Genomic DNA, 72,089 nt, shown 5'->3' with positions numbered 1-72,089 from the left:
GGAATATGTTCAACACAAAACTAGGGTGCTTATTTTTACTGAAGGTATATCACAGAAAACCATCCCAAACAATATTTTATCCTGTGAATTCAAAACAAAGAAATTCAACTACAAGTGTTTTGCTTATAAAAAGATTCACTAAAAGTAAACATGGGAAGTGGTAAAACTGGCACTGACCTAAGACCAGTTCATGATTTCTCAAAGTAGTTTATTTGGGAAAGAGTATCATCAGAAAATTTAGTTCCTCATTCTAAGTTTATCACTAATTAACTCCATGACCTTGAACAAGACAGCTAAAATTTTGGGTTTTCCCTTTCCTTCTCTTTGTAGGCATTTGCATTTGATGTTAATTATCCCCATGATCATATTTATCTCTAAAAGTCCATAAAGTAACATGAAAATTTAAGAAAAGTATGTGTTTCTGCTTTATTTTAAAACTTATCTTTTATGCTACCTATACATAATAATAACCAAATCATTAGTTTTCAAATGTTTTAGCATTAGATAGTATCTTTGAAATGAAATCCTAGAATACACCAAAGAAATGAAAGAATTAAAAGTTGAAATGCTCCTATTAAGGTGTTGGGAAACTGCAGGTCTCAATCTCTGGTTAAGCTTTCTCTTCTGACTCCTGAATAGGACTTTCCAGAATCTCCAAGGCTTTTTGGAAAATAGTTCAAAAGACTGCTACAGTAGACAACCTCTAATAATACATGCTCTGGATTCTAGGATTGTGGTATGGAAACTGTGAATGTGATATGCTATTACCTATTTTCCACTTTTTGTTTTCTCAAGAACAATATGTGCCCGTCTTGTTCTTATTGCCAACCACAATAATTAGCCATCACATATTTAGTGATCCTAGTAATTTCACAAATGAGATGTCTAAATTCGATTTCAGTTTAATTAACTTCGACAAATCACATTTTCAAATGTGCTATTTTTATTTCTTCAAATATGTAATATCATAGACTACTAGAACTAGGATACATATTATCAACGCTGATAAAATAAAATTTAACCTATTGTGCAAATACATGAGGGACAAGTATTTTGGTAGTAATTTAACATGAAAAGCCCTCATTTCTGCCTCAATATTACCCTTTACACAAAATTTCTGTAATTAACCATCGTGAAATAATGCCTACTCAGAAAACAATCTGGGATATTTAGAACAGTGATAAAAACAATAAAAACAGGAATCAGACAATACAACAGGTTTTGAAATATATGACACCTCACTGTGTATTAGGATCTATTCTTACTTTTGAAAGTAAAAATTAGTTACATAGATAGGTAGACATAAAGATTGAATAAAATTCATGAAACAATTTCTACAATGTGGCAGGGAACTTACAATTTTGTGTATTATGTGTTCAATAAATTATTCTTCAATGTTTCACATAAAATTAAAAATATAATTAAGTTGTATTCAAAGAAAAATTACCACAAAATACAGAGGTGCAATAATGAACTTAATATTAGAGTTATTCAATTTAAGGGAGAGGAAACAAATCACAGAGACTCTTAATGATAGAGAACAAACTGAGGGTTGATGGAGGCAGGTGCTGGGAGATGGGCTAGATGGGTGATGGGTATTTATGAAGGCACTTGTGATGAGCACTGGGTGTTGTATGTAAATGGTGAATCACTGAATTCTACCCCTGAAACCAATATTGCACTGTATGTTAACTAAAATTCAAGTAAAAATAAGTACGTGCATAAATTGATTTAAAAAAGAGAAAGCAATGATTACATAGGCCCCAAAATAAAGTCTAAATTTCTATAAAGTAGAAAAAAAAAACACAACATTTAAGCACCTGTCGTGTAACAAAAATTCATTTTTTAAAAATATTTATTTATTTGAGAGAGAGAGAGAGAGAGAGAGAGAGCGAGCACACATGAGAACAGGGAAGGGCAGAAAGAGAGGGAGAGAGAACCCCAAACAGGCTCCGCACCATCAGCGCAGAGCTCAATCCCACCAACTGTGAGATCATGACCTGAACTCAAATCAAGAGTCAGATGCTTAACTTACGGAGCCACCCAGGTGCCCTCAGAATTTCAAATTCTCAAGGTCATAAATAATATATTCTTTTATTTAGGATTCTATATCTTACTTTAAACAAGGTAACAATTTATCAAATGACTGATGAAATACCAGGTATAGTGAGGATTTATTTCATTTATCCTCAAAACAAAATCCTGTTACATACAGTGAAGTGAGAAACTCAGTGGAAGGCGTTCTATGTGCTCAGGGTTGTGTTAGTTTGCTAGACTGCTATAACAAAGTACCAAAACTGGGTTGCTTAAAATACTAAAATTTAATCTCTAACAGTTCTGGAAGATGAAGTTTGAGATCAAGGTATCAAAAGGGTTTCTTTTGAGAGCTGTGAGGGAGAAATCTGTCCAATACCCTTTTTCTAGCTTTTGGTGGTTTGCTCTCAATCTTTTGGGGTTTTTGTTTCTTTTGCTTTTGTGTTGGCTTCTGATGCATCACCCTGATCTCTGCCTTCATCTTCACATGGTATTTTCTGTGTGTTATCCCTGTCCAAATTTCTTTTTGTTCCTGAGGACACTGGTCATGTTGGATCAGGGACTCATCCTATTCCTATATGACCTTTTAATAAGTTATATCTACAATGAACCTGTTTCCAGATAAGGTTACATTTTAAGGTACTGAGGGTTAAAATTTTAACATAATTTTTTTTTGGAGAGGGGAGATATAATTCATCACACTGGCAGAACTTCAGTCAGATATAACATTGATAGAATTATGATAGAAGAAAGCAGAAGAAATGAATGAGTATTAGAAAAATACTTTATAAGCTTTTTATGTTCACGGTTATAATCTTCCTGCTTGAAATTACAAATCACAAGGATGATGTACTTGGAGAAAATACAGTGTAGTGAGACAGTGATCAGAAAAGAAAAAAAATAAAAGTGGGACTCAGAGAGGACTATTTAGCCCAGACTCTAAAAGAGCTGAACTCAATGTGAGTGCAAGTATTACAGTGAAAAGGAGTGAAAAGGCCAGTGAAAAGGAGTTGGACAATGCAACCATATTGTTTAACAAACACACAGTAGAAGGGTGACTGTGAAATCACTAACTCTTGCTCATGGGACCACAGGGGAACTCTACACAAGACAGTAAACCAAGGTTTAGCCATTTAGGGAAACAAATTGTTAAGGAAAAGTTTAAGCTTGACCAGAGATGTCTCACCAACCCACAAAATGAAACCAGAGAAAACTTACTATAGGCTATTCAATAAAGCCTATAGTAGTGACTAAGAAAACAATTCAGATGAAATAGAAAATCTTTCATTATAAAGGCCCAAAAAATATGGTACTTTAATATCTGGACTCAAGAAAATATAAATAAAATCTGAATGTACCATACAAACCTAGAAAAGTAAAAGTGTGGGGCACCTGGGTGGCTCTGTCAGTTAAGCATCTGACTTCAGCTCAGGTCATAATCTCAAGATTCATGGGTTTGAGCCCTGCATCAGGATCTGTGCTGACAGCTCAGAGTCTGGAGCCTGCTTCAGATTCTGTGTCTCCCTCTCTCTCTCTGCCCCACCTCCACTCATGCACTGTCTCTCTCTCAAAAACAAATAAACATTAAAAAGAATTTGTATTTAAAAAAAAGAAAGAAAAGTAGAAGTGCAAATGAATGTATAGTCTAATCAGAACAGATTTAATAGCTATAAAAATTGTGAACTCATTTATGTTATTTATAATGAGCTCACGGAAAGATCCATATAATTTACTAGTTGAAATTTTATATTGAGTTCAGCTTGTAGTAATCAGTTATACTCACATATATTTTAGATTTCTCAGTCCCATTTACTATTCACTAATTAGTGTATTTCGTTTTTCAACATGGAGAGTTGATTATGTGTCAGTTACTGTAATAAGTACTCATGTACAAAGATGAGTAAGACTGAGTTCCTTCCTCCAAGTGTTCATAGTCTTGTGCCAAGATTGAGCAATGAATAAAGGTTTTCAAGAAACCTATGAAAAGTAGCTAAAAAAATTAATCTCACTGAGTTTCACTAAGGAACATAAAAAACTTTCAAGCCAAAGTAAGTAGAAAAGATTCCTTCGGTTCCTGGAGACCCAGCATCTTGCAGATGATGTACCTGTGCCTGCTGGTGAGAATGATAGCAAAAACTAAGATACCTGTGTATACACATTCTGTTGCTAAGTCTGACAGTTTATTGATCATTTAAATAATTTACTTAACCAAGTGTTCAAAGAGGCATCTAGTCCCAATTAGGAAGAGCAATTGACAAGTCATTTAAAATTTACACGGGGTACATCATTCCCTGATGATATATGACAAATTTCATCACTTACATAGCAGAAGCAATTCCTTTGGGCAAATTCAAGACAATATTTGTATTAATCAGTAATTCTTTAGATAGGCCAAAAAACTGTCCTCTACAGACTGAGAGAATGTAGAGCATTGTCAATTAGATAAACAGATGTGTTATGACTTATTCCTTAGAATTCTATGTTTTCTTTTATAACAAAAATTTAAGTGACTATTTCCTTCCTATTATCAGTAGATGGAAGTGTCTGGGAAGGCTATTAAAGCTAATGCTATTGTGATAGCTTCTAGCCCAAATATTCAAATAGCATATAGTCCAATTCTCAGCCTGAAAACAACTCCTATTTCTGCATTTGTCTCTAAAATGGGAATGAAAATATAATGTGACACAAAACATTACTGTGAAAATTAAATGAAAAAGTATATAGAAAGTTGTTAGAATAGTGCCTGGCACCAAAGAAGCATGTAGATTAATATCTATTATTACTCTTGAAATTCCTACATTAATGATATTCTATAATAAAGGACAAAGATCAAAGAGCGATTTCTTAGATATTTTTCTTTAATCCATCAGCATGAAGTTTCTTTACCTGACAGCAAAAAATAGTCTTTACTTATAATTGCATCCCAAAATTAATACAAGTCAATTTATACATCAAATATGTATCAGAATCAAGGGGGTAAGTTGATTTAGTGTGTTGTTGAGGGTAGGAGTTCTATTGTCAAAAAGTTTTCATTAAAAATTTCTCTCCCTTTTGTTAGTCACATAACTTTAAATTATTTAACTTCTCTGAAATCTAGTTTTGTTGCTCTGAAGCAACAAAAATGCTGAAAGTGAGGGAAATAATAGCACCTTGCTTATGAGGTTACTGTGTGAGCTGAGAGAATTCAAGTTAATTATCACTAAGTAAAGATTACCTTTGTTCACTGCTACTGAAAGGCTAAAAGAATAAATGACAAATAATCACCATCCTTAGGGAGCTTATAAAAGCATTATAAAAGAGGTATGGTTTTTTTAATAAAAATAAATAGTTAAATCTGTGGAATTTAGGCAAAGTGATACAATTTTTAGTAGGATTCAGTTTCAAAATTCTTTATTTTTTAATGTTTATTTTATTTTGGAGAGAGACACAGAGCACGAGTTGGGGAGGGGCAGAGAGAGGTAGACACAGAATGCAATGCAGGCTCCAGGCTCTGAGCTGTCCACACAGAGCCCGAACATGGGACTCGAACCTATGAACCGTGAGATCATGACCTGAGCCAAAGTCAGATGCTTAACCAACTGAGCCACCCAGGCACCCCCACATTCAAAATTCTTATTAGAGTTATGAACTATACAATGAATACATACATGTAACATCATACCTCAATGTATGCTATTATCAGTCTGTCCCTTAAAACACTTTCAAATGTTTTTGGCTCTGGTGAAGTTTGAAAAAAGGAAAGGAGATTAGTATTCGAAATATAAAATATAATTATATCCATGGGAAATTTTCTTGTATACTGAAGTTAATGTTCTTTTATTATAAAAACGTGGAGTTATTACCATAGGTCTTCTGTATCTTTGTTTTAGATTTCAAAATCTAAAATGTATTTTCAAAAATACATAAGACAGGATTAATTTCTTCTTCTTCCAAATATGAATAGTAATAAAACTTAAATACTTTGAAGTCAAAGAATATTCATACTAAAAGTTTTTTTAAATACATAATTGTATGCCTAAATTACCATTAGAATGGCTGCTTATCACAACTAGTATGATTTTTTATTAAGAATGAAATTTTATTGCATGAATATTATTGCAGTATAGTTATTTAACTTTACAACCTATCTTGAAATTTCACACATCTCTCTGGATTTTGAAAAAAAAATTCTTATATATCAAGAACATTACACAATTCAGGGCTGTTGGGTGCTAGTTTTCTCCTATCTCTCCTTCCTGCAAACAGAGGGAACAACACGGCAGAGTCCTTGCTTCAGCTAATATGGTCACTTTAACTTAATGAATACCACCTGGAGAAAGAGAAACCTGAACATTTCCATACATCTGGGCACAAATAACACGTTGCTACAAAACTGATTAATAATTGTATTTAGGAGGCCACAATTAGCTGTATTTATACCTTGGTACCAATGGGACAGTAGAAAATGAATATTTATTATCCCACCCTCGCTTTAATTTGAAAAGGCTGCTAACTAATGTTATAACCTGTGTATTTGTGGAAAGGTTAATGTAAAAAATGGATGCTTTTCATTTTCTGTAGTACAAGGTAAACAAGCACACTAGATGATTAAAAACAGGTCTTAAATCCTGTTTTTATTTGTACAATTTTTAAAATATTATTTATTTTGAGAGAGAGCATGCACACACACGTTGGGGATGAGCAAAGAGAAAGAGAGAGAAAGAATCCCAAGCAGGCTCTGCACTGTTAGCATTGAGCCTGACATGGGACTCAATCCCACGAACCATGCGGTCATGACCTGGGCCAAAACCAAGAGTTGGACACTTGGCGGACTGAGCCACATAGATGCCCCTGTATACACATATTTTTAAATGTTTGTTTATTTTGAGAGAGTGAGTATGTGCATGCACATACACGCAAGTGGGTAGGGGCTGAAAGAGCAGGAGAGAGAGAATCCCAACCAAGCAGGCTCCATTCACAACACAGAGCCTGACACAAGGCTTTATCTCACAACCATGAGATCATGACCTGAGCCGAAATCAAGAGTCAGACGCTCAACCAACTGAGCCATCCAGGCACCCATTTGTATATTTTCAGTAAAAAAATTAATGTTTTTATGGTGAAAAGAGTCAATGTGTTTCCTGTTAAGATCTACATAGCCTTGAGACTATTTTCAACCTTAAGTAAACTTTTAGAAATACAATTGTATGTGTTTTTTGTTATTCGTTTTTTTTTTTTTTTTTTTTTTTTTTTTTGTAATTCTATTCAAGTCTAAATAAAGTGTGGATACCTTGCTTTAAACAATTCATCCATACCAGAGTCCTTGGGAGAAAACTTGATTTTATACATTTAACAAAATAGAGAAATGATAAGAGGATTCTCTTTCAAGTTCTATAGGTGAAATTTTAAAGGGCAATTTAAAACAGTCTTATTCACTAACCTTTTTTCTAAAGAGAACAATTATAATCAAAACAATTTTTTCTCTACCAACTATGAAATCTCAGAATATTTTCTCTTTCCTTACCTCCTTTCCTCCTTCCCCTTTCTCTTCCTCCCTTTTACATGCACATATAAAACCAAAACCTCAAGCTGTATAACTGTAATGTAAACAATGGTAAATAAGGATAATGGACAGATAAGAACGTCTTTTATTTTTCTAATTCCTCAATTTTTCTCTATTCATATTTCTTTTAGTATGATTAGAATAGCATTTAGTGAGGTCACGCATTATGTAAATATAGTCATGTTTTATATGTACTACCAATACTTCTCAAAATTTAATGCATATACGTATCATCTGGGGATTTTGTAAAATTTCAAATTCTGATTCAGCAGATCTGTAGAGAGATCATGCTAACAAGCTCCCAGTGCTATTGATGAGGGAGCATAGGCAAGCTGACAGGCCACAACCCCCATCCTTCCACCCTCAGGTGTGATATGTGTGCTATTCCTAGGGCACCCAAGGCTGCCCAGGAACAAAAGAAAGGGGAAAACAAAGGGTTAACTGACAGAGATCATAGTCCTGCAGGATCTGAGTCTCCATTTTTTTTTACAAATATTTTAGTAAATCACAAGAAAAAGGCAATCTTATCGATAGCGTTATCTCCAGAAACGTAAAGACTCCATGTCATGGAGCCCCAACATCACCTTCCATAGTGATGTGGAAAACAAAGGCAGAAGGAAATGGCAGATAGAACTAAATTTCCTTATAACCTGCAGCCCACTGACAAACCCTTGAAGCAGGCAGAATAAAATGTTTCTCCAGGAACTCCCTACTGTCTCAATGCTAATGCTTTGCTAGAGGGAAAACAACCTTAGCTTGACAATAGCTAGGCCTCCAATAACCTGTGAGTCTTCTTTAGCCTATGAAAATCTCATTAGAAACTTCTGTGGGACATAACCATCCCCAACTCCAGAGTATGTAACCAGTCTCTCCTCATGGCCCCAGGGCAGCTCTTTCTGCCCACAGGTCCTGTCCCTGTGCTATAATAAAATCACTTTTTTTGCACCAAAAACATCTTCAAGAATTCTTCCTTGGTCTTTGGCTCTGGACCCCACAAATGAGCCCCACTACCACCCTAAAAACCTTATCACTGTGGTCTAAGGATTGTGTTCAAACAGAAAAGAAGTAAACCATTTACTCCTCCCAATATCCCTCAGAGTAGGCACAGCTAATATTTCTGTCTCACAGGATCCTCAAGCCAAATAGTTTAAGCAATTTTCCCCAAAAGGATACAAAAATTATATAAAATAGAAAGTTAACAAGAAGTTAACAAGAAGTGTAATGTATGTATATCTTTAGGCTCCCACACTTTTTATCCCAACACTATACTGCCTGACAGTTAATTAAAGCAAACTATTGACATGTATGTTCACATGGGTAAATTAAAGTGAGAGAGGGAATCTGGGAGAGAGGAGCAAAGGGGAAGAGGCAGAGGTGAGCTAGAAAGGAAGAGAAATGAGGGAACAGGAAAGGCAAAACAGAAGACCAAGTTTATGATAAAACATGTGTGCTAGTTTTATCCTTTCCACTTTAAGAACCAAAATCTGCAGTACAATCACCTGATAATTACATGTAGCAATATTTGCTTGGTAATCTTGGAAAGTCAATGCCTAGTAAACTGAATTTGTCTCATTTAATTAGGTTTGTCCTACTCCCACTCAGATATTATTGATTGACTATCACTATGGACTGTTAGAATTTATTTGAGCTCAAGTTAAACAAAGACACCTAGAATAATTTGATCACATTTAAGGGAATTTTCAGCCTATAGTGAGTTTGGCTCACCATCTTTAAAGTTGTTTTTACAGAGGAACACCTGGGTGGCTCAGTCAGTTTAAGCATCCGATTCTTTCCGGTCAGGTCGTGATCCCAGGGTTGTGAGATTGAGCCCTGCGTTGGGCTCCATGCCGAGTGTGGGGCCTGCTTAGGATTCTCTCTTTTGCTCTCTCTCTTTCCCTCCCTGTCTCTCTCTCTCTCTCCCCATCTGTCCCTTCCCCCTCACTAGCATGCACACTCTAAAATAAAAAATATAGGGGCATCTGGGTGGCTCAGTTGGTTGAGCATCCCATTTTTGATTTCAGCTCAGGTCATGATCATAGGATTGTGAGAGCAAGTGCTGCATTGGGTTCCTCACTGAGGGTAGAGGCTGCCTGGACTTCTCTCTCTTCTCTGTCCCTCCCCAGCTCTCTCTCTCAAAATAAGTAAAATAAAAGAAAATATAAAATAGTTATTTTTAGAGATAATACTCTTTTACTTTTTATTATAATCATTTCTTCTTCATTAACGTCAAAGACTCAATTTGATATTGATGTTGTAAATACAAAGTTACACATCAAATCTGTTAAAAATAACACAAAAGATTGGGATGATATAGGAGTATTAGAGCTTTTAATACAGTCATTGAGTGCTTTCTATGTGACAGTAACTATTATAAATGCATGCTGGGTACAGAGTGGTAAAAGAAAAAGACATAATAAACTTTTGCCTAATGATGCTTATACTCTAGTAGGAGAATGAACAATTAACGAGTAGATGATAAAATGTCAGGTAATGATAAGCACCAAGAAGAAAAAATAAAGCTACAAGGGTAAAAGATAATGGGAGAGAAGATACTATTTTAAACAGGGTACTCAGGGAAGGCTCTTGTGAAAGTGGGTATTAGAACAGAAGTCTGAATGAAGTGAGAGAGGAAGCCAGATACATATCTAAAGGAAAAGCATTCTGTGTTTAGTGATGCAAGCTGAAGAAACGTACACAGGAAAGAACTTTCTGTTTGTGAAGAACATCAAGATAGTCAGCATGGCTAGAAGTGGTGAAAGAAGACAGAGAAGAGATAAGGTAACATATGTGGCTGAAATAAACATTAAGTGGAAGAGTTTCATTCAGTTGAGGAGTAACATAATCTACACTAATTCCAGACTCTGCTTTGGGAGAAATCCATGAAAGCAGCATACTCCTCCCCCATCACCCACCCCCAATCAACCACATATTGCTACATGAGTGTGAGGGCAGAATAAGGAGAGAGATTAATCAGATAGGGTTAAGAATTTTGTCAGAAATATCTCAATACATAATATATACATGTTTGCATACAAATACACACACACACACACACACTTTGCCAACATAAGTGCTTATTTCTAGAGATATGCTGTTAGAAATTGCTATATTTTTACCCAAATGCAAATTTGGTTTGGATTTTTTTTTAAATCATTGAGCATTGTCTATGTATCAGGAATAGTTCTTAGTGCCGGCAATACACCAATAAGCAAAAAAAAACCAAAAAAAAATTTGCCTTTATATCTGTTTACATTTTAACAAAACTAAATGATGTACACACATGAATACTAATAAGAAACACTGCAGACAATAACATAGATGTTAAATATTTAAAATAATATGTTACCTAAGAAAAGAAACGAGAACAGGATGAAGGAAATATTCAACACATAGATGAAACTTTAAGAATTGCTACGTTAAAAATAGAAAACTTAGTTAAATAGGACAGAATTAAAGGTACTTGACAAAGGAAATAAGGATTAAAGGAAATAATGTGAAGAGCAGAAGTCAATCTTGAAAGTTCATATGTCTGTTACTTCTTAACTTCACTTTTTCTCTCTCTCGTGCTAATTCTCCAATTCCATTCTAGTATACCATCAGTGCTGGGAGCCAAATCACTCTATCATTTCCTTAAAAAGTCCCACTAATGTGTTTCTTTGTGTGTAATAACCATGTTCCTAAAGCAAAGGCAAGATTGTCTACTTAGAAAACCTTCATATTTGTCAATCATGTCATCTGCAAACAAAGAGATTTAGGTCTACCTTTTTTTTTTTTTTTTTTTTTAGCGTTTATTTATTTTTGAGACAGAGATTGACAAAGCATGAACGGGGAAGGGTCAGAGAGAGGGAGACACAGAATCTGAAACAGGCTCCAGGCTCTGAGCTGTCAGCACAGAGCCCGACGCGGGGCTCGAACTCACGGACCGCGAGATCATGACCTGGGCCGAAGCCGGCCGCTTAACCGACTGAGCCACCCAGGCGCCCCTAGATCTACCTTCTTAATCTGTATATTTTTATCTCCTTTTCCCTTACTGAATTATTAAGAACTTCCAGTGTGATATTGAAAAGGAATAGTTAGGGGAGACTTCTTTGTACTTTACATGATCTTAGTAGCTTAGGAGCTTTGAGTTTCTCCCCACTTTAAGTATGATGTTAGCTGTAAGGTTTTTTTTGTAGATAGTCTTATCAAGCTGAGTGGGTCCCCTCTTTTCCTAGTTTTATGAAAATTTTTATCATGAGTGGGTGTTGGGTTTTATAAAATTATTTTTCTGCATCTATTAATATAATCCTGTAACTGTTTTTTAGTCTGTTGATAACACTGATTTTCAAATGTTTAACTAGTCATGTGTACCTGGGATAAATCCCACTTGTTCTTGGACATGTAATTGTTTTATGAATTACTGGATTTGATTTACTAACATTTTATTGAGGATTTTTTGCTTTTATGGTCATGAGAAATACTGGTCTGTAATTTTCTTGTAGTGTCTTTGTCTGGTTTTGGTGTTTAGGGTAATGTTAGCCTTCTAAAATGAGTTAGGTATTCCCTCTGCTTCTGTCTTCTGAAAGATTATGGAGAATAGTTATAATTTCTTTACATTTGGTTGAATTCACCAGTGAACCCATTTGGGCTTGGGTTTTCTGGCTTGGAAGGTTATTAATTATTTATTCCATTTCTTTAATATAGGATTTTTCAGATAATATATTTGAGTTTTAGCAAATTGTGTCTTTCAAGGTAGTAGTCTATTTCATCTAGGTTATCAAATTTGTGGTCATAGAGTTGTTCATAATATTTCTTTCTTATCCTTTTGGTTTCCATAGGATCTGTAGTGATTCCTCTATTTCTGATATTAATTTATGCCTTTTATGCTTTAACTTTTACTTAGCCTGGCTAGAGGCTCATTGATTTTATTGATCTAAAATAACAAGAGTTTTGCTTTATTTTCTGTATTTCCTATCTTTAATTTCACTGATTTCTGTACTAAGTTCATCTCTTTACTTTCAATTTAGTTTGCTTTTCTTTTACTAATTTCCTAAGGTGAAAACTTATATGATTGAGTTTCCATTTTTCCTTCTTTCCTAATATAAGCATTAGATGCTACAAATTTGAGCATTGCTTTCATTACATCTCATAAACGGATAAATTTTTTGAAATAAATTTAAATGAAAACATAGTTAATTTCTCTGGAGATTTCTTCTTTGGTCCATGTGTTACTTAGAAGCATGTTGTGTCATCTCCATGTATTTGGGGATTTTTCTAGTTACTTCTATTAATTTCTAGTTTAATCCTATTATGGTTTAGGAGCAGACATCCTAGGATTTCTAGTTCTTTGAATGTGTTCAAGTATGTTTTATGAATTAGAATGTGGTATCTCTTGGTGAATGTTCCATGAATGCTTGAGGAGAATGGGTTTTCTGCTGTTGTTGGGCGAAGTAGAGTCTACAGATATAAATTATATTTAGTTGTTGATATTCTTACTGATTTTCCACTGAATCTATTTCTGAGAGAGGGGTGTTGCAATCTCCAACTGTGAAAATGGCATTTTCTATTTCTTCTCACAATTCTATCAGTATTTCCTTCATATGGTTTGATGTTCTGTTGCTAGACACACATAGGGTGAAAATTGCTGTCTTTTAGGAGGGGCCCCTGGGTAGCTCAGTCGGTTAAGTGACTGACTCTTGATTTTGGTTCGGGTCATGATCTCACACATAAGGATTCACACTGATAGAACAGGGCCTGCTTGGCATTCTCTCTCTCTGCCCCTCCCCCAACTCACATTCACTCACTGTCTCAAAATAAATAAACACTGAAAGCAAAAAGAACTGTTATGTCTTTTTGAAGAATTGACCCTTTTGTCATCATATAATACCTTTCTTTGATAGCTTTTCTTACTTTGAAGTCAGTTCTGTGTGAAGATACAGCTACTCTTGCCTTTTTTTTTCTTTGATCAGTGTTAGCTTAATTTTCTCCATCAATTTACTTTTTATCTATGTGTGTCTTTGTATTTTAAAGTGGATTTCTTATAGACAACTTACAATTGGGTCTTCTTTTTTTATCTACTCTGACAATCTTTGTCTTTTAATTGGTACATCTAGACCATTGCATCAAAAGTAATTGATACAATTGGATTAACATCTACCATATTTATTACTGTTTTCTATGTGTTGCCCTTGTTTTTATTTTTTCTTCTAATCCTTCTGTGGTTTTAATTGAGCATTTTGTATGATTCCATTTTGTCTGGTTTCTCAGCATATCAGTTAAGTATATTTTTTTTTACTTTTACTGATCACCCTAAAGTTTACAACACACAAGTAACTCATGTGTACTTTTAAATAACACTGTACCACTTATTAGGTAGTGTGAGTACCTTCTAACAGAATAATCCTAATTCCTTCCCTCAACTTCTTGCATCATTGCTGCATTTAAATATAAGCATACACCATGTATACACACACACACACATAAGATATATACATAAATATACATAATCAAATACATTGTTGCTGTTATTATTTTGAAGGAGCCATTTTCCTTTTCTATTAGGTGAATTAAGAGTAAGAAAACTAAAAGTTATTTTACTTTTACTTATTCCATCTTTGATGTTCTTCCTTCCTTTACATAGATCTGTTTCTGATCTATGTATTTTTTCTCAATCTAAAATACTTTCAATATTTCTTATAAGACACCAAAAGCAATGAAGTCCCTCAATTTTTATTTGCTGTGAAAGTCTGTATTTCTTTCACTTTGAAGGATAATTTTGCAGTGTACAGAATTCTAGGTTGGTGATGTTTTACTTTCAACATTTTAAATATTTCATTCCATTCTTTTCATGCTTGCATGTTTCCTGAAGAAAGGTTGGATGTACTTCTTCTCTGTTCCTCTATAGGTAAGGCACTTTCACCTTTTCACTTCTTTTAGGATTTTTTTTTCTTTATGTTTGATTATCTGTGGTTTGAAGATAATATGCCTATGTGTAGTTTGTTTGGAATTTCTCCTGCTTGGTGCTCTGAGCTTCCCGGATCTGTGATTGGTGTTTGAGTATAATTAGGGGAAATTCTCAGGCATTATTGTTTCAAATAGGTCTTCTGTGTTTTTTTTTTTTCTTCTCTTTATGGTATTCCCATTACATGTGTGTTAAACCTTTTATAGTTGTCCCACAGTCCTTGAATACTGTGTTCTTTCCCCCAGCCCCCCACCAGTCTTTGCCTTTTTCATTTTAGTTTACAGATTTTATTGATATATCCTCTATTTCATAGATTCTTTCTTCAGTGTTCAGTATACTGATAAACCTATTAAAGGCATTCTTCATTCCTGTTTTAATGTTTATCTCTAGCATTTCTTGTTTCTTAGGATTTCCATCTCTTACATTGCCCATCTGTATTTTCATGCTGCCTAATGTATCCCCAGAGCCCTTAGCATATTAATCATAGTTTTAATTTCTGGTCTGAAAAATCCAAAATCCTTTCCATTTCCAGTTCTGATGCTTGCTTTGTGGTTTTCTGTTTTAGAATGGCTTGTACTTTTTTTCTTAATAGCTGGATTATGTAAAAGGAATTGTTGTAAATAAGCCTTTAACAATGTGTTGGTGAGCTGTGGGGAGAAGCGATATGTCCTGTATGTCCTATGAATAGCTTAGTCTTTTACTGAGCCTATGGAGTATGAACCTCAAAGTTTCTTACCCCCCACAACCCTCTGACCTTAGGTAGGTAATATGGCTAGAATGGTCTAGTGTTGGTTATTTCCTTCCCTAGATCAGTGAGGCTCTAATGACATCTTAACAGGTTAGGTTCTAGTTAATTTAGTTAAACTCTTGAGGCAGATCTTGTCAAGAAAACAGAGTTCTTTTTTATATTTCAAAAATGTTGTTCTCTATTCCTCCCACTAAAAGCCTAAGGGTATTTTTCTTTTATATTATGGGAATCTGGTTGAGCTCCTGGTGGTAAATCTTACAATATTGTGGACCCTTTATGACTGGGTCCCCATGGAGTTCTTAACTCTCACTGTTGTCTCATCTGAGCCTCCAGCAATTTATGAATACCAGTTCAGGTTTTCCTACCCCAGCACTGGTTGATTCCCTGGGTGATTTCCAATCATGAGTCTCTGCTCTGGTAAGCCAGATTCCCTGTACAACCCTGGGTACAGTGGTTTGCCCTATGACTCACTTCTCTTATGGATCTAAGAAGAGTTGGTTTTTCAACTTATTTGAAGAGAGTGACAATTTCCAAGATCCTTACATAGACAAGCCCAAATCAGAAGTTCTTATCATTCTTCCAAGTAGTTATCTTGTTTGAAAACTCAACCTAAGAGAAGTTGGCTTAATGCAAGCTCAATTTAAGAAATAACTGCAGTCAAAAGCTCTCCCACAGATATACCTGCTAAATGAGAGGGCTTAGATTTTACTCTCAACCAACAGGATTATGAAAAGGTCCTCTCACTGATTTAGGCCTCTGTTTTCCCCATCTGTAACACGAGGATAATGCTAATATTTACCTCAATAGGTAGCTATGAATCTTATTAATGAAGACAAAAATGACAAAAGAAAGGATATGTGAAAAGTTGCCAAGAGAACAGATCATAAAAGTTCTCATCTCACACACACACACGCACACACACACACACACAGTACTATATCAAGGCAGTATATATTTTTTAAAGTATATGTTTATAAAGATCATGAGCTGAAATATATTTTAAAATAAAAGATCAGGAGCTCAAAGATATCCTCAAGGACAAGATTTCTTTCTGTTTCTCTGTTCTGTCATCCTCAGTATGAGCTTCAAAGTCTGGCTCCCCTTGGTGTTAGGATGGCTGCCCATGGCAAGCAGGACCATATGCTGTCACATCCAGTAGTGGGGGTTGGGGAAAGTGGGGGAAAGGGGAAGAAATGGAGAGAGAGATAGTTGAAAAGGACTGCAAATAGAGCTATAAGGCAGGCAGACTACTCTATGTAAGTAATCGTTTATCTCCAGTATTTGTCAAGCAAAAGTTCACTACTTGTCAGTGATCTCACAGAAGATCTATCCAACATGTGGAGAAGGGAAGACGGGACATTTGGATACAATGACCAAATAATTTATCATACACATTGGGAAAAGTGAAGAAGGGTAAATGGGAGCACAATAATAATTATGATGGGCAGTGATTCTAAGTCTGAACTGCCTCAAGCAAAGTCCTTCTTAGGACATGGAAATTAAGACATGGCAATACATAGCAACATTATTTTCAGAATGTTTTAGTTAGCTTTTATGGGGACTAGATACAACATGATTTTTTTTTCTCTAATGGATAGACAAGTCATAACTTTGGCAGCAAAGATTTAAGTTCAAAGGTCAAGTCAGATAAAATAAATCTAAAGACCAACTCTGGACCTGTCTTTGATGTCATTACAGAAGACTGAAAAGCTGATACTGGAAAGTAACATAATTAAATTAGAAATATAACAATGTTGGGACTCCTGGGTGGCTCAGTTGGTTAAGCATCTGACTTCAACCCAGGTCATCATCTCACTGCTCGTGGGTTTGAGCTCCACATCAGGCTGTGTGCTGACAGCTCAGAGCCTGGAGCCTGCTTCAAATTCTGTGTCTTCCTCTCTCTCTGCCCTCCCCCATTTGCACTCTGTCTCTGTCTAGCTCTCAAAACTAAAACATTAAAAAAAAACTAAATAGAAATATAGCAATGTTGAAAAAAATTAAAACCTAGCTAAAATGCCATATTAAAAAATTGCAAAGCATATCCGAAATTAAAGGTTAAAATTAGCATAGTTGTAGATGATTCTTCTAAACATGTAGGGGGAAAAAAATCAAATCTCGGTAACTAAGAAACAAGTGTGTAAGAGTGCTGACAGCTGACTTCATCTTTGGCCCTCCATCTTGTTCATGCCACTAATAATCTGCTTCAGCTATGTGTTCCAGGCCCCTTGGAGGTTAAAATATGCTCTTACTGGAATGAGGAAGGCTTGTTCTGATCTTCCCTAAAATGGTACACAGAAGGTGCCACTTGAGATAACCAGTAGAGATGATTGGTACACAGACGGTACCACTTTAGAGAACTACACTTTCATGACCACAATGCCCCCTCACTCTAGAAAAGCTGTGGGCTAAGCCCTGGACACGAACTGAGAATACCTGTGTCCTGCCTGGATCATCTGTCCACCCAATTGCTGCCATCAGTAAGTTTCCCTAAATAAAACTGTAAATGGTATGCAGTGTCTTGCTTTGTTTTTCAGTCTCAAAGGGCCTTCTCAGTCTGGAGGATTCTTTCCTGTCTGTCCTCCACCTTCTAACACAAGTATAATTTATATACAGTACACAATAGAGGGACTAAGAAAACAAAAAAAAAGTGCTAAGAATCAGGAGGTTCTAATTGCTTAAGATAAATTTTTACTTTATGCTGTCAGCTAGAAAGAGCTACAGGATACCTAATTTCTTCTTGATTAATTGGCCTCAGGAAGTAATCCTACTTATTGTTCTCATTATATGTTAAGAAGAAGCAGGCTTGTGAGGAAGAGATGCCTTTAGTCTAGTCCCAGAGCAGTGCTAAATTCAAGGAAACACCTAGCAGGAATGCATATCCTATTAAATCTATTCTAAAATACTTAAGGGCAGGGCAGAGCAGAGGCAGAAATGAAAAGATATCAAAAAGAAGAATATATTAAAAACATCTTTTATATAGCTATCCTTTTCATTTTAATCATAAAATGGTAGGATCAAAAATCAAGGCCTTTTTTCTAGTTTTTTCAACCTGAGTAGCAGTCAAGAGAAGGTTTAATCTTTTTATTCTTAGGTGTTCTAAATTTAAATCATTTAAAAATCTTCCACTTCTTTGAAAAATGTTTATTTGCTTCTGTGGAAAATGTGGCAGTACATGTGAGAACAGTACCAATAAAAAATTATAAAATAGTTAAAACAATGATTTCTTTTAAAATTATAGGATCTGAAACACATTTTTTTAAATGTTTATTTATTTTTGAGAGAGATAGAGAGAGACCGAGTGCAAGCGAGGGAGGGGCAGAGAGAGAGAGGGAGATGCAGAATCTGAAGCAGGCTCCAGGCTCTGAACTGTCAGCACAGAGGCTGACGCGGGGCTCGAACTCACGAACCGTGAGGTCATGACCTGAGCCAAAGTCGGACACTCAAACAACTGAGCCACCCAGGCGCCCCTGAAACACATAATATTTATCACAAGCATTTGCAACAACCTAGAGGTTATGCAAAATACTGGTAATATTCTAAAGTAAGTTCCAGTCTCATATTCTGCACAGACTCAAACTCAGTGGGTTCCTTTTTTAAAAAGGCTGATATCAACCAAATAATCGGTCTGTCTCGCTTCTGTTTACTTTTATAAGCACAGGGGAATTCTATACCCCTAACTTCTTATTCAGGAAATTCTAGTCATTTTTCATAAAACCCCCAATTTCAATTTACATGTCTGATATTTCTCCTGGCTGCTTGATTTTCTTATATCTTAAATGAAGCTAAGGACATTGGGCTTTGGCTTACAAGGTCGACTGCAAATTCTCACTCTGTCTCCTCTGGAACAATGACTACAGAATGCAGTAGTGGTGCACCTTAACCTGCATAGTAACTGACATCATGGTCGTGACATTACTCTCTTCTCAGTGCCTTCACTAACCTGATGTCAGTCATTTGGTCTTTGTGTTTTGGAGATGGGAGAACTACTAATCAATATTTCTGTGAAAAAAAAATAAAATAAAATTGGCAGGTGCACGTAGGAATCTGCAGCTCTAATTCCTACATCATAAAGTTGAAAACAAGCATCTCAGAATGTAATGTTTTTAAACTCTTCATTCCACACTGTCAAATTCTGGTCTCAACAGTGAAAGTGGATCTGTACAAAAGTAGTAGAGGTAGTTATTTGCCCCCTTAATTGGCAGCATCATGAAGAGTAACACTCTACCAAGTATATTGGGGCTTCCATTCATTCATTCATTCATTCATTCGTTCAAGTATTAATTCAACACACATGATGCACAAGCATAATAAAAATATGCAACGGGCGTTAGACCAGGCCCTGAGAGGAGGCCACCCTACTACCTTCGTGAAGATGACAGTCTGGTGAGGTACAGGATGTTAAAGAGTTATGTAAATAGTTACCATATTATAATCTGTCTAAATGAAAAACAATGAATGATTATACAAAAAGTACCCCCAAGGAAGTGACTTTTAAAGTGCAATGTGGAGGATAAGGCAATACAAAACAAATGGAGAGAGTAGAATGTAGAGAAGCCTAGCAAAGATTCCAAGATGTGACCTACATAGTGAAGTAAAGAAACATATCAAAGGTCAGGGTGGCAATTTTTAGGCTGATGTTGGTAGTCACATACCCCTATTGCTTCTATTATGTTTGTGCAAGTTACAGGTTTTTAAGGGAAAAGTGTTACGTCTTAATACCTTTAATTGCACATTTTTCCCTGTATTGAACAAGATGCCCATATTTTCATCTTGCACCTCTCTGCAATTTATGTAATCAACTCTGACTCCTGAGCTATGAAGAGAATGAATTAGATGAATATAAGATATTGCATCTTCCCATTACAAAGGCAGAATCTTTAATTTCCCCCAAGTTGGGCTGCTTCCTTCCAAAGCATATGTATGTTAACAAAAACTTTGGGGAGGGCCTTTCTAGTTCTAAAACACTAGATTACATATGCACCCATATTTCAGTTGGTATGGTCATTTATTTGCATAATTATTCTCAAAATAATAATAATAAATTATATTCACAATTTATAGATGGATATATATTATATAACTTACAATTATATAATTTCATTCTCAAAATGATTCTCAAACATTTCAGTAACTATTTCTTATAAAATATGTTGCATGTTACTCAAATTGGACATAGCTGAATTTTAAGATCAAGAGAAAGCAGATTTTCAAGAGATTATAGAGAGAATTTATAATATGGAAATAAATACCACATATCTACAATCCACATGGAAGTTTAATAAAACATATGAAGGGGCCAGAGAGGAGGGTGAAAACTAAAATGTGATAGTGCTTTAATTCATGACTATATTTGCAAGGATTTCAATAATGTTTCAGGGTGAATATTTGAATACCAAATCTATTTGGCAGAGATCTTTCTATAAATCTCATCACTTTCCAGAAGATAAAGATAAGAAAGGTGTTTCTCGGATTTAGAAGCCAGTTATTTTGGTATTTCTTATAAATTAATGTTTGATATCTTTTATAAATAGCTTTTGAATCCCTAAAGTAAAATAAAAACACATTTAATTAAACATGCATTTGCTTTACTCCAAATCACCTCAAAGTTTATACATATTCAGAGTTACTTTATCTCCCCCCTCAACAAGCATGTTTCTAAATAATAACTGCTTCCTAGATTATGGACCATAAAGAAAGGCATAACATATGTAGGATGTTTTATAATTTATGTTCACAGAAAACATCCTTTTTCTTTTCCTATTTCACAAGTCGAAGTACTGTCTCTATTTCTCTTCAGAGCAGAACAAGGTATAATGACTGTTACGTGATTGAAATTTAAAGAAAGGAATGCTAACGATAAGATGATATGTAGAAAACAAATTAGGAGACAAAAATATCAAAATAAAGGGTAATAAGAAAAAATATATATCAGGATTTCTAATAATTTTTGCTTATTCAACAATTATTCAGGGCCTACACTGATTTTCTTTGGAAGAGGCACTTATGACATAAGCACAAATAAAATATCAGTCTTAACCTTGCGGCTTCCTGCCTGGTCAGAAGATTGTGCGAGAAGTTTTTGTAGCACATTTTGAACAGTAGCGTACCTCATGCAGAGCACAAATCTCTCAGTTGTCAATCCATCCCAACAAACATTTCTCCATGTAAGAGGCAAAAACTCAGTATGATTTCAAAGGAATCTACAATTCAAAAGTAAATAAAATGTGTTTCTTTAAAACTAAAGTCCTCTAAATTATCAAAATATAAAAAGGTATGTTCCTGGGGTCCCTGGGTGGTTCAGCAGGTTAAGCACCTGACTTTGGCTCAGGTCATGATCTTGTGGTTTGAGCCCACGTCGAGCTCTGTGCTGACAGCTCAGAGCCTGGAGCCTGCTTCAGATTCTGTGTCTCCCCTTCTCTTGACCCCTCCCATGCTCGTGCTCTGTCTCTGTCTCTCAATAATAAATAAACGTTAAAAAAATGTTTTTAAGGTATGATCCTTACTAACTTATGGCTTTACAAGTAAAAATATCAAAATTTGAAATGGAAATCTCAACAAATAAATCTCTATTTCCCTGACTCACTAGAGTAACTAGCCCTCTTCGTGCACTCTCTGACACATGTTGATATACCTGCTGGCTTTGAGCAGACACATGGAATGGTCCACCAGCCTATCCACAAATTCTGCTGCCTCTAATCGACTTCAGTGTGATCAAGTGATTGTTGTGTTTGTTCCCCAAACTCTTATATTAGATGAACTTGTTATTTTAACTACATCATGTAATCAAGTACTACATAAGCTGGAAAGAAAAATGTTATTTCTATGGTAACTGAAGTGAATGTTCTGGAAAGGTTTAATAGAAAAAAGAAGAGCTAATGTAAAAATTGCTATCTAATTAGGTGTGGGTGAGGTGTGGGTGAGTAAAAGTTTGAAAAAAAAATAAAATGTTTACATATAATTCCATGTGCTGTCTTCAGCAGCTCATAGACTAAAACAGAAACAACATAAAAATTAACATGTCCTCTGTTCACAGATGACACAGGAATTTGTAAAGTGTCCCATTAAAAACATGCAGTTCTGTGTGCAAATTGTTTTATATTATAAGTTTCTGAGTCCACTGTGAAGAAATCAAAGACGAGAGCATAGTAGGTGTAGTTTACATGCCAAAGAGGACAATTGTTTGATGACAAGAGTGACAGACTCCTATTAAAGCAAACAAAACAAACAAGTTTTGACCTTTAAGAAACACTTTATAAATAAAATGCACACTTTTATATTTTAATGTTAACAAATTTGATCATGAATCCTTTATCCCCTATTTCATTCTTTTCTAGATTAATTGATCATTTTTTTATTCTAAAAGCATCAGAGAAGAGTATATTTTAATAGAAATAATGATTTAGTTCTAGACTTCCACACAAAGAGATGGAATATGAAAAGAACACACTACATTTTAAAAGACTGTCTTGGGGCACCTGGTTTGCTCCATTAGTTAAGTGACCAACCTTGGTTTTGGGCTCAGGTCATGATCTCACAGTTCGTGAGTTCAAGCCCAATTCCAGGCTCTGCACTGGATTCCCTCTCTCTCCCTCTCTCTCTCTCTGTCCCTATCTCTCTGTCTCTCTCAAAATAAAGTTTAATAAGTAAATAAGAGCTGTCTTGTCTAAAATACATATATCATTGAAGTTTTCAAGATAATTTTAAGGCACAGTTAAAACTGAGTGCCTATTATTCTTTGCACAAGGCAGGAAGATGTGGATCTTAAAACATTGAAGAAAACTTAGTTTCTACCTTGTTCCTGTAGACAAGAATAGATAGAAGGGGGGAGGGTGGGTTGGGAAAATGGAGTAGGGGGATTCCTGAGCTCACTTTGTCCTACAGATGCATCAAAATAACAGCTACATCTATGCAACTAACGTTGAGCATGACCTGAAGACTGGTAGCATAGACCTTCCACAATTAATCTTAGAAAGAAGGCTGCATTGAAAAGGGTAGGAGGGGCAGAGAAACAGTTGGGAACCAAACTTCCAGTGAGACTTACCACAAACAGGAAGGATATCATGAGCATGGAAGTAAGAGAATCAGATGCCACATCGGGCACCCCTGGCACTGAAGACCTGTACCGGAAAGATGAGGGCCCATAATGTCTGGCTTTGAAAGCCAATAGGGTTTAACTCCAGGAGAGCCAGAGGGCAGTAAGAAATTAAGTCCCCAGACACAACATAACAATAAGTAACTCAACCCTAGACACAAGTGTACATTTCACTGGTGTACGCATGGAGGAAGTTTATTGGCTAACCTTAGAATGTGTGTTGGAGGCATAGGGGCCTGCAGATCTCTCCTGGAACAAAAGTGCTAGGGGGTGCATTTCTTTCCCTCTCCTAGCCTAGATAGCTAGACCCTTATGAGTGCCAGAACTACCACTCTTCATCTACCTTGATGGCACCACATACCCCACCCAAAATTCCCCTGTGAAACTGCCTCATCTAAACTGCCTGCCTGGCCAGGCATCCCTCCAAAGCAGCTCCTGTCCTCCCACAACCTGCAGGCAGTCCTGGCAGGGACCAGTGCCACTCCAAAGTGACCCATGTTCTGAGGAGGGGGGAAGAAATCCCCTCACATCAGGGTGCCTGCAGTTCTAGCAGCCTTGCCTCTCAGTTGGCCACACAGGAAGCTGTGCCCTCTGGTACCCACAACTATGGCAGAGAGGTTAACTGCAGGCAGCTAGGCTGACTACTGGCCTTGTCCATCAACTAGTCAAAGATGTCCTCAAACAGGCCTCTCAAAATCTGATGGGTCAAACTCTGCCCACTGTGCCCACAACAGGCAAAGTGAGTTATCAAGGCCAGCTAGGCTGAAGCCAATTACAACTTAGCCAGAACAGTAAGGTACATGCATCACACACAGGAGACATCACTTGAGTATCTGGTTTTAGTGACCAAGTGGCACTGTGCTGAAGGGCACCACAGGACCTCTTCCATACAAAGCCACTACTTTCAAGACCAGGAGACATGGCTGCCTTACCTAAATACATAGAAACGGTTAGACAAAATGAGGAGAAAGAGGAATATGTCCCAAGTGAAAGAACAGGACAAAAGTCTGGGCTAAATGAAACAGGTACACAATATACCTGATAAAGAATTCAAAAGTAATCGTCCTAAAGATACCCATTGGACTTGAGAGAAGGGTAAATAAACTCAGTGAGGACTTCAAAGGGGGGAAAAAGTAAAGATTTATATAAAAGAACCAGTTAGAGATGAAGTATTCAGTATTTCAGTAACTGAAATAAAAATATACTAGAGGGAATCAACAGAAGCTTAGAGGATTCCAAAGAATGGTCAGCAATCTAGAAGACAAGGTAATGGAAAATAACCAAACTGAACAACAAAAATGTAATAAAAAATGAGAATAGATTAAGGGAATTCAGTGACATCATCAAGCATAATGACACTCGTATCATAGGGATACCAGAGGAGAGAGAAGAGGTAGCAGAAAACTTACTTAAGAAACAGCCAAAAACTTCCCTAACCTGAGGAAGGTAACATATCCAGGACAGGAAGCACAGAAAGCCCCTAACAAGATGAACCCAAGGAGGTCCGCACCAAGACATGTAATAATTCCAATGGGAAAAAGTCGTGATAAAGAGAATATTAAAAGCATAAGAGAAATCCCATAAGGCAGTCAGTAGATTTTTCAGTAGAAACTTTGCAGGCCAGGTAGGAGTAACATGATGTATTCAAAGTGCTGAAAGGATAAACAAAAAGTAAAAAACATACAAGGAAGAATACTTTATCAGAAAGGTTATAATTCAGAATAAGAGAGAGTTCCCCAAGCAAACAAAAGTTAAAGGAATTTATTATCACTAAACCAGCCTTACAAGGAATGTTAAAGGGAATTATTTGTGTAGAAAGAAAAGACCATACCTAGAACTATGCAAAGTAGAAATTTCATAGATAAAAGCAAACATAGTAAAGGTAGTTTAATCACATATAAAGCCAGTATGGAGATAAACACACAAAAGTAGAAAAATCAATTATATCTACAAACATCAGTCAAGGCATACACAAAATAAACAGATGTAGAATATGACATTATATACATAAGATGTGGAGGAGGAATAAAAATTTAGAGTTTTTAAAATGTTTGAACTTAAGCAACCATCAGTTTAATATAGACTGCTATACATGTGATATATAAACGAACCCAATAGTAATCACAAATCAACAACCTATAATAGGTACACAAAATAAAGAGAAAGGAATCCAAGCAGCACATTAAAGAAAGCCATCAAGGGAAGAGAGCAAGAAGAAAAAAAAAGGAAGAGAAGAAAACTGCAAAAACAAGTAACAAAATGGCAATAAGTACCCAGCTATCAATAATTACTCTCAATGAAGTGGAATAAATGTTCCAATCAAAAGCCATAGAGTGACTGAAGGGATTAAAACACAGGCACATACACACACACACACACACACACACACACACACACACACACACACACCATCTTTTTGTTGCCAACAAGAGACTCACTTCTGACCTAAAGACACATACCAACTGGAAGTGAAAGGGTGGAAAAACATAACACGCAAATGGAAGAAAAAGGTAAGTTGGACTTCTAATACTTCTATCACACACAATAGGCTTTAAAGGAATGTAGCAAGAGATGAAGAAGAGCTCTATATAGGGATAAAGGGATCAATCCAATAAGAACACATAATTATAACTATCCATGCACTTAACACAGGAGCACCTAAACACATAAAGCAAGTATTAGCAGACATAAAGGGAAAAACTTAACAGTAATACAATAATAACAGAATTTAGCACCCATTTACATCAATGGGCAAATCATCCAGACAGAAAAATCAATGAAGAAACAGTGGATTTGAATGACACATTGCACCTGAAAACCTAACAGCAGAATAAACACTCTAAGTACACATGCAACATTCTCCAGGATAGATCACATAGAGGCCACAACAAGTCTTGATAAATTTAAGACAATTGAAATCATAACAAGTATCTTATCCAATCACAATGGAATGAAATTAGAATTACCAGAAAACAAAATCTTTAAAAAACACAAATGCACGGAGACCAAACAACATGCTACTGAATGAATGGGTCAACTAAAATTAAAGAGGAAATCAAAAAATATGTGCACACAAGTGAGATGGAAATTGGTCCAAAATCCTTGGACACAGCAAAACCATTTCTAAGAGCAAAGTTTATAGCAACATAGGACTACCTCAAGAAGAAAATTCTCAAACAACTAAACTTCACACCTAGAGGAGCTACAAAAACAACAAAGCCCAGAGCTAGTAGGAGGAAGGGAATAATAAAGATTAGATCACAAATAAGACACAAAACAAAACAAAACAAAAACAAAAGATCAGTAAAACCAAGACTTGGTTCTTTGAAAAGATAAAAATTGATAAATCTTTACCAGATTATACAAGAAGAAGAAGCAAGTAAAATCAGCAAAAGAGGAGAAATAACCACCGATACCACAAAAATACAAATGATAAGAGATTATAAAAAAATTATATGCCAACAAATGGGACAACCTAGAGGAAACGGATAAATTCTGAGAAACAATCTTCTAAAACTGAATAAGAAATACAAAATTTCAACAGACCAATTACTAGTAATAAAATTGATTCAGTCATAAAACTCCCAAATCCCAATACCAGATGGACTTTGGAATTCTACCAAATATTTGAAGAGTTAATACCTACTCTGAAATTATTCCAAAAAATAGAAAAAGAAGGAAAACTCCCAAATTCATTCTATGAGGCCAATAATACTATGATACCAAAGCCAGACAAAGACATTACAAAAAAAGAAAACTACAGGCTAATGGCTCTCATGAACATAAATTCAAAAATCCTCAACAAAATACTAGCAAATCAAATTCAATAATACATTAAAAAATATCATCCACCACAAATGAGATTTATTCCAGGGATATAACAGTGATTCAATATTTGCAAATCAATCAATGGGATAGATTATGTTAACAAAGATAATACCATATGATCATATCCGTTGATGCATAAAAAGCATTTGACAAAATACAACATTTATTCATGATAAAAACTCTCAAAGTGGGTTGAGAGGGAACATACCTCAACATAACATAATACATAATAACATAATATAGGCCATATATGAAAAACCCACAGCTAATATCATATTCCAAGGTGGTAAGCATTGGGTAATACATAGAATGGAATTACTATGTTGTACACCTAAAAAGTAATAGAATATTGTATGTTAATTATACTTCAATTAAAAGACTAGAAAAAAACTGATAGACGTGTGAAACAGCTTATTGATAAAATCATCTAGTGCGATTGAAAGTTTCCCACTACTGTAGTATACACAGTGAAAGAGAATTATTAGCATTGATAGCCCCAATTTCAGAAGTACAACCCAAGTATAAGCTAGTATTGCCCTCTTAAAATTTACATAATAGTTACAAAGATATAAAACTACTACATAGTAGGATACACCCTATCTCACAAACCAGAAATTCTTATTTCACTTGTGTGTATCCTAATCGATTTAATACTAAATTCCTATTCAGATTTCTTAATCTCCACAGCACCTCATCTCCTATAACTGTTGCCTTTAATCTGCTCCACATAAACCTGTATGTTTAATAACACAATAGCACTCACACGTTAGTTTTCATGAGAATCGCCTGAAGTTGCTTTGAAACACAGACCGCTAAACTCTATCCACCGAGCTTCTGCAAAAGGGGGTCTGACTGGAGCCTATAATTTGTATTTCTAACAAGCTTCCAGGTGATGTTGATGTTGCTGTTTCAGGCACACATGCTCAGAATCACTGAAATATAAACCCTTTTCTTTGATTTCCCCCAAATCATTCACACAAAATTTTGTTTGACCTGCTCCATTAGAAATGAGAACAAAAGGAGTATACAATGCATTAGAATGGATTAATTAGTACTGAGTATTAAGCTGTTGGATTCTAATAGATCTGTTGGCCACATTATAAAGAATTTTTCACTAGCTTCTCTTCTCCATGAGATTCAGTTTTCCCTACCCTATCTTGCTAACCTCCTTTTGTTCTCCTTCTTCCCTCTAGTTGTTGGAACCAACACCAAAATTCTTAACTTTTTATAAAAAGCACCTGAACATTGTTTAGCAATCTCTTTATAAACCATCATGACAGAGATTCAAACTTCTCATTCATAATGGCCTTTCAAGCTATTTGGAAGGATGAGGAAAAGCCTCATAAAAATGTTGATCCCAGCTGTTTTAACATTTTCACTTTCCTATACATGGGCTCAGATTTGCTCATCTTCAGTTGAAATGCTACTCTTATAATTAACAGCTAAGACAGTAGAAAACGAATATCTTCCCCTTCTTTCTTTGGTTACACAACTCCCAGGTGAAAGAGAGAAATGCATTTTTTTTGACAGTTATTACAGTGGTGGCACAAACAGGTAGCAGACTTGATTCAACTGGGTCACTATGGGATTCATTAGCACCAACATGTTCATAAAAAGGGGACAGAAATAAAATTGTGCAAAGTCAATTCTGAATATGAATGAGCCAAGGGAAGACTAACCTACCAAATAAGATGAAGAATTCACCACTAAACTGAAGTCTGGGTAGCGAAGGTTATGTGTACAAATACAGTAGGACGTTGGAGGAGACATGCGCCCTCAGACTGACTGCATTACTCTTGCAGGATATGAGAAAATTGAAAATTTGATGGAAACAAACCATAATAAGTAAAATAGCATTTTTATTCTAATTCACGAATATGTAGGTGCATTTGGAGGTTGATTCCAATTATGTTTACAGCAATTTCACTTTCCTACTGAAAATATTTTAAATAATCTTATAGAGAATTTTCAAGTGTTTTAAGTCATACTATAGATCTCTGACCTCATGCCTCTTACCTGTTTCCACCAAGGTTCCTCAGGGGAAGGAGAAAATGGACTCTTACAGGAGTTCTGAAGGTAGCAGCCAGCATGATATTCCTTTAAAATGCCATATTTAGGGAATATAATCCCTAAATTTTCATAGTAAATTAGCACTCTGCCTAATATATATATTGTTATGTGTATACATGTGTATGTATATATACATATTACTGAATACCAACTTACACAGGAAAAGATAGACAAATTTGCTCTTACCTAGAACATCAATCTTGAAATGGTGTTGCATCCAAAGATGTGCCTTCCTTTCAATGTACTGGAAAAACAAGTATTTATTGATCTCTCTCAGAGAATGCCAAATAAATATCCTCGGCATGTCACATAAACAAATTTGCTAAACCAAGTTCTCTCTCACTTTCTGTAGTTGTCCCCAGAATCCTCTTCTCTCCCCCGCCAAAGCATATATTCAATGACGTTAATTACCCAAGGCCATTCATCTGGTTCACAGCTCATAGAAGAGATCAAGCAACGCCCAGCTGCTCTTTCCTTGTAAATAATCCACTTTGCAACACTAATTACAGGGACAATATAATTTTGCGGCTGAACTTGTAACTTATTTATTATTTTTATTCTCTTGCAAATGCAATGAATACATTTGGATTCAAAACTCCTTAATTTTAATCCAGGATGTCCCTCTTACTAGGTGTGTAATTTTGATAAATCTCATAATTTCTAGAAACTTTCTGTTTACTTTTATGTGAAGACAGAGCTAATGTAACAGGACTCTCAAATTTGCTAATAAATATGACAATGTGTGTAAGGTAAAATACTAAATAAATATGTGATTATTTCTGAATATTATATAGCAATGCAAGGGCAATCACACAAATATGAAAGTATGGAGACATAAATTATCAATGTATTTTCTAAGATATAAAAGTGCTTAATGGAATTTTAAGAGTACTGTTTATTATATGAAAACAGAAAAAAGAAACTCTTGACATAATGAATGAAATTAATAATCACATTTGAGTAGTGATGTCTACTCTAACCTGAAAAGAATACATAGGATTTCACCATCTGCAAGGCTTCATAATTTAAAAATATTTATAATCCTCATAGAATTAAATAAGATTAATTGAATATCATAATAACTCAGGCTAGGATATTTTAAAAACATACATTGGGAGTGTCGTTTTTAAAATCAATATAATTCCAACAAACTTCTTCTATTAATGACTGCTGATTCTATTTTACCTACCAGCTTGTTGATGAAGAGCCATTTTTTTCTCAAGCTTTAGCATGTACTGGAATCATCTGGAGATATTGTTGAGCCACAGATCTGCCAGCCCTACTGGGCATTTCTGATTCAATGCATCTGCGCTGAATTTTTAACAAGTTCCCGAGTGCTACTCCTGCTGCTACCCATTTGGGGACAACACTTTGAGGACCACTGATAGGAAGGCTAATGGATCTACAATGATGGAGCAAAGCACAAAGGAATGGCTATCAAATTCTATGAAAAATCTCAGATCAAATCTCAGTACATACGCGCTGTACTTTTAGACATAGATATAGTGTGTGTTGCTTCTTCCTCTCAACAGTACTACATATACATATGTAAGTATATATATTTACATATAAATATTAAGTGTTTTCCAGAAGTACAGAACCATACTTCTATTACTTTATAGATATAGGTATATTAATAACTATTTTCGAGAAGTACAGTTTACTTTCACTATACAACATTCTTTGTGAAATAGGAACCAATTTATAAGCTGCTGAATGGTGTGATAGAAGCTGGGATATAGAGACAACTACTGTAAGAAAGAGGTCCCCAAATATATTGGTGGAAATAGACAAGAAGTGTGTGCCTCCCTCGCTTTAGAATCTAAATATAGTCCGGCAGTCTCTGGCTTCTGGGCTAACCAGCTATGCACAAAAAATTGCTTTCATTTCTGTGTCAAGGTTGAATCTGCATTTGTGGTTCTCCAGCCAGAAGAGGAAAAAGTGGAGTCAGAACACACGGCTTGTCTTTAAGTTGAAAATGACCAAGAAATTGTACAAATAACTTCTGTTTTATATCCTGTTGGCAAAAACTTGGTTACAACAGACACACCTGACTGCAAGAGAGGCTGCGGGTAGAAGGGAAGGGAGAGTCCACTCCTAAAAGGAAACAGGTGAGAACAGATCCTGTCCTTGCAGTTTGACAGTATCGACTACAGGTGGGAGTATACCAGGTGAAATAAAGCTGTTCCCAAATTTAGTTGAAATAAAAGGCCTTGAGTAGACTTAATAGATTCTTTAAATAATTTCTGAAGGAGGCTACTTGCCTAAGAGGATTTCAGTATTTTCAATTTAACATTCCAGAGATAAATTAATAGGCCAACTTATTTTTAAAGAAAACAATTTAAGAAACGACAGAGTAAAGGTGCCTGGGTGGTTCAGTTGATTGAGCATCCAACTCTTGATTTCTGCTCAGGTCATGACCTCGGTGTTGGTGAGTTCAAGTCCTGTGACCAGCACACAGCCTGCTTGGGATTCTCTCTCTCTCTCTCTCTCTCTCTCTCTCTCTCTCTCTCTCTTTGTCTCTCTCCCTCCCCTGCTCTTTCTCTCTCAAAATAAATAAACTTAAAAAAAGAAAAGAAATGACAGAGTAAGCTTCTTTTCCTGGGTGATGTTTTTGTGTATGGATATGTGTTTAGGAGGTGAAAGGAAAGAATAGTGTTACTATTGTATAGTATTTTCCATTTCATTTATAACCTAATATAATTTATATGTCTACTAATAAAGAGAAAAAGTTTCTTTTTCTTTTTTTTAATGTTTATTTATTTTTGAGACAGAAAGAGAGATAGCATGAGAGGGGGGAGGGGCAGCAAGACAGGGAGACACAGAAGCCAAAGCAGACTGCAGGCTCTGAGCTGTCAGCAGAGTCTGACATGGGACTTGAACCCACAAGCCATGAGATCATGACTTAGGCCAAAGTCAGCTGCTTAACCAACTGAGCCACCCAGGTGCCCCTATTGTTCTTTTATTTCATCTTTGATAATTAGAAATTGAGATTGCAGCAGAATTTTAAAGACCCCCGTATTTTCTTACTTATTCCATGTTTCAGTGGGTGCTAGGAGACTTAGGTGAAAGCAAGCCTTTTTTGCACGTCTAGCTCTGTCAGGTAAGCAACCGAGTCACCTTCATTTTGCTTAAACAGATGTTCTGCTCAAAAGTTATTTTTATTGCTCTCTCTACTATTTCTTCAGTGTTCTTACTCTTTGTTTTCATTCTTGTCCTTCTGAAAAGATTAAAATTCGAAAGTACAATAAAGAAACTATTGCTAATATGTTTTGCTAAAGCAAGGTAAAGTGGTATTTATAGGCACGCTGGCCTCCTTTCCACTGAGAAAACAAGGAATTATATTAATGGAACAAATGCCTAATATATACAGTCTGTTCTAGAGGGCATTTGAGTGTAAGAGTAGTCATGAATATCTGAGCATATGATTTCTTCTGAAAAAGTCATAGGACATTGATATATCAAAATAATAAACACTTGTCTCAACTGAACTTTTATGACTTTGTGTAACTGCAGGACATAGATCAGCTCTTTCCAGGTGTATAAACTTCCTACTGTGAAATCTGACACTTTATATAGTGCTTTAACACCTATAAAGTCCAGAGGTAGTGACAGTTTTCTGTACTTACGTACAATATTCCATTGGCAAGATTTTGTTCCATGTATGTAAAAGGCTGAGATGGAAGTTGGAATACTAAGGCAAGATTGGGTTCACATTATACTCCGGGTTGTGTCACAGATTGGAAGCAGTGTTGTGATATATATTTTATCACGTAAAATGCTGGAGAGCTGACTGCAGCAACTATAATGGCATTGCCCTGCTCTCCATCACTAGCAAAATTCTGGCCAAACGCCTTCTGCAGAAACTCAGAAAGCATCATCAACCATTCTCTTTCAAATTATGGTAAAAACTCTAAAGCCCAACCTGCAGTGGATGCTGTGCTCACTTGGGGAAGAAACTCAACTAGGTAAGTGTTACCCTTAGAAAACATAGCTGGCAGAAAATTTATTTTAAACTCTAGATACAGAAGTAGGATGGAGAATGGGACAGCCAGCCAGTTAGAACAAGAAACAGTGCTGATTTGATAATTGGCAAAACATTAGTTACACAGAATTAATTACAACTTACATTCAAACATATAGAATATCTGTAACAATGATAACTTCTAATTAAGTACCAAGCCAAGGAAGACTTCATTTATCTAATTAATCAACAAACCTCAAGTATATGGTGGGGGAAGGAAATTTACCTAGGAAAGATGATGTGTGAGTGGAGAATACTGTTCACAGGCTATAGAAAGCTTAACTGTCTCTGTCCTTAACATCTTGCCATGTTACAGTAATTCAACATAAAAAAAAATCAGGTTTTATCCTAGTTCACTATTTGTGTCCTTTTTAATACCATAAGAAAATAAACCTCACAAAAATAAATCTCTCTTAAGAAGGTTATCTGTAGATTTATATTAGCTTAATATCCCAGTCATTATTTCTCAGTTCCTACCTTGTTAAAACATGATCATTTCTGTTTATCTAATTCACGTGAGCTTTTCTCCCATATTTGGATCTTTGCCCTCCAACTTTGACTCTTTCGTATTTGTCTAGATTGCATAGCTGAGCTCTACTCCTCTTTTTCTGTTAATAAACCCCCTGGCCTATGAAATCATATCTGGCATTTACATTTAATATTCATAAAATAACACTTATCTAGACAACAAGGGCATTTCACCAAGTAAAATTACACTTGGAGAGAACTAATTATTCATTTACATCGAACTTTGAAGTTAATTAATATATTAGAAGATAATTTTAAGTGGAAAACATGGCATGGGGGAAAGAGAATGAGAATGGCTATAATAAGACTGGAGGAGAATAAGGGAAATAGCAAAGATTATAACACCAAGATCAGCAAAGAAGAGACCTTCAGTGATCTGTGGTGTAGCAAAGACTGAAACTAATGTCAAAGGATTGCATAAAGTCAGTATATCACCTCTGCACACAATCAATCCAAACAATAAATATTTCTCAATTTACCAGTTCATTGAATTTTTCAGGTCCTAAATAAAACCTAATGTGAACTCAAAGCGGGTTACAACATTATGGAGAACATTGAAGAGTGAATAATAATTGAGGAAATGATAAACAAAATTGATTATATTTGTTTGTATTTGGGCGTGATTGGAGACGAGGGGCTGTGATACTGACTAACTCTCAAGCGATGCTCATACTGGTGGACAGTGGACCACATCCGAAGAGGGAAGCAATGATGCACACTTCCATTTCCATGATGGCGTCAAGGTGGTGTAATGACGTCCACGACTTATTGTGCACTCTGGGTTAAAAGGAGGTAGACATGAACAGAAGTTTGACCGGTATCACTCTCTGTCTTTAGGGTCAGAGTGCAACGAATAGAGTACAGAGTGAGGAACAAGGAGACTGCAAGCAGCATTGCAGCCACTTGCTTCGTCTGCTTATGTGAAAGAACAAAGTACAAGATGAAAGCTCAGATGGTATTGAGTTTCCTTCCACATTTTCAATAGTTGGTCACATCTTAACCTTCTGAACTGAATGAAATCACAGGTCAACTCCTGGTCAATCCTGTAGGAGACAACCATCCAATCTTATTTATTCTTCAAGTCCGATTTAGATTACACCCTTGTGGCTGGCCTACATTGATCTTTTCCCTTCTCCCATTTTCTAGAGTGCATTGTATGTATCACATATTTAGGTGCCAGATGTTATAAGATCTTTTATTATCTTTCCTTTGCTTCCATCACCTCTACAGGTTCATCATGAACTCCGTAAGGAACAAATCACAGCCTTCTTATTCTAACATCCCTTGTTCTAACAGTTCTAACAGCTAATACTGTGCTTTTAGGACCTTCCACTAGATTAGATAGGAATCAATACCCTCTGGTAACCAAGAAACTTGAGTAAGAAACTTCTGGGTTTCTTACTTAAATATTTTTATGTAGTCTTTTTAAAATGTATTTTTAATAGTTTCATGGAATAAAAATGATTATTGTTTTCCTACTTGGATTTAAAAGCCCATAAACAGGGATATATAGAAAAAGGATATTTTCATAACAAAGTTTATTTTCTCAGGCAGAAGGGTTAAGTTTATTTCACTTTATATAATTTGATTTAGTCCATTTCCATCTTGCTAAATGTGAACCAAATATACATGGTTGATATCTTATTTTGAAATAATTGGTAAATGTCTCTGTTAAACGTTTTAAAATTATACTTGACATAATAATATTGAAAAGGAAGAACTGATATTTTAACAGCAAAAGGAATGATGGTCAGATTCCTTACCAAATTAATTTGATTTTTAAATATTTATTTCATATTCATTAAGTCTCAGTACTTTATTTAAGAAACTCATTCTTTAAAATATTTTAGTAACACAATGAATAATTTGTCAAAAATGCTGATCTAAAGTGTTTATCACCTACATGTTAAGTATGTTTACAAATGTTAGGCTTTCCCTTTAAATTGCTGTACAGCTCTAAAACAAAGGAAAACTGATTATTGGTCAACTTGTTAAACAATTGTCAGTTCTGCCTTACTATAATAAATAAAATAAATAACCCAATCATTTTCAAGCAAGCACTGTATTCCATTTCCTATAGGCATGCAATTCCTAAAGGAATACCAAAAATAGCTAGCATTATCACTGCATTTAGGACAAAAGAGATACTATTCAGCTTCATCATTCACCTCCTAATAGCTTGCACACTACTTTAAAGTACTCACATACATGCCTAACAGCAGAGTGTGATAGTTCCTGGTTTACATCTCAGGCAGGTTAATAGGTCTTCAGACTTCATTTAGCACCACATTTTCAGACCATCATAAGTTTTAAACTTACTTCCATGCTGACAGTTTAATGTTCGAATAAGCAAGGAGTTAACTCACTTTTAACTTCTAAACCCTAGGACCTCTCTCTTAGAGCTATAAAATTGACATTTCAGCATGAATATTTTTTTTCATGATGTGTCTTTCAAACTTGCACATGTTACAATGTCTAAAACAGCTGGCCGTGTTTACATTAAAAGCCTTTCAAAATATTTTTTTTTTTTTTAGGATGCCATTTGTGCAGAAAGGAAAATAATCAAATGGACTGTCTTTTTCCCATCCTTCCTTCCCTCTCTTTCTCTCTCCTTCCTTCCTTTCCTCTCGTTCTTTCCTTCTGATTTTGCTTTTCTTTCCTTCTCTTTTTTCTTACTTGCTTTCTCCTCTAAAGTACTTCAAAGTAACTTTAGTGATTATTCACAGCAGAGTGAGGAATGCCAGCAGATTAAATCTGCACTCTGCGTTTAATTCTTGTCAGGATTTCACATGCATATATCAGAAGTGAAATGTTCTACTATATATCATGCTTAACCAACTAGAGGTCAAAGGATTAAATCATTGTATTCATGAAAGTAAAATGTTGTGCTTTCCAATTGCCTTCATTTTGGGAGGCTCTCACTTCCAATTACCAAAGTGACCTTCAAATTTGATATTGACCACTTTATATAGTAAAATTTATTACAATTGTGACATTACAATACAAAATATGAAATGACATGGGCAAAACAGCTTTAAAGATGGCAGTAACATTTTTTTAGACTCTAGTAATTTTGTATTCAATTTTCTGTTTGGTTGTCTTTTTCCTGATTCTTTTTATTGCCTTTATCAAAATACTGTTTACATACCATTTATAAGATTATATCACTATTTAAATGTATAAACTTTTTAGGTTCTTAACAGAGAGTCATGGATATTGAAGGATTCACATGTTTTGTAAAAAGATGTTCTATACAACATATTAATATTTTACATTTTATTAATGTGGGGAGAGGGGCACACTTGTAAATTCCAGGTTAGCTAATAAAAATATTTTATTTTTTGAATTTTTAATGTTTATTTATTTTTGAGAGAGAGAGAGAGAGAAAGAAACAGAGTATGAGCAGGGGAGGGACAGAGAGAGGGAGACACAGAATCTGATGCAGGTTCCAGGCTCTGAGCCATCAGCACAGAGCCCGACATGGGGCTCAGAATCATGAATGGTGAGATCATGACCTGAGCCGAAGTCAGACTCTCAACAGACTGAGCCACCCAGGTGCCCCGACAATAAAATATTACATCAATGTTCCATAGCATTAATTTGGAACTTTCTAATAATACAATTCCAAGATATCAGTAAGAAGTAAAAACTAATAATTATTGCATGCATACTATCTGCTAGAAAGATGAAAATAAATAGTAATTGAGTGTGCTGTAGAACAGAACTTAGGTTTTTCCCAAGTGCTTTAATGTTTACCCCTCAGAATAATCCAGGTTATGTTAAAGAGAAACGCATCCCAGAGAAATCAGGTAACTGTGTCAAAATCACATAACTAGGAAGGGGGAGAATTTTTAAATAGTAGTTGACTACTTGTCTTTTTTTTTTTTTAAGTTTTTTTTTTTAATGTTTATTTATTTTTGAGACAGAGAGAGACAGAGCATGAATGGCGGAGGGGCAGAGAGAGAGGGAGACACAGAATCGGAAGCAGGCTCCAGGCTCTGAGCCATCAGCCCAGAGCCCAACGCGGGGCTCGAACTCATGGACTGTGAGATCGTGACCTGAGCTGAAGACGGACGCTTAACCGACTGAGCCACCCAGGCGCCCCACTACTTGTCTTTAAAATATTTCCACTGTTATGTTCTTATGACAGTAGGATGATTAAAATCAACCAACTCTCATCTACCACTTTTACTTGCAGATGAGGACACTGAGGCCCACAGATATGCCAGGACTTGACAAAGCTCAAAATGAATAAGCAAACAGACACATAAATAAATAGGCTATCTCATTTTGTCATCTTTTCACTATTCTAGTCTTTTTTCCTGTATCTAATTTATTACGAGCTGGTCATTTACTTAATGAAAACAAGGCTTCATGCAAAGGCCAGGGCAGTTCTGCGGACCCCATGTCAGAACCCAAGGAAGTCATTTTACACAGAAGACACTTATTGCTATGCTGAGAAACATAGACTCTATGTAATTTTTCTGTGAATGTATTTGCTATGTAAATTATATTAATGCTATTAGGCCTGAGAGTAAGTGGATAAATGGGGAAAAGCTGAACTGATAGAGTATTAAAGGACAAAAAATCTACTTATTTTTGTCTGTAGTTGTAGAACTATCTTTTAGCAGAATTACCATTACTGCAGTTCTAGTTTTACAAAGTCAGTAGAAAATATATGCCCATTGTAAAAAAAAAAAAAATCAAACCAAACATATAGAGTAAAATTTGAAGTTCCTCTTTACCTTTCAATGCAGTTCTATTCCCCTGGTTAACCACTGTTTCCAATTTTGTATGCTTATAAAACATTTGCTTTGTAATTAGGGCAATAGGTAGATATTAGGGAACTTTATTGACAAAAAAATACTACACCAATTTAAAGAAAGGTAAAAAAAAAAAAAAAGAATAGGAAAAAAAAATGTTTCCAAGAGACCAATACAAAATAAGATGATAGACTTATATCTAAATATAGCAATAATTAGATTAAATGTGAACAACCTAAATGCTTTGTTATTAAAGAAAAGGGTTATCAGACTCTGCTAAAAACCAAGTTCAATTATATGCTATTCGGAGGAGGTATATCTAACACAAAGGGCACAGAAAATTTGAGCATTACAATATGGGGGAAAAAGTTAAAGATGGATAGAGAATATATCTTTTTGTAGATATTTTGAAGATGATTTAGAATTTAAGGTGGGGGGAAAATCAGACACCCAGAAAGTCCTCTTGTAATTAATTAACCAATAGAAATATGTATATATGGGCACCAAAAGCCATGTATTACAATGTCCATAGCAGCATTTTTCATGATACCCCAAAACTGGGAACAATACACTGATGAGCAAAAGAAGCCAAATAACAAAAAGAAAAAAAAAGTATATAAAGTTTAAAAACTAAAAATAGCAAAACCAATCTAAGGTGTGATGATGATTACATTTTGGAAGAGGGTATAAATAGTTTGGGAGTCTGAGGGCAGCTTCTGCACTCTGGTAATGCTCTATTACCAGAACCGGGTAGTAGTAGCTAGTACCTATAAGGGTGTGCTCACTTTGTGATAACTCATCAAACTTATTCATTTTTCTACACGTGTATTGTGCTTCAGTTTTTAGTAAAGCAATTATCATAAAAAGGGGAAAAAACAGATAAAGAGGAACATATTATAATGATGAAATGTTTAACTTTCCAGAAAGATAAAACAAATTTAAATTTGCATGCACCTAATAACATAATCTTTTTAAACACTTAAAGGAATATGAGATATAGGCAAATCCATAATCAAGTGGTAATCAATAATAGAAAAAAAAGCCTCATAATAGCTGGGGGGAAAAAAAAACTTTAGAAAAGTTATAAAAGTTTTGATGAATTTGATTAAAACAAGACCTAAGGAGTATATGCAGAATTCTACCCCCAACAACTGCAAAATTAGATATTTTTCCAAGCGCACACAAAACACACTTATACAAATTAATCACATGTTAGCATATTAAAATAAAATTTCAACAAGTCTCAAAGGATCAAATTTTTGTGAAAGTGTACAGAAAATGTTTACAAATCACAATGCAATTAAGTTAAATTATACAATAAAATATAATTGTGAACATCACTATATGTTTTAAGATTTATACATCTAAGTAATCCCTAGGTCAAAGAAAAAAAGCATAAAATAAATTAGAAAATACTTTAAATGGAATTTTAATAGAAATGCAACATTTCTTGTGGGTTGCAACTTTATAAAACTGTACTTAGGAAGAAAGTTACGCCTTTAAAATTAACACTGGAGGAAAATGAGGCTGAAAAGTAATAAGCAAATTGACCACTTTCAAAAGTTTGAAAGAAACCTTAAGCAAGTTAAAATAAATGAGTGAGTAGGAGGACAGAAATAAGAACCTAATTGTGGAAATTAATGAACAGAAAAACAAATAAAATAGGATAAATAATAAGAAAAATATTAAAGAATATCAATTTGTTATAATCCTGGCAAATTTAAGAATAAAAAATAAATACCAGGAGTGAAAAAGTGATTGTAATTACATTTGATGTAGGCATTAAACATCTAATGAAATAATACAAGTCCTTTCTCAAATTCATTTTAAAATTACGGGACTTAAGAGAATGGGATATTAGTACAGGGATTAAAAATAAATCAATTTAATTTAGAGGGAAGAAAGAAATAGTCCTACACATTTGTCATTGTGTCTTATAACAGAGACTGCAAAGCAGTGCAGAAAAGATAGAATTTTCTATTAATTACACTGATATGATGTGCAGCTACTAAAAATAATGAAAGCAATCTTTTCTATAACATGAAAGTCCTCTGGGTTACATTATTAGATAAAAAAAAAACATAAGATGCAGAAGAGTAGGTAAAGTATGCTGCATTTTATGTAAAAGTAGCTGGAGAAAAGAATCTGTGTTTATATTTGCTTCTATGTGTATGAAATGTATGAAAGAACATATAAGAAACTAAAGTCAATGGTTACTATTGGGGTATGAGGAAAAAGGTACATAGTTCAAAAATTAAATACCTTAAAGGTGGAACATTGGCACTGGCATAAGAGGATATCCATATGGGGGGAAAAGTCAAACTAAAGTCACAAAACTCAATTCTAAAAAGATCACAGGCCCAGGGGCACCTAGGTGGCTTAGTCGGTTAAGCGTCTGATTCTTTTTTATTCTTTTAAATTTTTTTCAATGTTTTTATTTAATTTTGAGAGACAGGAAGAGAAAGCATGAGCAGGGGAGGGGCAGAGAGAAAGGGAGACAGAGATTCTGAAGCAGGCTTGATGCTCTGAACTGTCAACACAGAGCCCAACATGAGGCTCCAACTCAAGGACCTCAAGATCATAACCGGAGCCAAATTCGGAGGCTTAATTGACTGAGCCACCCAGGTGCCCCAAGCATCCAATTCTTGATTTCAGCTCAGGTTATGATCTCATGGTTCATGGGATTGAACCTCATGCATCTGGCTCTGCTGTTATAGCATGGAGCCTGCTTGGGATTCTCTCTCTCTCTCTCTCTCTCTCTCTCTCTCTCTCTCTCTCTCTATCTCTCTCTTCCTCTCAAAATAAATCAATAAACAGTTAAAAAGATTATAGGCCTAAATATGAAATACTAAAGGTTTTAGAAAACAGGATATTTTAATCACCTTGGTTTAGAGAAAAATTCCTTAAATAAAAATAAAAGGGTTGACAACAAAATAAAATGTTGATAGATATCAAAATTAATAAATTATATTTATCCATATTAAAGAGTGAAAAAATAAACTTTAGAGCAAGCAACAATATCTGTATTATATATTATGAGCAAAAAATTACTATACCAAATATATAAAGAATTCTTATCATTTTGTAATTAAGAAATAAATAAAAATTGAGGCAATACATACTATGACACTTTGCAAAACAAAAAATACATATTATAACCAATAAACGTATGTAAAAGTATTCAACCTCACATATAATAAGATCGACAATCAAATTTCATCAAAATAACAGGTACAATAAATTGGGGAAAATTCGAAATTAAAGTCTGATAAATGACAAGGATGAAAGAAAAGAGAAATGTTCATGAGTAAATACAGAATCCACTTTCTAAAGGGATTAGTCATTTTCTATTTAATTTGAAAGTATACAAGTATACAAGTTCTACAACCATCCATTTCCATCTTAAATGTGCAATTGAGAGAAAAACATAAAAGCGTACCCTATAAATATAGCTTTATAACAACAGAGAATTCCTTAATATGACATTCAAAAATACCTATATGTATTTAAATAGCAAGTGCTCCAAAATAGATTTTTGAGTAAAAGTAAAATTTACATTTAGTAGTACCATTTTGAATGGTATTAATGTGAAAACTTGTAAAAGTTCTTTATATTTTTATGTGTACATATGAATGCATATAAGGGCACTGATACATTCTCTTAATGTGTGCCAACTACAGTGCAAGCATGATTATCAGGAGGACACAGGGGTGGACTCTGATAGGGCATGATAATCAAAAGGTTTCGTTTATTGACATTATTTATAATATCTTTACAAATTTGGGGAAGAATTTTTCTTAAATTAGGCAGTTAAAAAGTGATTTCAAACAAAAGTAAATGAAAAAGGAAACCAATCTAAGAAATGCTGGTTTTAACTGTCCAACATTTGACACCATATTCAAGACTTGATTGAGCCACTTAAACTTGTTATTGTAATTCTCACTGAAAAACAAATTCAATCACAAAATTAGATTGTAACAAATGGCGAGTGCCTGGGTGGCTCAGTTGGTTAAACGTCTGACTTCAGCTCAGTTCATGATCTTATGGTTTGTGGGTTTGAGCCCCTTCTTGGGCTCTGTGCTGACAGCTCAAAGCCTGGAGCCTGCTTTGGATTCTCTGTCTCACTCTCTCTTTGCCCCTCCCTTGCTCACACTCTGTGTTTCACTCTCTCAAAAATAAATAAACATAAAAAAAAAACTTTTTTAAAGATTGTAACAAAAGAATGGCTAAATTTAAAAACTTGTGAATTGCTGATTCCACTACTATTTTAACCATTTAAGCTATACTTCTAAAGGAATTTTTCAGGAATAATAAATATCTATTCAGAGATTAGTCTGAATTTTTTGATAAAAAGTTTTTCAATTAGTTCTAAATTCTAATTTAAATGTTTAAGTGAAAATTCTTGTTTAATGTTAACGAAGTACATGAGAAGTAGAATGAGAAAAAAAAATAGTGACAAAATGTAGAGAGAGACTGCAAGTTTTGAGAATGTCAAATAAAAACAAACATCAGTTGAAGTGTTAACTTCAAGTGAATATTTAAAGTGTATTACAAAGAAATCACTCTTTCAAGACTATTTCTATCACCTGTTTATAGTCTGCCTTATGTTTAAAAATAGAGTTGCATTAAATGTCATTGTAACATACTCTCTCGTAAATTGTTTTGTCCTAAGAAAGACAAAACAAAACAAAAATGCCATTACCATGAGAGTCCCCTTAATCAAAGAGCAAATACTTAAGGGAAAATAACAAACTGCTTCTGTAACTATCCATGGATTTGAAGGGAGGTGATTCTTGTATTTCCATTAATGTTTTTGAAGTCTGGTTTTATTTTTGAGGAACCATGGTGAGATTTTCTTGACAGAACAGTTCATATTATTTTTCAATCTGGACACTGATAGGATTTTTCCTGCTGGTGATGGTGATGGTTTAGCTCTCAGAAATAAACAAAGGGAGAAACAAAAACTGAAATCCCAAAGGAGCACCAAGGAGAGAGGGTGGGGAGGGGAAGAAAGAGAGACTTAAAGGGAGGAAGGGAATGAGGGAGACAATTAACACCATGCCATCATTATCACAAGCAAAACACATTTTTAAAAGTTTATTGTTCTCTTAGTTCTACTCCTGCCTTTACTTTCTCAATTTCTCTGGTCTAATATGCTGTTGCTTGCATTAAGTCCTCATAGGTGAAAGCTTTTGTGTTCTCACAGAAAGAACATTTATAATAATGTGCTCAAAGTTTTTAAATATTGGATAATGGAAACTAAAGTCTCTTTCTATTTCTTTCTCTCTTCTATCCTTCTCTTCCTTAAAAGGATAATAAAAATATTTCGGTTTTAATTATTTAGAGGACAAACTGAAAAATGCACCCCTACACACCTACAAAAACATCAACTAAAATCAGGAGTTGATAGACTTAGCTTAATTACATCTTAGGAAAAAATTATTAGAATTTATCTTCTTAAACCTGGGGGGAGAAATAGGGGAGGGATGTTAAGAAATAGGGGGAGGTGTTAAGAGTAACACAAATTTGTCTTTCAAAGGCTAAAAAATTATATTTGTTGTGGAAAAATGTGGACCTAAATGTAGTTAGGATAATCCATTCATCACAAAAAGCAAACTTGGAATTAGGACAAATTGAGGATTAAACATTATTTTAAAGTGAATTTTTAATCCAAAGTTTTCATATCAATTTTAAAACAAAGAAGAAGAAACAAATTACTTCTTTCACATTACGCAGATCACAGCAAATCTTAATTATATTTTGATTTCACCTTTCAACCTGTTGCTTTCCCACTGGGAAAATACGCCCATACATCTGGGTCAATTCTTTTGGCAGACTTACTCAATTGATCTAATACGATGTATAATAATTAGCTTATTTTTTAAAACAAGTTCAAAATACTGACCAAATTCACTGATGTTTATAATAATCATTCACTGAAACAAAGCTATGATCTAATAAACTAAGGTAGTACAAAGAGCATAATCCTTGAAATCATATAGATCTAAGTGAAATAGATTCAAGTTCATTCTCTACCACTTATTGGTTGTTTGATCCTAGAAAATTGATTCAATCTTTCTCAATCTCTTGTCTATAAAAAGGGAAATTGAAATGTACATTGTAGTTGCTCTGAGAATTGCATGTGATAACATGCATGAAGTGATCAGTCTATGACTGGTCTATGGGGCAATTTCTATTAGTTTTCCTTTTTTCCCTTTAAATATTAAATATATATTTGTTATGTATTTAATGCCATACATTTTCACAGCTGAAAACTCAAATGGACAAAAGAAAAAAAAGTAAGGTGTCTCCTTTGTCCCATTCCTTGGTGGAACTGCTGTGACCAGTTTCTCATGTAAGCTCTGGAGAATTTTTATGCATGTACAAGCAAGAACACCAATGCTCTTCTTTCTTCTTTTTATGCATAAAATAGTGGTAAACAATATACATAGTTCTGTACTTTATTTTTACCTTTATGGATATATTGAAGATGGTTTCATGATTAATAACTAAAGAACATCCACATTCTCCTTTATGATAGCAGAGAGAGGAGCAATGTTTTCTTACATGCAGATATTTACAGAGCTCTTGCCTAGTGAGGCTGCATCTGGTGGTAGTGAAGATAAGATAGGAGTCTGGATCTCAGCTCTGCCACTTAACTGGAGGAAACGTCAGTGTGCTTATCCATATTAAAAAGGGTACAAAACCAGTGCCCACCTTGTGAGTTGTCACCAGGAGTAAATAAGATAATGCACATCAAAATCTTAGCTCTCTGTCTGGCACACAGTAGGTGTTCAGTAAATGGTGGCTGCTATAACAAGTAATATTAATTATTAGCTGTGCCAAAGAATGAAGATTGCTAAAGGTTGTAGCACACATATCCTGTGGACACTGGCACCATCTATTTAGAAATAGCCATACAAACTACTTCCTTCTTACAGATTGGTAAATGGCAGTCATTCTACCAAATCCTTAGCATATTTTAATCAGTATTTTGGAAAAGCTTTCCTGAATAACTCCAAAATGTCTCCTTTTAAGCATTCTTTACTGTTGCTCAAGCTCATAAAAACAAAAAGAGCCTGCTCCTACCCCTTATTCTTTTATTAAAGTGAATTTAAATTTACTATGGTGTTCAAAAAGTAACAGCCTGTGGAAGGCATTCTGCAGTAAGCGAGTCTCTAATTCAAGATGCATAAGCATTTGATCACCTAGAAATTGTCCTTCAATTGAATTTTAAACTTTTATTTTTTCTTGAACACTGACTTTTCTTAGATTGAAATAAGCTCAGCATAGAAAGAGAATGATTTCATATCTTGATAAATTATGAAGGGATACTTACATTTCAGTTTTAAATTTTAAAAGAATTTAACAACATTCTACTTACTGTTCAGAAAAAAATTCATGATTCATAGTGATCTTTATAGTTTATTAAAGATTGCCTTGTAGAATATCCAAATTAAATTTGATAGTGATTTGAAATAGTTTACCTTTTGAAAATGGTATTTCCTGATCATATATAGCAATAAAATCACCACATAGAATTTGAGGTTCAATGATGTAAATCATGAATTGTATTTTTATATTCCAACCTTACTAAGATGTTATTATCATGCAACTCCAAAAAGATGTGTTAATGCCTTTTAATAGACAAAAGTGTACCTTTTATAGACAAAAATCTACCTTTTATAGCTGTTTGTATTTTAAGGTCTTAAAACAGACACATTAGAAAACACATTAGAATATTGTTTAGAGGATTTTGGATACATTAATTCCCTGGAGACTGAGGCTATCAGTGAATATAAGAACACACAGAAAAAAGTTTCAACCATATTCATATCCAAACTTTCTAGAGAATTTGATTATTATGTCTCAACTAATTCACCTTAAAATGAACTACTTATTACTAGGAGAACACCTGGTTCCAAAGGAAAAAAATATATATATATGTATATATGTATATATATATATGTGTGTGTGTGTGTGTGTGTGTGTGCTTAAAAAAGTTAATTACATAAAGGACGAAAAGAAAAGAAAAGAAAAGAAAAGAAAAGAAAAGAAAAGAAAAGAAAAGAAAAGAAAAAGGCTCTAAACATCTTTTCACTGGAGCTGAAGTTTGGAAAAGAGGAGTCAAAGATAGTTTCTTTAGATCCAGAGTTAAGCCATCCCATTTAGATTGTTTTGTCAATTGTCTAAAGATTTTCATTTGAATAGCTACACTTCCTTCTTTTTCCTCAAAACACTTGGGATTGACAATATAACAGCCTGTTTACTACTCACATTCTGGACCTAGGATCCCTGGGTTCAAAACCATTCACTGCTGCTTCTTGTAAATTGAGACTTACTTAAAATCTTTTTCCTCCTGTCTATCCATCATGATGATAACAATAGTATCTACCTTCATAGCATCATGGTGATGAGTAAATGAACCAAAATTCATAAGGCATTGTGGGGGAATACAACATTTTACCTCTATTCATAGGGTGTTTTGGCTGGGCCTGAGAATTAAACTGACACAAGACATATTAACAGGAGAAAAGCACACACATTTACATGTTTTATGTCACATAAGGGCCCTCATAAGTAAATGAAGATCCATAAAAGGGCAAAACCTGAATACTTTTATATGGGATTGAACAAAGAGAGGCAATTGTGGAAAAGTAACTAAAATATACAGGGAGGCTAAACAAAAATTCAAATTATTCCCTGAAGATCTGTTTGTATAGAATTCTCCTGGCTTTGACTTGCCACTCAAAAATGTTTTCTCTTGGCACAGAAAGGGCATCTTGCCCATGGAAGTTTTTAATCCCGTTTTCAGAAGAAAATGGAAGATTGGAGTGCCTTCTTTCATCTGCTGTGTGATTAAGTGCCTTTGGGTCAAAATAATCCTCATGCTAATGTGGCATAATTTGAGGTGGCATATTCTTCTACCTTTCAGCACTTAGAACAGCAGCCAGCCTGTAATACATGCTCTATGAAGGTTATTTACTATTTATTTGGAATATGTTAAGAAAACTTTTGTTTTTATTCTTCACTTTTGTTATAACATTGGGAAAATACAATAACATTTCACACTGGAAAACTCTTGCAAGGAAGGTCCTAAGTCACATTCTTTTGGGAGCCTTCAATATTAGTAACAATAAGGACAACAACAAATATAAGAACAACTAAAGATAATACAATTTTTAACTGCCAGGCATTGTACAAAATGGTATATACGCACTTTATTCTTCTTTAAACTTTGCATCTACCTTGAGAGATGGTTTTTCTATTTTATGTAGTAAAAAAGGAAAACTTAATTGTGTTTACAAAAATGTCCAAGAATCACATAGTTAGGAAGTAGCATAGCCAAAACTGGATCCCAAGATCACGTTTTCGAAATTCATACACAACAACTAAGATAGGGTTTCCTAAACAGCAACCATCATCATACTTTTTGCCATTTTGTTGTATAAGAAAAATAAAATGACACTATTTAAAATAGAGAAAATATAAATCCAGGGATTGGTTACTCATATGAGGGAGGAGCTGAGAAGGTAAACAGGAGGTGGAGAGTCTATCTAGAAATTAGTAACAGCAGAAAGCCAACATGGAAGGGCAAGTGACAAGACCCTGTGGACAGTGTATGATCTAAAGAAACTATGGTCAAAGCAAGTGTGACCTGTAGGAGCCAGAAGAGGCACACAACCAATGCCAGAAATACTTTCTGAGGCAGAGAAAATGCAATAAATTCTCAGTCATATCCCTTCCTTACTCCCATCAATCTCCCACTGAGAGCTCTCATTAATCAAAATAACCAGACTCCCACTCACATGGGAACCTGGGACCCAGAGGTGTAGAGGTTCAGCCCACTGTGATACAAAGAACACGCAAATAGATGGCAACAGATGGAAAGGCATTTGTGCCTCGATCAACCTATTCTTATAGGTATAGTTCACTGGATATCTTTCTTCCAGTTGACTAAAAATTCTAACTAAATAAAGATTTGTAGTAAGGAAATATCCTATCATTACCTGAAGAGGAATCAGATCATAGTCATAAGTAGAAAGTAGTCATAAACTTAAAAAAAAAAATTTAGCTTTGAAGTCAGAGAGACCCAGTTTCTAGTCGATTCTCTATGACTTACTAGTTGCTCAATCCTGGCCAATTAATTCAGTTGTTTCCACATTTCTGTTATCTATAAAAAGGGAAACTAAAAGCTACCTGAGGCCTACAGGCATTAAAGTCATTAATAGCATCAAACTGAAATTTGTTCCATTATATAATAAAAAAGAAGTTAACTTTCCCAATATGTATGAGTCATTATTTACAGCTGTGTGTAGGTAGCCCCAAATCATTCTCCGAACCATGGCTCAGAAATACTTAACAGGTAATTCTGTCTCTCTCTAAATATATAAACGTAAATGTGTTATCACTTTCAGATTTGTTAATTTAGGATATACTGATGCTACAAAATGATATAGATTCCATTTCTCCTGATATTTAATAAGCATATACAATGTTTATATGTGTTTATATAATGTGTTGTGCTGAATTGTTGCAGAAAAGAAAGATTAAGATTTTATAAAAAATTTATTCATATTTACAGGCAAAATGTTATTAGGGCATACTTAATAATTTTTTAGTGGTTTTCTAGAATTTAGATATTACACATATTCAAAGAATTTAAGAAAATGAGATTTAATAAGTAATTCAAGCAGAAAATAAAGTTTAGAAACAGAAATGGCACACAAGAGTAGAAATTAAAATTTTATTTTAATATACAACTGTAATCTTGATGTTTTACCTAAATTCTAAAGCCTTGGTTTATTAATATCTTAAAATCATAGAACCCAGGGCTTTCTTTCAATTAGTTGAGAGGGTGGTACCTTCAGGGAACAATACCATTTTGTAAAATGATTCTATGTAAATATCTGGAGTTAAGGGATCCAGCTGTCTTGGAGTCCTTTGGATGAAATAGTAACACCTCCATGGAAATAGAATCTTCCATTTCCAGTTGGGCAGAGATACCATGGTATACTGTAGCAAGAGATGGAGAAGCACACAGTAGGACTGCTACTCCCAAAGAAAAATAGAAAATCAATAACAGGAAGACATCTTAAAATGTCCAAATATTTAGAAACTCAACAACACGTTTATAAATAACCCATAATCAAGGAGAAAATCAAAGTTAATTTAAAAATATTTTGAATTAAGTAAAAATAAAAACAACATGTGAAAATATACAGGGCACTGATACAGCAACACTTAGAGGGAAATCAATGAAACTGAGAGCAGAATGGTAATAGTGAAAACAAAACTTCCACTGAGAATTCAAATTTTAACTATTTGAAAAAATTCCATTTCATTTATACTTAATCTTTAAAGACATTTTTTAAAAGTTTTCAGCAAAAGTACTTTGTTGGGTTCTTTCTTAACAATATTCCAAAATAGCATTTTTCCATGATTTCCTTTGAATAATTTTTACAAATAAACAGGCCCAGACTTCTGCAGCTTTGATCTAAAAGAAGTTTATTATTTTTAACATTTTGAGGAATCTCCATACTGTTTACCAGAGTGGCTGCACCAGTTTGCATTCCCACCAACAGTGCAAGAGGGTTCCCATATCTCTGCATCCTGAAAAACAGCTGCCGTTTCCTGTATTGTTAATTTTAGCCATTCTGACTGGTATGAGGTGATACCTCATTGTAGTTTAGATTTGCATTTCTCTGATGAGTGATGTTGAGCATCTTTTCATGTATTTGTTAGCCATCTGTATATCTTCTTTTGAAAAATGTCTATTCATGTATTCTGCCCATTTTAACTGGATTATTTATTTTTTGGGTGTTGAGTTTTATAAGCTCCTTATATATTTTGGATACTATTCCTTTTTAAGATAGGTCATTTGCAAATATCTTCTCCCGTTTCACATGTTGCCTTTAGTTTTGTTGATTGTTTCCTTCACTGTGCTTTATATTTTGACGAAGTCCTAACAGTTTATTGTTGCATTTGTTTCCTTGCCTCAAGGAGACATATCTAGTAAGAAATTGCTATGGCTAAGGTCAAAGAGGTTACTGCCTGTGTTCTCCTTTATTATTTTGATGGTTTTCTGTCTCCCATTTAGGTCTTTCATCCATTTTGAATTTATTTTTGTGTATGGTATAAGAAAGTGGTCCAGTTTCATTCTTTTTTTTTAATTTTTTTTTAACGTTTATTTTTTATTTTTGAGATAGAGAGAGACAGAGCATGAATGGGGGAGGGTCAGAGAGAGGGAGACACAGAACCCGAAACAGGCTCCAGGCTCTGAGCTGTCAGCACAGAGCCCGACGTGGGGCTCGAACTCACGGACTGCGAGATCATGACCTGAGCCCAAGTCGGCCGCCCAACCGACTGAGCCACCCAGGCGCCCCTAGTTTCATTCTTTTACATGTTGCTGTCCAGTTTTCTGAAAACCATTTGTGGAAGAGACTGTCTTTTTCCATTGGATATTCTTTCTTACTTTGTCAAAGATTAATTGACCATATAGTTGTGGGTTCATTTCTGGGTTTTCTATTCCGTTTCCTGCATCTATATGTCTGTTTTTTGTGCCAGTACACATACTGGCTTGATTACTACAGCTTTATACTATGACTTGAAGTCTGGAGTTGTAATACCACCAGCTTTGCTTTTCTTTTTCAGGATTGCTTTGGCTATTCAGGGGCTTTTGTGGTTCCATACAAATTTTAGTACTGTTTTGTTCTAGCTATGTGAAAAATGCTGGTGGCAGTTTGATAGGTATTGCTTTGGGTATTATAGACATTTTAACAATTATTTCTTCTTCCAATCCATAAGCATGGAATGATTTTCCATTTATTTATTTTTTATTTTTTTTAACATTTCTTTATTTTTGAAAGCACAAGCAGGGAAGGAGCAGAGGAGAGGGAGACATTGAATCTGAAGCAGGCTCCAGGCTCTGGGTTGTCAGCACAGAGCCTGACACAGGGCTCGAACCCACAAATGTGAGATGATGACCTGAGCTGAAGTCGGACGCTTAACTGACTGAACCACCCGGGTTCCCCATGATTTTCCATTTCTTTGTATTATCTTCATTTTCTTTTATCAGTGTTTTATAGTTTGCAGAGTACAGACATTTTACCTCTTTGGATAGGTTTATTCCTAGGTATCTTATGATTTGGGGTGCAATTGCATATGGGATTGATTCCTTGATTTCTCTTTCTGCCGCTTCATTATTGGTGTATAGAAATGCAACAGACTCTATACATTGATTTTGTATCCTGCAACTTTACTGAATTTGTATATCAGTTCTAGTAAATTTTTGGTGATCTTTTAGGTTTTCTATAGAGTATCACATCATCTGCAAATAGTGAAAGTTTGGCTTCTTCCTTGCCTATTTGGATACTTACTACTTTTTGTTTGTCTGATTACTGAAGATAGAACTTCCAGCAATATGTTAAATGACAGTGGTGAGGGTGAACATCTCTGTCTTTCCTGATCATAGAGGAAAAGCTCTCAGTTTTTCTACTTGGAAGATGACATTAGCTGTGGGTTTTTCATATATGGCCTTATTATGTTAAGGTATGTTCCCTCTAATCCTACTTTATTGATGGTTCCTATCATGTGTGGATATTGTACTTTGTATAATGTTTTTTTTTTCTGCATCTATTGAGAGGATCAGATGATTCTTATCCTCTCTTTTATTAATGTGGTGTTTAATGTTGATTGATTTGCAAATATTGAAACACCCTTGCAACACAGGAATAAATCCCACTTGTTCGTGGTGAATGATTCTTTTAATATATTGTTGGATTTGATTTGCTAGTATTTTATTGACAATTTTTGCATTCATGTTCATCAGGGATATTGGCCTGTAGTTCTCTTTTTTAGTGGAATCTTTGTCTGGCTTTGGTATCAGGGTAATGCTGCCTCATTGAATGAATTTATAAGTTTTCCTTCCATTTCTATTTTTTTGGAATAGTTTGAGAAGAATAGGTATTAACTCTTTTTTAAATGTTTGGTAGAATTCAACTGTGAAGCCATCTGGCCCTGGATTTTTTTTTCTTGGGACATTTTTGATTACTGATTCAATTTCTCTGCTGGTTATTAGTCTGTTCAATTTTCTATTCCTTACTGTTTCAGTTTTGGTTGTTCGTATGTTTCTTGGAATTTATCCATTTCTTCCAGGTTGTTCAAATTGTTGGCACATAATTTTTCATAATATTTTCTTATAATTGTTTATATTTCCATGGTGTTAGTTGTTATTTCTCCTCTCTCATTTGTGATTTTATTTATTTGGGTCCTTTCACTTTTCTTTTTGATAAGTCTGTTAGTTTGATAAGGGGTTATCAATTTCATTAATTTTTGTGAAGAACCAGCTCTCGGGTTTCATTGATCTGTTCTAGTGTTTTGTTTTATTTTGTTTTTTCAGTTTCTCCATCATTTATTTCTTCTCTAATCTCATTATTTCCCTTCTTCTGCTGGCATTAGGCTTCATTTGTTGTTCTTTTCCTAGCTCCTTTAGGTGTAAGTTTAAGTACTTATTTGAGATTATTTTTACTTGTTGCTTCTTGAGGTAGACCTGTATTACTATATACTTCCATCTTATGACTAGTTTTCCTGCATCCCAAAGGTTTGAACTATCATGTTTTCATTTTCATTTACTTTTATGTATTTTCTTATTTCTTCTTTAGTTTTCTGGTTGAACCGTTCATTCTTTAGTAGCATATTGTTTAACCTCCATTTATTTGTGGTATTTTGACATTTTATCTTGTGGTTTACTTCAAGTTTCATAGCATTGTGGTCAGAAAAGATACTTATTATGATTTCAATATTTTTGTACTTGTTGAGGCCTGATTTGTGACCTATTATGTGATTTATTCTGGACAATGTCCCATGTGCACTTAAAAAGAATGTGTATTCTGCTGCTTTAAGATAAAATGTTCTGAATGTATCTGTTAAGTCAATAACCCATAGTAAAGACTCCTAAAGTATGCAATATATTTGATGAATAAAGTAAATGAAATGACTATATTAAGAAGTCAGAACAATTAATACTATAAGGGATAGAGAGGGACATTATATTATAAGGAAATCAATTCACTAAGGAGGCCTAATGATCTAAAATGAATATGTCCATAATAATAGGGCTTCAAAATTCATGAAGTGAAAACTGGTTCCCTGAAGGGAGAAATAGACAAATCTACAACTATAGTTGGAGACTTCAACATGCCTTTATGAAAATTCACTAGATGTGGACAGAATAATAATAATAATAATAATAATAATAAGGGTATATATATAATAATAAGACTATATAATAAGAAGATAATTAAGTTATAACATTATCAACTTGGCATTGATATTTACAGAAAACTGTATAAGAAAAGCAGAATACACATTTAATCCAAGTACACTAAAATGGACTATTTGCTAGATACACCACACTCTGTGTCATAAAAAATAAACCCAACAATGTTAAAATAGTTGAAATTATACAAATCATTTTCTCTGATCACCAATGAATTAAACTATAAATCAATAAGAGGAAGACAACTTAAATGTCCAAATATTTGGAAACTCAACAGCACGTTTATAAATAACCCACAATCAAGGAGAAAATCAAAGTTAACTTAAAAATATTTTGAATTAAGTAAAAATAAAAACAACATGTGAAAATATAGAGGGCACCAATACAGCAACGCTTAGAGGGAAATCAATGAAACTGAGAGAATGGCAATAGTGAAAACAGAATAAATAATATCAAATCTTACACATTAAAAATATCAACAATAAACTTGAAATGGATATAGACCTAAATGAAAAACTTAAAAGTTACAGAAGAAACACAGAAGAGCATTGGCGTGATCCTGAAATAGTCAAACCTTTCTTAGATAGGAGACAAGCCATAAAATTCTATAAAATCATTTGGTAGTAATTTTTTTTTTTATAAATTTAAACTTGCCATATGATCAGCAGCTCCATTCCTAGCTATTTACCCAAAATAAATGAAAACATGTCTACAGATATCCTATAAAAGAATGTTTGTAGCAGCTTTTTCATAATTTCCCTGAACTGGAAACAATCAAAATGTCCATCAACTGGCCAACGAATAAAGTACTGTGGTACAAGGATATTCTAGTCAGGAACATAGCTATGGATTACTGAAACATGCAATGAATTGAAAAGGCCTCATGTGAAGTGAAGGAAGCTGGACATAAAGACCATGCACTCTACAATTCATTTATATAAAATGTCCAGAATAGGCACATCCATGCAGACAAAAAATATATTAGTGTTTGCCAGGGCATTGGGTGGGAAAAAACAATTGATTATAAGGGTGCATGAGGGAACTTTTTGGGGTAATAGGATTATTCTATATTTTGATTGTTAGTGATTTCACAACTTTATACATTTGTCAAAATTTGTAGATGTGTGTACTGAAAAAGGGTGAATTTTACTGTATGTAAATTAAATCATGATGAACTCGATTTTAAAAATAGTAAATAAGAAATATAGAATACCCTTTAGCAGGTTTAATATCTAAATATTAGTATTCTTTCAACAAGAGCTCAAAAATATGGAGGGGAGAAGATTATCAAAGATAGATGAAAACATTCTCACAACAAAAGGAAATAAATTTCCAGATTAAAAAGGACTGCACATGCACACACACACACACACACACAAACATACAGCAGAGATGCAAATACAAGACTCATACCATGGTCATGAAAACTCAGATCAAGAAGAATAAAGACAAGAATGACAATACCCTTCATTTGGGGAAAAATAAAAGACCACAAATGGAATGCCAAAAATCAGAAAGGCATCAGTCATCAACAAAGGTGGAAACTAGTAGACAATAGAGCTACAGTTTCAGAATTCTATTCTGAAAACTACTGCAATTTAGATTTAGTCTTCAACAAATGTTAAGTGTTCTGTATTTTTAAATACGCACGTTATCAATAATTTAATGTGTATGAATCCATTCTTAAAAGGCTCTTGTAATATACATCCCACCATTATAAGGGAGTACATGAAAAAGTAGACATAGGCTCCAGGAATCAGGAGATCTAGCACCAAAATGGTGAAAGAAATTCGTCTACTGGTCTGCACTTGAATTTCTTTCATCATATTTTCTATCACATTAGCTAAACAAACTATTAAATTTTAAAATATCAAACAACATTTTGTACTTTCTACCTTCTAGAAATGTTTTATAAATAATGGACTGAATCTGTTCTTAAAATAAATTTTATGTATTATCCCTCTATATCAGTGTACACATTCCTCAATGTATATGATGTGTTCAATTTTAGTTATTAGTGTTTAAACTCTTTAAAACAATTTAATAGTGTATAATTATTTCTGTATAGAAATCTACAATTTCATGTAAATACTTTCTTTGACTTTGAAATGATTACAAAGTCAAGAAACAGAATATGTAACTGCTGAGCAGTACTTTCTTTGCTATTTTGAAGATGAGCTGCTTTGGACAATATTAAAAACAATCCAATTCATCAATGACTTGTCAGTTTTTAATATGTGATGACAGCCTGTCAATTGCAATACTGTAGGAAAGCATTTTCATTACTAAGTTGACATTATAACTTGATGAATCCTGTGTTTCAATGACAGTCATTCTTTGCCTTTCAACCAGCATGTTTTATTTAGAATTCAGTACAAGACATATTATGATAAAGGTCATTGGTTTAAAAACTATGCCCTTTCTGGTCTTTTCCCTTTAAAATGGAAAACACCAAGCAGAATTTCTCACATTTAGAAACTTGTATTTTTAGGATGTTTGATTGGTTGACTTACATAATTGCAAATATTTTAAAGATATACAAAATCAAGATCCCACTCTCCAAACTACATGTTGCAGAAATCTTTACTTTGAGATGCATCATCACAATGATTAGCAAATGAAATTTTAAAACTAATAAATAAAGGCAATTTACCATAGGGAGAAAGATAACACTTGTACAAAGCTCTAGATTTATCTTAACAAATAAAGTAGGTGTGATTCCAAATCATCTTAACACATTATTTTTACATGTAAAATTATGCTAGTAACCTGAATAGAAAATGAGATATTCATAACTAATTTTAAAGTACATTATATTTCTTTGAACCCCCAAATTACACAGAATCTCATCACTGTCATCAATATCCAGCGCTCCTAGAATTTAATTGACTAGTTTGTGCCTGAAATTGCTTTGATGGAAGCTCCCAGTAATCCCATCTTTATTAATATTATGTGAGGTTGTTCTCGTAGGTTCCTTTGTCAGAGAATGGAAAGCAAATCCAAAATGTCGAGACACAACCCCTTAAAGTGGTCCTATGGCCTTGCAATAAAAATTTTGACTCTATAAAGCTGTGAAGATGAGAGCAATTATATGCTGAAGGGACTGAGATGCTGAAATATCTTGGGAATGAGAATTCTGTATTGGTTCCATGTTTTATTTAAACATCGGCTAAAAGCAAAAATCCTCAAGTAGCCGCTAGTACTGAATTGTAGAAATAGGTTAGAGACTAATGCTCATACATACATATATATTTGAGGAATAAGGCAAGTTGTTTTTGTGGCTAATTTCATGTTTAAGGGCACACGCTTTGGACATAAAAAGACCTGAGATTGAAAATCTGCCACCTCTTAGCTGCATAAACTTGGACAAATAATTTTTCTGTACTGAACTGCTATTTCTTGATCTGTGCATAACTGTATTTCTGTAGTAGTTTTTCTCTGGGTAATTACCCGTGCTCATACACTACAGAACATCTATCCCCTTTTCACAGCCTTCCCCAGTTTCTTTGTGGAGTCCATGGGAATGTCTCAAATGTGCTTATGAACGGAATTCTTATGTTCATTGCTCCCCAGTCTTTTCATGATTTGATATTATTGCAAATCCAACTTTGGCAAGATTCCTGCTGGTGCCCTCTTTAGGATACTTCCTTGTCCTCTTCCATTGCTCTTCATTCAGCCTTCTTCCCTTACAGGCCTCTAACTCTGTGAAAAACCAGTTCAGGTGGATTGATGTTCAGTGGCATCAAATGTCCACTGGTTCTTCAAGACCAGATGCTTCGTCCCAATTAAGACTCAGTCAATTTCCGTGCTGTGTACAAAACTGGAATAAGAATTTATACATGCAGGTTTGTGAACATATGCTGTTGGTCTGATGGAGGAAAGTGAATCCTCACGGTGTTAGTGGTAATGTAAATTGATAAAACCAATTTACAAAGCAATTTGACATCTACTTAGGTTGAAAATGAGCATATCCAATGAGCAAGTAATTCATATCCTGGGTATTTCCTGGAACTGATCAAACATGTACTTAAAGAGACAGAAAGGCAGATTTTCATCACAGCGTGGTTTGGAATATGGAAACATAGAAACAGCTTCACTTTGTATCTGAAGAAATGAATAACCAGAGCATGATAGCTTTAGTCAATGGGATAGTACACAGCGTCGGAAATACGTTATATAATTCTACATAGAATAGTGTGGATAAACCTCACTATGAAACCAATAATCCCCCAAGTCAAATATAACATTTGGGAACCACAAATTTGTGTCGATTGTTTAAAAAAATAAATACAAGAAAAGTTATATTTATAACACTGTTCTGGAAGAGAATTTGAAAAAGGTATAAATGTCTATCCATGGGGGAATATTTAAATATGCTCTGGTGGATCCAAATAATCATAAAAATAATAATCGTTCAGGTCAGAGGAGAAGTTCTCAACATGTGTTTTGTGGACCTTTAGGATCTCCTAAATCCTTTCAAGGGTGTTCCTTGTGAAAATGATTTTCTTACTAAAAATGTTACTTTTAATTTTCATCGTGTTAACATTTGCGCTGATGGTGCTACAGCAATGGTGACTGTGACAAGCCATCCCAAAGCTTAGTGGTTTAACACAACACACAACAAATATTGTACTTCTTACAATTCAGTGAGTCAGGAATTCAGTGGTAGTTTGCTTGGGTGGTTATGGCCAGTTTCTACTGAAACTAGATCAGATGTTGGGCAGGGCTAAGTGCTATGAAGTCTTGACTAAGAATGAATGGAGGATCCTCTTTAAAAAATGTGTCATTCATGTGGCTAGCTAATGTTGCAGGCTATTGGTGTGGAAGACCTCAGTTACTTCCCACTTGGGCCTCTCCACAGGGTTGTTTGTCCTTACAGCATGTGCCAGCTTCCTCCAAGAGAACCAGCCTAAAATGTGAAGGCCTTTTATGATCTAGCCTCTAGATAGCACCCATCACTTTTACAATATCCACAATATCCTGTTAGTCACACACTTCAGCCCTATCCAACATGAAAAGGAACTACTCAGGGACATAAACAGCAGACAGTGAGAAGCATGAAGGGTCATTTTGGAGGCTGGGTACCACAGAGAGTGTCTGTAGGCCACATAGCTTGAATCTAAACACTGACATCATATTGTACTTTATCATATTCTTCAACATCTATGTATATGTTCTTAAAATATATATTCTAAATTTGGCTGCTTTGGCTATTAAATGGAGCATTGTATATATTCTTTTGTGTCTTGTTTCTGTCAGTTACCATTATAGTCGTAATATTCATATACTTATTTTCCACTATCTTAAAAGCCAGAAAGGAGGGTTTGAGTCATACTCAGTCACCTATCTTTGTCCCACTCATCTGTCTTCTACTTATACGGGTACATGTGATTAGATTGCATGTGCCTAGTTAGCCAATTATAATATCCTATCTCAAAATCCTCAAACTTTATCACATCTGCAAGGTCCCTTTGGCCATGTAACATAACATATTCACCAGGTTCCAGGAGTAAGGACAAAGACATCTTGGGAGGCCATTATTCTATTTACCAAATAGGTCCAGACAGACTTTTAGAAGTCTATGAAACTTCCAAGAAATAAAGCATTAAAACAAATACAAGAAGTTATGCAGTTCTCTAACTTATCTTAAATCCAGTACTAAAATCAGAGAATAGGACACACACAAACATGTTAAGTAACTCTCATCTTTGCAACTACCCTTAATAGGTATATAATATTAGCAAATCAAAGAAACAGTAAACTAAGGGAATAACAAATCCCAATCATACTGAATTTATCCCAGACATGCAAAGATATTTCAACATTACAAAATCTATATACTATTTCAATTCATCTATAGATACCTCAAAGGAGAAACATATTCACATTAATGTGTGTGTATATGTATGTATGTGTATGTGTGTGTATATATATATATATATATATATATACATACATAAATGTGTATGTGTGTGTATATATATATATATATATATACATACATAAATGTGTATATGTGTGTAAATATATATATATTCATCCGCATAAATAACAGCGTAAGAATGTAATGAAAGTCAATTTGAATCATGATTAAATAAGAAGCATTTGAACAAACTAAAAATAGAAATGCACTTTATCTACTACAAATGTGCACATACTTAACAAAAAATCTGTTAAGAAGATAGATTTCATGTTATGTGGCATTTTATTTAAATTTCAGTATAGCTAACATACAGTGTTATATTAGTTTCAGTATCTGTCATGACAAATGTACTCTTAAATCCCTTCACCTGTTTAACCCATCTCCCCACCCACCTCCCTTCTGGTAACCATCACTATGTTCTCTATAGGCAGACTCTTCTTTCTTGGTCTATCTCTTTCCTTTCTTTGTTCATTTGTTTTGCTCCTTGAATACCACATATGAGTGAAATATATGGTATTTGTTTTTCTCTAATTTGCTTCACTTAGCATTACACTCGTTAGATCCATCCATGTTGTTGCAAATGGCAAAACTTCATTCTTTTCTGTGGCTGAGTAATATTCCATTGTATATATGTGCCACTTCTTTAACCATTCATCATCTACCAATGCACACTTGAGCAGCTTCCATAATTTGGCTATTGTAAATAATGCTTCCATAAACATAGGGATGCATATATAATTTCAAATTAGTGTTTTCATATTGTTTGGGTAAATACCCAGTAGTAGATAAAAAGAAGCCTGAATGTATAGAGAGAAATGTCATTTTCATGGATGAGAATACGCAACATTTAAAGGTGACAATTTTCGTATAATTGATTAATAAACTCAATCATCACAATTAAATATCCAAGTATTAAAATCTGAAATGCACATAAAATTCAACTTTTGTTTTCCCTACAATTTATTTATCTGAAATTTATGTTTACTTCATTTCCTTGCTTAGGGTTTTTCTACTATAAGATGATAGTATTCTTGGTAAAGGTGTGATTGTTGACCAGAAATGAATGATAGCTAAATGGATGCTCAGAAATGTGGATAAAAAGATTTATCAATCAGGATACAGAGATGAAGAAGAGGAGATAGAAAAATAAAATATACTGAAAGCTTGTAATCATGCAGATCATTTTTTAAATATATTTGATGCTTATAACCTTGTAGATTAGGACTTGTTATCCTTCCTTTACACATAAGAAACCTAAGGCTAGGAAATTCTAGGCAAATTATACAAGATCATATACCTAGTAAGTTGTAGCTTAAAGGTTTAAACTCTTTTTTTCTAATTACAAAGCATACCTTCTAATATAGACAACTATGAGAATAAATTTCACACATGATATTTGCATAAAGGAATTACATTATTTTAAAAACATAACTCATAAATAAATATTGTAGGAGAAAACAAAAGCAAAGACAGAAGGTATGCATTAAAACACCTCCCTCTCCAGAAAAATGTGGTTTAAAAGTACTCATAGTAACTTAGCAATGTTGCTATAGTAGGGACACAACCTTAAGTGTCAAAGCAGAAGAAAATTTGTGAATAAATTATGCTTAAAGGTAAATATATTACCACAGACTGCATGGTAGCATAGACACTGAATTTCTTTTTATTTAACTGAAACAATTCCTATATTTGATGTACATAGAACATTAATTATTTTTAACCTGTGATAGCTCTTGAGGAAATATTAATATTCAAAATTCCCTAAAATTACACAGGATTTCCTTCAAATTCTGAAACATTATAGAAAACACAAAATTTCATTTCTTTGTGCCACCAAAATTTGACCAAGTGTAGGTCCTGGGGAGACCTAATTTAGGAATTTATGTTTCCTGAAAGAAATGCAGGTAGGTAAGGACCTACAGAAAATAGCTTAAGTGTTACACCTGGAGATCATTAAGAATAATCATGATTCCCCATTTTATATTCTTGTCTCCTTTGTCATAGATTAATTGAATGTATAAGTGTGGGTTATTTCTCTGTTCTGTTGATGTATCTATTCTTGTACCAGTATGAGTTTTTTGATTACTACAGCATTGTAGTATGTCTTGAAATCTAGGATTGTGATGTCTCCCACTTTCCTCTTCTGCACTGTTGGTAGAAATGTAAATTGGTATAGCCACTGTGGAAAATGGTATGAAGGTTACTCAAAAAATTAAAAATATAAATACCATATGATCCAGTAATTCCAATACTGGGCGTTTAACTAAAGAAAACAAAAACATGCATCCCTATGCTTACTTCAGCATTATTTACAATAGACAAGATATGGAAGTAATCTAAATGTCCATTAATAGATGAGTGACTAAGGAAGATATGACTATATATAATGGAATATTATGCAGTTATAAAAAAGGATGAGATCACGCTATTTGTGACAAAATGGATATACCTATAGGGTATTATGCTGAATGAAATAAGTCAGATTAAGACAAATACCACATGGTCTCACACACATGTAGAATCTAAAAAACAAAACAAATCAATAAACAAAAAGCAATATCAAGTATATAAATACAGAGAACAAACCTATGGGAAAGGGGCAAAATAGGTGAAAGGGAGTAGGAGATACAGGTCTCCAGTTATGGGATAAATAAGTCGTGGGAATAAAAGGCACAGCATAGACAATATAGTCAATGATATTGTTATAGCGCTGTATGGTGATAGATGGTACCTACACTTGTGGTGAGCATAGCATACATATGGAGAAGTTGTACCTCTTGTACACCTGAAAATAATGTTACACTGTGTATCAACTATATTCAAATAAAAAATATATACAATAAGAAAATATCATGATTGAAAGCGGAGGTTATAGGAAGTTAAGAGTGGGGATGTCCCTAATAATTTTTTTAAATTTCCTTAATAATCAAATATTTTAGAAGAAAATGTTTTATGTTAGATTATGTGATTATATTATTTTATTTACAAAATTTCAGAGCCTAAAATTATCAAAAACACATGATATTCACCTAACTAACAGGTGGCAAACTTTGGTGGCACAAAGAAATGAAATTTTGTGTTTTCTATAATGTTTCAGAAATTGAAGGAAATCCTATGTAATTTTAGGGAATTTTGAATATTAATATTTCCTCAAGAGCTATCACAGGTTAATGTATAGCCACTAAAAAGACTATATTTGCTAAATTGCTAATTTACTAATCTGACTATGGAAATTCCATGAATTATAGGCAAATATATATTGTCCTACAAGTGATCAATGAGTCCTGTGAACTAGATTTTGCATGCATGTATAAAGATAATCATCATATAAATGTAATATTGGGCATTATCAGAATCTAAATTATGTTAAAATCAAAGAATCTTTTAAAATATGTTTTAATTATTATTTAAATGTTTTAAATTACCATTTCTTAAGCATATATACAATTAACATTAGATATTAAATACATGTTTAAATTTATTAAATAATCACATTAGCCCTTGGAAATTGACAAATCAATTGTGACACTTTCTGCAACTTTTACATGAAAGTTATATTTTGTGAACTATTTTTTGTATATATATTTCTACACATTTCATATTTGCTAAACTATTTTTGTGATATAGAGGTGACTTTTTTGAATTTTGATTTTACACTGTGCAACTGAAAACAATGCTTGTGTTGCTAAATGATAATAACATTTTTATTTCTGCATTATTTCTATAATAGCACTGAAAATATTTTAGAAGTACAGGTTGTGTCAAATTCCTGGATTGACTTTTCAGCTGCACCAATTATGAAGCCTGTGACATTGAGCACGTTAGTACTGAACTTCATTAAGTCTTATTTTTTCCATCTTTGAAATGGAAGATACAATAGTACTTAACCCAGTAGGTACTTAACCCAATTAAGAATAAATAAAATATTCATAAATGTAAATAATGCTCAGTAATTATCATACTTTATTCTTCAGTGTGAGATCTTATCTTTACCAAAAAATAAGATCCAATTAATACCTCTCAGATTATACTTCAATTTATTAAGAAGTACTGTAAAAAATCCTAATTAATAAAAATACTCAAATATTAGGTGCTATAAATCAAATAACTGACATAGAAATTGCATTTTGAATAGATATCACAATTAAAAGACAAAATGTCTCCTTTGCAGGTTTATTTTGGTCAGAAGTAGAATATACACCAAGCTTTACCTTTGCTTAACAGTACAGAAAGAGCAAATGGAATTAAACATTCCTCTGTTTTGTTTTGTTTTTTTTTACCCTTGTAGAAAGTTATTTAAATTGTAACAGATTTTATTCACAGCATGTTTTTATTGAGACATATCTTAGGTAACTGATTTGACTCATGTTCAAATTACTAACTGCCTCATTTTTGAAACCAAATCTTAGTTTCTTCTTTTACAATTTTTTTAAGTTTATTTATTTATTTTGGGAGAGAGAGAGGGAGAGAAAAGACGAATGGGGGAGGGGAAGAAAAAGAAGAGAGAGAATCCCAACATGGAGCTCAATCTCATGACCGCGACATCACATCCTGAGCCAATATCGAGAGTTGGACACTTAACCAACTGAGCCACCCAGGCACCCCTATGATTTTTTAACATACTATTTTTTTAACCAGTTTTAGATTTACAGAAAAATTAAGCAGACAATACAGAGAGTTTCCATATAGTCCCTCTTCCCCCACCCTCCAGTTTTTCCTATTATCAACATCTTGCATCAATGCAATATGTTTATTAAAATTGATGAGCCAATTTTGATACATTATTAACTAAAGTCCACAGTTTGCCCTAAGATTCACTCTTTCTGTTGTAAATTCTATGGGTTTTGACAAATCTAAAATAACATGTATCCACCATTATATCATACAGAATAGTTCTGCTGCTTGAAAAAAATTCTCTGGGTTCTGCCTATTCATTCATACCTCCCTTCTGCTGAACCTCTGACAACCACTGATCTTTTTACTGTGCCCATAGCTTGCCTTTCATAGAATGTCATATAATTGGAACCATACAACATATGGCCAGTAGATTATCTTCTTTCACTTAGCAATATGTATTTAAGTTTCCTCTAGGTCTTTTTTGTGGCTTGATAGCTCACTTCTTTTTAATACTGAATAACATTCCATTTTATGGATGTGCCACAGTTTCTTTACCCATTCACCTATCCAAGGGTATTGGGTTTACTTCCAAGGTTTAACAATTATGGCTAAAGCAGCTATACACATTCATGTGTAGGATTTTTGGTGAACATAATTTTTCAACTAATTTGGATAAATACCATGGAGCATTATTGCTCGATCACATGGCAACACTTGATCTTATTAGAAATTGCCAATGTATCTTCTAAAGTAAATATGCAATTTTGCATTCCCACCAGCAATGATAAGACGCCTTATAATTCTTTTAGGAAAGAGAAAAGGGGGTTATTTCTAAATTTTCAATGAATTTTTATTTAGGTTCTAAATTAAAAGGAAAAAGGGCTTTTGTAAGGTAGTGCAATAATCTATCCAGGGCATTATTTTCAAATGGTCATTTGAAAAAGAAAGATGAGGAGACAATGCTATTGGTTTCTGGTTGAAAGGTAATTTAGAGAGAGAGAGAGAGAAAAAAAACTTTTCCTGGGTAAAAGAACTAGGTATATGAACTTTAAATGAAATTGTTCACAATAATTGTTAATTAATGTAATTTGATCATAAACACTTTGTTTTTTCTCAGATGAAGTCATCATTTCACCCTGCAACATTTTTATGGGTATAATTGGATAAACAGCATTTTTGTTTAGTTTATAATTCTTTCAACCAAGGAACTTATTTTTATCTCATATTTAAAATGGACTGGTTTTATGCTGGATGAATGCAATTTTTGTGTGCACAAAACCTGTTTGCTTAAGAGTGGGAAGATGAACTATTTATGCTCTCCAGCCATTCAGGTGTTCTGACTACTTATAGGTTCTGCTCAAGTCAAAAAGAAGAGTCAGTCATACTACATGTGCATTGCAGCATAGCTTTAGGAGTAAGCAGAAAATAAATTATTTGTTTTGGTAGTATAGTATGTTAATGTAGTGTATTACCTAATATTATTTATTTAAAAAATAATTATTATTTGGCCCTTCACCAGTGAATTTTTATTATGTTCCTTTTTACAGATTTCAAAACACTTTGCTTTCCTTTTGAATTATCTATAAGTGTTGTATGTTTTTGATGACTGAGTAATCATCTGTGTCTCCTTTGAGACATAAGGTATTGGGGGGTAGGGAAGTCATCAAGGTTAGGCCTACAGAATCAGGTATCCCGGATTCAAATACTGGTTCCATCATAAATCTTAAGAATATCACTTCCGGGCGCCTGGGTGGCTCAGTCGGTTAAGCATCCGACTTCGGCTCAGGTCATGATCTCACAGTCCGTGAGTTTGAGCCCCGCGTCGGGCTCTGTGCTGACAGCTCAAAGCCTGGAGCCTGCTTCGGATTCTGTGTCTCCCTCTCTCTCTGACCCTCCCCTGTTCATGCTCTGTCTCTCTCTGTCTGAAAAATAAATAAACGTTAAAAAAAATTAATAATAATAAAAAAAAGAATATCACTTCCAAAACCTCACTAAGCTCCATTTTCCTCAGCTATAAACTATGAGCACGTCCCTCACAGTTTTCTTGCAGGATATACATCAGCATGGAACAGCACCTATTTTGCGAAGTGCCATAATAAAGTGTATATAAATGCCGACTGCCATTACAATAATTATGGCACAATGTCTGTCACATACCACACATTTGATGAATGAATAAAAGAGCATATGGAAAGAAGGAGAAACGCTATTATTGCAAAAAGAATCTTTGTTATATTTGAAAGAAAACACTCTACTAAAAGATTTTGTTTGATCTTCTATTTTCCAAGGGAAATGAATGGACAGGAGTGGTATTTTTCATGATGGAAAATACCCTTGCCATGACTTCATCAATTTTCCTCAAAGAAACCCCATCACTACACATGCTGCTTTTAGTGAGTTCCCTGTGCCTGTTTGCTGGTACTTCCTTCACACATTGGAACATTTGAGTCAACCCAGACAAACTCTTCCCACATAAAATATCAACATAAACTGTATTAAAAGTACATTTTAGTTCCTGAATTGGGCATGTAAAATATACCCTCATATCCCACATAAAAGTTTTGAAGATGTTGACCATCTTCTTTGATGGCAAAAAGCCTCCTGTCATTCACCCATACCACATCTTGAACCTCATTTGCAGTGTGGAAAATAAGCTTCGATTGTGCCATATTCCAAATTTCCTATCCTTTGAGGGCCCTGGCAAAAGAGATTTTATCCTTTGCTGTTCATGTGATAATACTGCCATGATTTCATTGAAGTTACCTCATAAAATATAATGATAAACAGAAGGGTTACCCTTTTTTTTCTAGTGGGAATACTTTATATAAAGAAGTATAATTTCCCTTGTGGTTTGAAGTACCATATGGCTTTTTCCCACTTGCTTTAGACTTTTTTTTTAAAGACAATAAAGATTAGATTTATCCTTTAAGGTTTAAAAGACCCCAAAAGTTATCACAGCTTTCATCATCAGGCTATAACACATAGCTTATACAATATACCCACTCTGAGGAAAGCTCAGATAAAATGGCAATGTTAACAGGTTCTAACAGCTGTCAAGAGCATTAAATCAGGGTGTGTGTTGTTCAACATCAGGTTTTTCTGTTGTTTCTTTTTCTTTAAATCGATTTTTTTACTGTGCTAGATTGAATTATTTATACATTTGTAAATGAACATTTATTTGACTCTATTTTCAAAAGCCACAAAATGCCACATCAAAGCCATCCCAATTTGGTTGTCAACATAAGTGAAACATAATGGGTTTTCTTATTCAAATGAGTTTCTTATTCAAATGGGTTTCTTATTCAAACTCAGAAGAAATATTTCTCTAATTGAGAGATTAGGCCAAAGAGCTACAAGGCCAAAGAGCTAAATAAACTCTTTTTTTTTGACATAACCTCCTGATTTGGTGATCACACACTACCTCAACCACATTTATCTATTTATAAAGTTCAGTGAATTCTTAACACTATAACCCGAACTAGCTAAGCCAGGAGGCTCTCAAACATTCACTCTCAATGTAGCATGACATTGTGGGGAACCCATGGTTCTGTCTTCCACTCTAGTGTTCTAGTTACTTCCTTGACTTCTTTGACTCCTAATGATACCTATCAAAAACTAAAAAAAGGTACCTGATAGACACTTCCTTGTGCCATTGTCAAATCTTTGAACTTTTATTCACTATACTTGAGCCGTGCCTCACATCTTCTTTTAATACTTTAGGACAAAGCCAGTGCAAGACAGTGCCTGGCACAGGAGCTTTTTGTTTGTTTGTGTTTGTTTTTATGTTTTGTTGCTGTTCCTACGAAGTCTTGAAACTACTCGGTCAGTAGCAACATAGAAGTAGAATTCCATGGATTACAAATTTATTCAAGAAATTCAGTCCTAAATGCTTTATTTGAAGACATTAATACTTGAGATTACCAAATATCTTTGTGTAATTTTTGTTCAGTACAATGATGATTTTATTTCCCTGCCTCTAGTGTTGTTACTGTGCTTTTCTTTTGAACGTACTTTATATTTCATTATTTTGCTATCACTTACTTAGTCACAATTTTCTTACACCAAACTACTTGAAAAAGAAACATGATCCAAAAGAGCTAGATAAGATAAAATTTACATATGTAAAGCCTATGTGCACGTGTGTATATATGTGTGTCTATATGTGTCTATACTTAGTTTTTGCCCAAATTCTATTCTATGACTTTATCATCCCCATGTTGGATATTAAATCAACAGATGGTTTAGATTTGTTTCTCTATTTTAAATATTCAGTATTAGAAAAGGTTTCTATCAAAGTATTTAAATACAGCACTGGCTTAGGAAGAGAATCCATGGTAGGAGATGAACAAATGGTTGCGATGAATCCTCGCACATGTACATTCACAGTATCCATGAGCTCTGAAAGCTTACTTTGACTGAGGTTCATATAAACCCAAAAGGAAAACAGAATAAAGTGAAACAAAAAATAATAGAAAAGTTCAATGAGAATTATTAAATATATTTTCTATACTTTAGATAAGAACCACTCTGAGACATTATAATACATGAAAACTTTGATCCTTTTTGCATTTAAATCTTAAATTTCAAGAAAAGTTTTATCAATCTTGTATTTAATAGTCCAAGCCCTTTTTAGCATTCATTAAGTATTTATTTATATCAAACACTGAGCTATGTTTGCCACAGTAAGAGAACTCAGAAGAGTCCTTAGAGTTAGCCCAAATTTGTGGAGGATCATTCAGTCTCTCTCTCTGGGTCTTGATTTTCTTATACAATGTATTACGTGACTTTAAAGTAATTTCTATCTTTCGTTTTCTACAATTCAGATGGCTCTAATTTTTTTTTTGCTTTTCTCCAAGACACCATTTCCTCTTCAGTAAATCTTAGACCATGTTCCTTGAAACTCCAAGGATCTGGGAAAGCATAAGCATTCTAAAACAAAAAGAAAAACCAAAACCAAACAAAATAAAAAAAAATTCCAAGACATCCAAGGAAACAGAAAAGCCAAGGCAAAATTAAAGAGCCTCAAAATCACCTATCATCAGGGAAATGCAAATCAAACCTACAATGATATATCACCTCATGCCTGTCAGGATTTTACTTGTTCTTTTCTTTGATGTTATTAGGCCAGAAGCCCGATTTCCTTTTAGAACACCCAAATTCCTTAAGACCTCAGACAAGTGCTCAGGGCATCATAGAATAAACACCAGCCCAGAACATTGGACACTTGGCTTCCAGTCCTGGTTCTGTCCGTCATTCCCAAAAAGTCTTTCAATTATTAAGGAATCCTGTTCCCTCGTTTTCAAAAAGAAGAGCTTGTATTACAATGAACAATACAGTTCACTGTATACAGTTCATTGTTCATATTAAATGAACAATACAGTTCATTTTTTGTCTAAATTATCAAACACATTTTTAGTGACAGTTTTAGGTTTTTATGCATTCAAAATCTTTCCCCTGTAAAAAGATGCATATGATCCCTCCTTAGAAGGTGAAGAACAATTTGGTAGATTTAGTACAGTATGGAAATCAATTGTAGTTAATAAAAAGTAATAGGACTTTCTTGACCACTGATTGGTTTCCTTTATTTTAAAATTGTTTCTTATTTGTGTCTCTTGCTTAAATTAGGTCCCTCAAAAGACAAGGACAATGTCTTTTTTATTCCCCCATTAAATCCATAGTAAAATTCCTGGCATATAATAGTAGTTTAACAATTTTTTGGAATACATAAGTGAAAATTAAAAAGAGAGATCCCTTATAATAGATTCTTAAAACTGTTGGGGAAAAAATAATACTTAAGGGATGGGGATGGGTAGAAGAGATATTATAGTTTATTTATTTGAAGGACAGTTTAATACGAGGTAAGGATATTTCATTTTTATCCTTTATCACACCTTCCTGGTGTCAAACTTCTAAATTATTTAAATTCACTTTTAGTAAGTGCCTACCCTATTGCTGGCAAGAAAATAGGATTTAGAACCAGAAATGGATACCAATTCTGACTCTTTCATTCACTGTTATATGACCCTGAGCAAGTACCTCAGATTCTGAGTTGCAATATTCTCAATTATATTGCGGAGATAATAATTCCTATTTTCTAGGGTGCTGCCAATGATTAAATTAAGTAATGAGTGGAATGTGCTCACAAGGGAGCTCAGCTCTGAGTAAGCACTTGATATAGCTTTCCAAGTAGCATAATTATTTGTGTTCAATGTATGTAGTAGGTCTGCAATGAAAAGCACTGGGTCTGAAATGTTAAAATTGCTGATGTATTGCTATTTAAGTTATAACTTTGTCTCCTACAACAGAAATTTAGTGTCTCACATATCTAGAACTGGAAGTCCAAAAACCAAGGCCATATTCTTTCTGAGACCTGTAGTGGGGAGTCCTTCCTGTCTCTCCCCAGCTTCTAGTGATTTGCTGGCAATCTTTAATGTTCCTTGTCCTTTCTCTTTTTTTCCCTTTTTTTTCATGTGTGTGTGTGTGTGTGTGTGTGTGTGTGTGTGTTTTAATATGCTCTCAAAAACATCAGATAGGGGCGCCTGGGTGGCTCAGTCAGTTGAGCGTCTGACTTCAGCTCAGGTCATGATACCACGGCTTGTGGGTCCGAGCCCCATGTCGGGCTCTGTGCTGACAGCTCAGAGCCTGGAACCTGATTCTGATCCTGATTCTGTGTCTCCTTCTCTCTCTGCCCCTCCCTGCTTGTGCTCTGTCTCTCTCTGTCTCTCAAAAATAAATAAATGTAAAAAAATTAAAAAAAAAACCATCAGATAACTTTAGAATGCATATAAATCACATTTAGTAAAATCAGTTAATTCAATCTTATGACTCAATTTATGAATAATAATTATGGGGTTAAAGAACACGTAGAGATAGAATAACCTCAAGTTAATCAGGAACAACTTGTTTGGTACATTTCTAATTTAGCCACAGGTATATATACATTTATAGCCTTTCTAGCTGACCATAACTGAGTAATGTATGATTGGAATTAAATCACTAACACCATTATCGCTAGCTTATTTAATATTTGTTCACCAGAAAGTCAATTCCAACCATTGATAAATATCATTATTGACATAAAAATGAATAACTTAAAGTGTTTTTGGCAGCCTATGGCAATTACTGTCACTTTGTCTTTAAGTTTCCAAATTATTCAACAATGTTAAAGGAGTGATAAGATTGAGTCTAAAAACCTTACTGTTTTTCAGTAACGTTTGTTATTAGCAGACTGTTTTCTTAGGGATTTCTTGAAAATTACATTTTCTCTGCATTAAATAGTACTCCAGTAGCCTAAGAGCTGATATTCTGTTTTATTTAGAACCTAGCATACCCTAAAGTCTTGCTGGAACTAAGGAATAAAACCAATGAAAATTAAAGCTGTTTCCTAAAAGAAGAATTTCTTTTTCTTTTGCTGGCCTCATGACTTCATCTTGGTTATATAATAAGGTAATGAGTCTAAAGGACTTTGTTGGCATGTAAATATGAAACTATGAAATGTTGATCAATCATTTATGTTTTGATTTTTCATTCTCATTCCCTATTAAAGATAAAATATATTGGTAGATTTTATGTACATACATTATATATTATATTATATATCACATATATTTATTTGCATGCAATAAAGTACATATGAAATATTTTGCTTCCTTATTCTACGAATTAGTCAAACTTTTTTACTGGTAAGATAAATGTTACTG

This window comes from Panthera pardus, unplaced genomic scaffold (assembly GCF_024362965.1).
Source record: "Panthera pardus isolate Hobbes unplaced genomic scaffold, ASM2436296v1 HiC_scaffold_6, whole genome shotgun sequence".
Taxonomy (NCBI): Eukaryota; Metazoa; Chordata; class Mammalia; order Carnivora; family Felidae; genus Panthera; species Panthera pardus.
Note: the sequence above shows the minus strand (reverse complement) of the source record.